Below are 58207 nucleotides of genomic sequence, written 5' to 3' on the forward strand. Positions count from 1 at the left end.
AATCTTCTAGGAGACATTTCAGGTGAATGCAGATTGGAACAGTGATGGCTAACCTCCATGCCCACACCTCAGTGATCAGAGAAACATTCCGCAATCTCAACACAGAGCCCTGATATTTGCAGGGACAAGATTTTATTGCCCACCCTGGCTCCAGCAAGCTCCCTTGCTCCAAAATGTCAGTTATGACCCCTACAGCTGCCTGACATGGGACTGTGGTTGGGGATAGACAGCTGCCACTGTGCTGAAGGCTGAAATAGAGCCAGCATTATCATAATTTAGCAGCCAGTCTGTTCCTTGGGAGTTGCAAGTGTTCACATCAACTACAGAGTCCCAAAATATTCACTTCAGAGAGCCCCTTTCAGTATAATTGTTGTCCAGGAGGAGAGTTGGATTCCTGGTGGGTGTGTCCTATTCCACCATTTTTCTTGACTTCACTCCCCTAAGGATCAATTTTAATAGAAAAGCATAATTATTCTTTTTTTTTTTTTGAGACTCAGGTGACTCTCCTGCCTCAGCCACTAGAGTAGCTGAGACTACAAGTGTGCACCACCATACATGGCTAGTTTTTAAATTATTTGTACAAATGGGGTCTCCCTATGTTGCCCAGGCTGGTCTAGAACTCCGGACTCAAGTTATTCTCCTGTCTCAGCCTCCCAAAGTCCTGGGATTACAGGCACGAGCCACAGGGCCCAGCCCATAATTAATCTTTGAAACATATTGCTTTCTCTGTATTGGAGGACCTTATTTACTCCTCTTTTATTAAATTTAGGTTTTCTGTGTCTTTTTTTATTGGAATCCAGAAATAAATCTTTGTAACCTAGACAAAAGTTTTCATTTTGATTAATCAGAAAATTACATTACACTAACATCCTAGTCAGTCAAGTATTTATGTGGCACTTGGTCCTACTTTGTGGGGTGACCGTAATCACTAGCTTTGCCATTACTGCCTTTAGAGTGTGAAATAACTATATATGTATGAAGGTCTCTGGGGAGAGAACCTATGCTCTTGCCATTCTCATTTACTATTAGAGCAACAACAGTTTTCTGGGGATGGTGAGCTCAAACGGCTTCAAATTCTTAGGCAGTAACTCCATGGTAAAGAAAATAAGTGGATAAATATAGATTTCAGTGTGGAAAAGTGATAGATTTACCTTTTGTATTTTTTGCTTTTTTTTGAGACAGGGTCTCACCCTGTCACCAGGCTGGAGTGTAGTGATCACAAAGGCATCACACAGAGAATTTTAGGCTGATGCAGCTCTTCTGTGTAGTGTTGGGTGGTGGACACATGTCTCTATGGGTTTCTCAAAACCTACCACATGCTACACACAGACTCATCTTTATCTTTCACAAATTAAAAAAAAAAATAAACCAGAATGTCAGAATATTTTAGGAGGAAAAAGAAACTGATTAAAGACACTTTAGAAAATTTTGATTGGATACTCTAAGACTAAGACAAAACAAACTTTATAGAAACACTCTAGTTGGTAATTTTGTTTATCACAGGGGCAAATGATAATTCTGACACTAGGTGAGAACAAATGAGTGAGTCAGTTGTAGATCATGTGAGCTGGAGTTGTCACTGTTGTGGAGTGACTTTTTCTTGCAGCATTGAGAAATGTTTCTTTTCCAGTAGTGTGTTAATTCTCCCCAGAATTCTCACCAACCTATTCAAGTATTTTTAAAAATACTTGCTCTTATGATTTTAAGACAAAAACACATCTGTTTTCAGCCCAGTTGGAGAAGCCTCATTACTATCACATTCTTTGTGTTCTAACTGAAACCCTGCACATAAAACAACAAATGAGCATGGGAAATGTTGGAAAAGTATAATAAGGATGACAGACTCCCTGGGGAGTGACACAGTGGTACATTCCTTGGGTTTCTTATTCTTCTCATCTGCCCTGAAGAGAGTGCTGCAGAAGCCTCCAACCAGAAACCACACCCAGCAAAACCAAACCCAACACAAACCCAGCTGTCTCAGCCAAAGAACCTGGAAAATAATGGCCTGGCAAGAAATACCCACCTGACTCCAGCCAAACACCAATGGAAAAAAACCCCAAACACCATAGTTCATTGGAGTCAAGTGCGGAGCTGATGATCCACTTCACTTCCACCTAGTGGAAGGAAGCAGCAGCGCTCGGATTCCCTTGCCTGATGGTGTCCATGGGGCCAAGCAGGGAGGTAAATCTTCTCTCTTCACCTGGCAAAAGAAGGTAGCATTCTGATATTTCTTTCAGGTGATGTCAACAGACCAAGTAGGAAGCTCTTCTTCCATTTTCTGTCTGACAAAAGCAGACTGTTCTACAATTCCTTTGCCAAGATGGTGTCTGGTGGTGCCAGAGGCAAGCTTAGCCTCAAACTCCTCAAACTCATGCAGCAACGATGACATTGACTGAGGCAGGGTGAGGTAGGCTAGTGTCATCCTCCCCACCCTGCTGTCACTGGAGACCAGCAGGAAGCTGAACCTCTGCTGCCACCCAAATCAACCACACTGACAAGGTGTAGCATCTAGGCTAATTAGTACTCCAATTTCCCCCCACTCCCGGTGTCAGTAGGGCCCAGTGGTGAATTAAACCTCCATACTGACCCAGCTGAAATGAGACTGAGTGAGGTGGTACCGGCAGGCAGTTATTAACAGGAATTCCTTTGAACCAAATGCAAATCTTGAAAATCTCAGAAAACAAAAAAATAGCAATAAGAATGAACCAATTGGAAATTATAGAATTAAAAAATACAACTGAAATAAAACTTTACTGGGTAAGCTTAATAGTAAAGGGGAGAAGACAGAAGATAGAATCAGTAAACTTCAGGACATATCAGTAGGATTTACTGATTCTAATCTGAACAAAAGAGAAAAAATAGATACAAAACAAAACAAAACAACAGAGAACAGCCTCAGGGACCTGTCAGACAGCATCACAATACTGAGTATATGTATCATCAGAGACCCAGAAAGAAAGTAGAAAGAAATAGTGGGACTGGAAAAACAGTCAATAAATTGATATCTGAAAACATCTTAATTTCGACAGAGACAGAAACCTACAGAATCAAGTAGCTGAGTAAATCCTAAATAAGATAAACCCAAATAAATTCATACCGAAACATATCATATAAAAACTTCTGAAAACAGAAGACAAAAATTCTTGAAAGCCTGCCCCCAATCTGAAATAGTGTAGGACACAAGGAAGTGTTCCAACATTTTTTATGTCCTGAAAGAAAAGAACTGTTAGCAGCAAATTCTATGTCCAGCAAAAATAGCATTCAAAAAGGAAGGAGAAATAAGTGCATCCTTATGTGAAGGAAAACTGACACAATTTGTTTTTTACCAAAACTCCTCTTAAAAATGTGAAAAGTAAGTCATCTAAACAGAAACCAAATGATATCAGAAGAATGATTGGAACTTCAGAAAGAAAAGAATAAGAGAATGGGAAAATGTAAAAAGATATAAGTTATGCATCATCTCAGAAGTTTTCAAAATCATATTTGGTGTTTTCACAAAAATTATAACACTGCTTGTTGCAGCATCCTGTGTATTAGATGTGTTACTCAGTGCAATTCTATTTTTAAAAACAAGGTGGGTGTAAAGGGAGTTACATGAAAATAAGGTTTCTACACTAGATTTAAAGTGGTAAAACATCAATATCAGTTGACTGTGGTCGGTTCAAACGACTACTGATCATAAGGTAAAGATAGAAAATAATATAGAGATGTACTGGAAAACTGTATAAAGAAATAATTATGTACTCCTAAAACTATTTCAGTAACTCACAGGAAGGTAAGAAAAAAGAGCAAAGAAAAAGAGAATGAACAAGCAGAAAACAAATTATAAAGTAGAACATCTAGGCCTTAACATATATATTACAGTTATCTTAAATATAAATTGTGAACATGTGTCGATTAAAAGACAAGGAATGTCAACCTGGACAAAGAAACATGATTCAAAAATACGTATGCCACTTATGTCAATTGATGTAGAAAAAGCATTTGCCAAAGTATAGCACAGTTTTATGATAAAAACTTTCAGAAACCTACAAATAGAAGGAAACTTCCTGAACTTTATCAAGTGTATTTATCAAAAACCAACAGCTATGTGATACATAATGGTGAAAAACTGAATGGTTTTCCCCTCAGGGTGGAAACAAGGCAGAGACATCTGCTCTCACCTCTGCTATTTAACAGAGCACCGAAAGTTCTAGTCAGCACAATTGGGCAAGAAACAAGTAAGGCATACTGATTGAAAAAAAAAGAAAGAAGGAAAACGGCCTCTATTGCAGATTACACGATTGTCTTTGTAATGTCTCCGGGAATCTAAAAAAGTCTTGTAGAAATAGTAAGTTACTTAGCAAGTTCACAGGATAAATGATCCATCCTACAAAATTCATCATATTTCTATAAACTAACAATGAATGTGTGGAAACTGAAAATACCTTTACAATTGCTCTAAAGAAAATACTTAGGCATAAATCTGACAAGATATGCAGGATCAACATGGCAAAAATTACAAAATTTGCATGAAAGAATTGAGAGAAGAACTAAATAAATTCAAATATACCTTACTAATGGTTTGGAAGACTCAAGATAGCAAAGATGTCAATTCTCTTTAAATTGATGCGTAGACTTAATGACATTCATATCAAAACTCCAGCTAGATTTTTTATGCACATAAACTTATTTTAAGTTTATATGAAAAGGCACATGATATTGGTGGAGAGATGGACACATAGGTCAGCAGAACAGAATACAGAACTCAGAAATGGACCCAAGCAAATATGCCCAACTCATTTTTGAGAAAGGTACAAAAGCAATTGAAGGAGGAAGGATAGTCTTTTAATCAAATGCCACCGGAGAAAATAAACATTTATAGGCTCAAAATCTCAGTGTAAACTTCACACCTTATACACTAATTAACTTGAAATGGTTTGCAAACTTAAATATAAAAGGTTTTACCATAAACCTTTTAGGAAAAGAGATTAAAAAATCATTGGGATCTAGCTAAATAAAAAGTACTTTCTTCTTACATGTACCTTTTAGTGATTTTTTTATTTTCAGTAAAAGATCAATGTGTACCTGTACTTATTCTAAAAAAGAAAAATATTCAATATGCTTTTCCAGGTTAATAGACAAATGAAATAGATTCATCTTTCTTTATGAACCCATAGTGTATCAGTGATCGAGCCATTATTGTTTTCCTGAGAGGAAAACTCTCTTTACGCTCATCACATTTTTGGAGCATTAGGAGTGGAACCAGGGGCCTTAGGTGAGGTGGACATGCTGCCAGTGGAGGTGAGCAGGGAGGAAATTTCCAAACCCAAGAACTGGCAGGCCTGGCAGAAACTTCTGGAGAGAGAACAGTTACTCAGGCTTCAAGATATGTGTGTATATGTGTGTATTTATAACTGAGGTTGAACCGTTACGCAATAAGAATGCAGTCCTATTTTTCTACCCTCTCTTTTCTAACATCTTTCAAACAGATGATGTTTTGTAAGATTTTCAATTATTTTCAATAATTAAAAAAAATTTCCAACAGAACGAATATGCATGCCGAATTATTTATCAATACCCTATTTTACACGTGGTTGTAAATAAGCAACCCGTTTTATAGATTCAGCATTTTGGATGTTAAGGTAAAAATATAGCTGCTCCTCATTTTTAGAAGAGTGGATTTACAATATGTGTGTCTGTTGGAAGTTGTATATTTAAATTACTTAAAAATATATCCTCTTTGGTAATACTTTTTAAAATGGATTTGTGGCACATTAGAATGTTTTGAAGCAAAATTTGTTTTTAGTTTGTATTCTCTAAACATCAGAAATTTACGTTGAAGAATTAAAAAACTTACAAGAATATTCATATTTGACCTATAAAATAAGTAACTTGGAATAATTTGAATTTGGAAATTTCTTTATACCACTAAATTTGAAGTATCGATGCCATTTTATTTTTACAGATTTTCCTTGACACATTATATTGGCTACTGGAAAGAGTTAAGACCCTTTATGAAAATATGATTTTAGTGATGCAACTTATGTATGAGGTAGATTAGGAAGCATTGATTCCTGTGCCCATTAACTAAGAAGATTTTATGAAACAATTTATAACAGGGGCCACAGTCAGTACCGGGAGTGTGGTCAGGCACGCCTCCGTCCTCACCGGGCCCACCAGAAGCTTTCAGGGCTCTGGGAGAAACATGCCCAGGTGTGGAGAGGCTGTCACAAGGGAAGAAGGGCCAGGTTGGGGAACCCAGCACAGGGGACCTGGCCTCATAGGGGAGTCGGAGAAGGTTTTCTGAAGAAGCTGTGTCCAAGCCGAGATCCTTCCTCTTCCATTTGCTCCAGCACAAGGCCCACAGGAGGAGCGCTGTGAGCAAGACCAATCCAGACCAGCCAGGTTTATTCCCTTGGCAGTGAGGGGGAGCATGGCCTGAGGGGCTAAAGGCGGTGTCAGAAGCACAGTGTCAGAGGAACTCTTACCGTTTCCATCATGAATGATTACAGTTTGATATCAGCATGGGGGTTGTAATTGGGTGATCTGGGGAAGGGTCTGCCAGCGGGTCTGGGGGTCGCTCTAAGTTGGATGTCGACTGATAGAGGAGGCTTTTCTATTGTTCGGTTTCTCAAGGAATCTTACCTAGAAGAGGGCAGAGGGCTGCCAGGAGAAAGCGCTGCTGGGAATGAGGTAGATGCCGCTCATTTTCACCAAGTGCAATGCTAGGGATTTTAGGGGGTGGCAAAGTGACCTTGATGTATTTTCTCTGTGCAGGTCTCTGTTAGAGTCACCTCTAAAATCTCCGTGGGGATCTCTGTGTTGGTTTTGAAGGGTCTCTGTGTGAGTCTGTGTCAGGGGTTTCTGTGGGGAGTCCTTCTGGGGGGTCTTCATGGGGGGATCTCGGTCAGATTCTCTGTTGGGGTCTCTGGGGGTCACTGTGGGGAATCTCTGAAATCTCTATGAATGTGGGGTCTCTGTGGGAATCTTTGAGTTTGGGGGTGTACATGGGGGTCTCTGTGGGGCTCCTCTGCTGCAGGTTCCAGGATCCTGGGTCCCATAGATGTTGGGCCCACACTGGAGCTGCCCAGGTCACCACCCCAGACAGGACTTGGCTCCAGCAGTAGCCTGGGCACCCAAAGTGACACCAGGGCCTTTTCCAAACAGGTCCCCAGCATGGGTCCCGCCACACCTGGGTACAGGCCTGTCCCCTTGTCCTCAGCCTCCACAGCCCCTGCAGGTGCAGAGCTCTCCCTGGGCAGAAGGCCCCTGGGCAGAGCCCTCTGGGGAACCAGCTCCTGCATTTGCTCCTGCCTTCCTTGGGGATGGACAGGAGGGACCCAGCACCAGGACGGAGGAGCCCAGGACTGTGCCCTGCGGGGACTGTCCCTGCCAACCATGTGACCAGATCCTCTGAGCCCCAATGTGTCCCCTGCCAGCACCTGGGCTTGGAGCCATAGATGTGCTGTGTAACCAGGCCTTCTGGGTCCCTCTCCCCTGGGAGTGGCACTGACCACCTTTGCTTGTAATGGTCACCAGACTATGAGGACCCTGGTTACAGCTGTGGGCAGCTTGTGGGTCCTGCACTTGCGAACTTATGTTCGTCTTCCCTGATTCTTCTCACCACCTCTCACCCTGGGCCTAAGGTCTCCACCTGCGGTTCCTAACCACAGAGTCCCACCAGAGGGGCAGGCAGCAGCCCTGGGTGCCTCCTGAAACAGACACCCCACACTAGTGGGCTGGGAGACTGCTCTGGAGAGTGAGGCAGGGGACACCAGACGCAAACCCAGGGGTGTTATCAAGGCTGAACCAAGTGCTGGCGGGGTCCAGGTCCATCCCAGAACTCAGCAGGTAGGGAGGGGTCTGGGGAGGATGTCATTTCTTCCCCACCAAGACATCTGAGAAGGAGCTGTCCCTCCTCTCACCCAGGGCCAGTACAGGACACCCCCACATTCCCAGGCTACCACGGGGCAGGGAGGCTGCTGGGATCCATCACTCCTCCAGCCTGAGGGGAGCCTGCCACCCTCTCAGTCCATAAGGCCCTTGCAGACCCAGCTCCTACAGCAGCACAGAAGTTACCTTAGTGAGAACGAAGATGCAGTGAGCCAGAGCCTGGGTGGGGTCTCCATAGGGTTTGCTGTCCTTGCACGTCCTGAAGGCTCTGGGTCATGATACAGTTTGGAAACCAGACACGGTTTCTCCCTGGACAGGGAGAAGAGGGGGTCCTCCATGTCCCTGCCAGTCTCCTCCAGGCCCAGCCATTCTGGAAGCCGCACTCAGAAGAAGCAGATGCTGTGCCCTTTCCTGCCCCCTAGCATGGCACAGACAGAAGCCACGCCCTCTGCAGGGAAAGCAGGTATATTGGGAACTTCTTCGTGAACGTCATGAACACATGGCGGCTGTGATCACCCACACAGGACAGGTTTATTGTGTAGGCATCAGTTTTATTTGAGTAGAACCCCCTGTCTCCCCCAGGAGACATGCAAGAAGCCTGGTCTAGTTCAGGAGGCAAGACACCTCTGTGCAGACCTCAGTTCCTGCAGCTGTGGATGGGGGCCGCCCGAGGTGCTTGCCATTCTTGGCCTGTGGTGGTGGGGACCAGCTGGGGACACAGGCTCCCTGGGAGGTGGGGCCCAACTACTGTCTCTGTCTCTGATGCCCCTGTTTTTGACAGGACAGTGGTGGCCCTTGGGGGTGGCTTTAGGGCTGCAGGCCAGAGCTCTCATCTCTCTGCTACGTTCTTGGTGGCAGTGACCCCTGTGGCAGCAGGAAGGCACATTCTCCTGGGCGTGGAAGTCACCTTTGTGGCGATTGACTTCTGAGGGACCTCGTCCCCACTGAAGCCCCAGTTTGTCCACCAGGATTTGTCCCACAACTCTGCTGATGGTCCAGGCTTTGTCAGCCATGCAGTCCATAAACTGCCTTGGTGGGCCAGAACCCCAGCTCTGGAAAGCATCTGCCCCAGGCTTCCCTTTCTGCAGGACATCTTCCCACCGTGTGCCTCCTTTCCTGGGGTGTAGACCCTGTGGATGGTGACTGATCTTTCTCTGGAAGTGGCTTTCTGGTGGTGTCTGTCCCTTCTCCAGCTGAAGCTGGTTGTATTTCCTCTCTTGTTTGTCTCCTATTTCCCTGGCTTGGGCAGGGTGGCTCCTCCCACTGGCTTCAGAGGTCCTGGGTCCCTTGGACCTGTGTCCCTGCTCCCCTGTTCTGGGCCTCCTGTGGGCCTCGCCCTTGTCCGCACAGCCCAGCGTCTTCTGACTCTTCTGTGGGGCCTTTGCTTTTGGGATCCCAGGCTCCTGCTGCCCTGGACTGTCCCTTCCCTTCCATAGGAGGGCACATGGCCCCTGGGAAGCTGTCATGTTCTTACCAGACACACTCTGGGAGGTGGACAGAGGGGCCTGAGTGGGCAGCCTGTCTGCGGCGGTGAGCATGTTCATGTGGCTGCCTGGAAGGCACGGGCCTGTGGCGCTGTCCTGGAGGAGGATGCCCGGGGCACAGCCTGGCAGCTGCTCCTCTGAGTCCACCTGCACTATGAGCGCAATCTCACTGACCACCTGCGCTTTCAGGTGCAGCTGCTCTGGATCCTGAGCAACACAGGCTGTAGACGCTGAGGGGTTACCGGTGGTTCCCAGAGCCCCTGTGCTCCTCAGATCCTCCTGAACGCTTCCCGAACTTGCCCTCACACTGGCTCCCAAGGTGACTTCCCAAGTGGGGGGCAAGTCATCGGCTCCCCTGCATAAAAAGCCCTGGTGGCTTCTCTTCACACTTAGAGCACTATCACCATGTGCCCACCTCCAGCTGGCCTCTCCCTTTTCTCTCATTCAACACAACTTCTTAGGCATCTCTCCAGTGACCAGCACCTATCTAGGGTCCAGGAGCACAGAACAAGGCAGACACATCCTTCCCTTAAACGACCTCATGTACTCACATCCCTCTATCCTCCTTCTGTGCTGGCGTTAGGGCCTTGCACTTGCTTTTGTTCCTGCTCAGAGCTTTATCCCAGATCCCCACAAACTGGGTCCTCGTCTAGCCCCACCCCACTTAAATAAAGAAGTATCCTTTTCTCCACTCACAGAATCACACTATCCTCTTCTAGTTCTGTTGATTTTTTTTTCTTTTTTTGATACAGGGTCTCACTCTGTCACCCAGGCTGGAGTGTAGAAGTGCGATTTTGTCTCCCTGTAGTCTCAACCTCCTGGGCTCAGGTGATCCTCCCACCTCAGCTTCCCAAGTAGCTAGGACTACAGGCACGTGCCACCATGCCTGGCTAGTTTTTTGTATTTTTTGTAGAGACAAGGTTTCACCATGTTGCCCAGGCTGGTCTCAAACACCTGGGTTCAAGCCATCCGCTCACCTTGGCCTCTCAAAGTACTGGGATTACGGGCATGAGACGTCATGCCCAGCCCCCTTGTATTTTGGTTCCTGTACTTACAGAATCTGAATATATCCCTTTTATTCATTTATTTGTTAAATTGTTTGTCCTTTGTGCTGTGAGTTCATTAAGAGTCCTGTCTCTCAGCTCACTGCTCTGTGTAGCCTGGCTCCTCTGACAGTAGTGGCCTCAGTGTTTGTGATGTATCTGTAGCTGTCCCAGCACTGGGAAAGGTGGGATTCCTGGTGTCCTTTCCTTGGTGCTGGGATTCGGTGGTTCTAGAGAAAACAGGAGGAGACCTGTCCATCTCATGTGTGACCATCCAGATGATTTTCAGGCGGGTAGGCTGGGTGGGCGGACCAGATGGTGCCACTAAATGACCTTTTTTAGACCTTTACTTTTAGTGTTCATGGAGAATTAGAGTAGGGGCACACCTTATCTCAGGAGAGCAGAGCAAATCATGAGCATCGAGCTCTCTGATTCTTAGCTCAGGTCCACGTCACCTTCTTTGCTTACTGTCTTTTTGGATACAGGGTCCTCTGTCAGGGCATGGGCTGGGGTCTCAGGGTCACAGAGAGGGTCTGGTGACTTGAGTCTGGGGGCTAACAGGATGTCCTGCCCACAGGTGGTGCAACTGAAGGCTGTGTTCCCACACGGTGGAGGCTTTGTGCTGGCCTTTGAGTTCATGCTGTCGGATCTGGCCGAGGTGGTGCGCCATGCCCAGAGGCCACTAGCGCAGGCACAGGTCAAGAGCTACTTGCAGATGCTGCTCAAGGGCGTCGCCTTCTGCCATGCCAACTACATTGTACATCGGGTCAGTCTCAGCATAGGCCGGGCATGGGGTCTGGGGAGCTGACTTGGCTTGGGGATGGGGCTAGCCCTTGTAAAAGGTGTGATGAGAAGTTGGGACAGAGCTGGTCAAGGCCTCCAGGTAAGCGGCCAGGGCATGGCCCTGGAGGAGGCGGGGACCGGGGCTGACCTGAGTGGTTAGACTGCCAAGCCCGCTTGTCCCAAGGTCCTCTGGGGGATTTGGAGGGACTGATGCTTCTTTTGGTACTCCCAGGACCTGAAACCTGCCAACCTGCTCATCAGCGCCTCAGGCCAGCTCAAGATAGCGGACTTTGGCCTGGCTCGAGTCTTTTCCCCAGACGGCAGCCGCCTCTACACACACCAGGTGGCCACCAGGTAGGGAGGGCCAGATCCCTTCCAGTCCTCTCCATGGGGAAGAGATGCTTCTGGGCCTTTTCTCCAGACATTGCTTGTGGGGCTGGGGTCACCTCCCCAGGCATCCTTTTCTCAGCCCAGTGCCTGCCAGCCCTCTTCCTCGCAGGTGGTACCGAGCCCCCGAGCTCCTGTATGGTGCCCGCCAGTATGACCAGGGCGTCGATCTGTGGTGAGACCCCTGTGGGTGGTCAAAGGGTAACATGGCTCATGGATTTCTGCTAGGCTCTGAGGTCTCTGAGCTGTTTGGTGGTCTTTTCCCTGGTGGGAGTTTAGGCTTCCTTAAGGGTGTCTTCCCTGGTTGGGGTATTCTGAGCACTTTGGGGTTGGGGTTCCTCACTGTGATGTTTTCGAGCTGGGTGGGGGCCAGGTGGGATGAGAATGGTGGTCCCAGGTGGGAAGCTTTCTGGGCTAGATGGGGAGGTGGTCTGAGCCGATATGTGCTGGAGTTAGATCCCAGGATATGGCATCTCTGAGCTGGTCAGAGGCCTGTGTCCTTGGACATGAAAGCTCTGAGCTTGTTTTGCAGCAAGAAGATAGTTGGCAGTGCCCATGGGTCTGAGATTTGGGGCAGGTTTGCAGGTCTGCCCCAGAAGTGTCCTAGAGCAGGAGTCTCTGAGAAGTCTTGGAACAGCTGGGGCTTTGCTCTGGGTTCTAGGGTTGAGAGCTTTGAGGGTTCAGGGACTGGGCCTCTGGACTTGAGGCTCCAGGGCTGGCTTGTGGGGCCTTGCCCTGGAGTGCAGTGTTAGAGCTGCTCTGTGGGTGGGTCTGTGGTCCATGGTGGGAGATCTCTGACCTGCTTGGGGCTCTGTGTCCACAGGTCTGTGGGCTGCATCATGGGGGAGCTGTTGAATGGGTCCCCCCTTTTCCCGGGCAAGAACGATATTGAACAGCTTTGCTATGTGCTTCGCATCTTGGGCACCCCAAACCCTCAAGTCTGGCCGGTTTGTAGGGGCCCTTGGTGAGGTGGGTGTGGGGCAGGTTTACTCCACTCCCAACAGCAAGTAACCACTCCCTCCCCTGAACCTTCTCTCTCCTGGCCCCAACCCCCCTTGATGGACAGGGACCACTGTCCTGGCCCAACTCAGGGCTTCCTCCTTCCTGCTGTCATTTGGGTTGGGGTAGGTCCTGTCCTTTGTCCCTTTTCACCCCAGTACACACATGTGCAGTGTCTCAGCAAGCTGTGCACAGAGTCGTCATCTGAGAGGGCAAGGGGATGGATGAAGGAATACAGGGGTGGGTGAGTGAATGAATGATGGGTCAGGGAGACACATACACATGGATGGGAGAGCACCCCCCATGTGAGTGTGTGTTAGGGGCTGAGAGTTGACAGCAGAGAGCATGGCAAGGGTCGGGGACTACTCTCATTGTACCCTGTTCCTTCTCCCTGGCCCAGGAGCTCACTGAGCTGCCGGACTACAACAAGATCTCCTTTAAGGAGCAGGTGCCCATGCCCCTGGAGGAGGTGCTGCCCGACGTCTCTCCCCAGGCATTGGATCTGCTGGGTCAATTCCTCCTCTACCCTCCTCGCCAGCACATCGCAGCTTCCAAGGTAGGGGGAGAGGCTGTAGTCTCTGCTCCTTCAGCTCTCCTCCCCATCACCCTGGTACTCTGTACTTGGTAGCCATGTGACCCCATCACATCAGCGACCCTCAGAACCTGTGATTGGCATGGACCAGCACCAGACATCTGGAACCCAGGGGACAGGGGCCTTGAAGCAGGTGTGCCTCTCATGAGTAGACCCCACTGGACATCCCCAGACTTCCCCTGAGGGTGGCGCATACGAGGGGCATGCCCAACTCTCAGGAGAGCACGTGTCCGGGAGTGCAGGTTTCTGGGCTGCCCCTGACCCTGTGGCAGATACAGTAAGAGAGTCACTGGGGACTCATTCCTTTATTCCATTAGCAAGTATTTTCTGCACATCTGGCACATGCAGGGATTGTCCTGGGCCCCGCACAGATGGTAAACAATCAGTCCTACCTCCGCGGGGCACTCCTGGTGGTGAGGTAGCTCCAGGTCCAAAAGGTCACAAGAGGTCATGTTCTCCAGCTGTGGGAGCCCCAGGAGAGAGGCGAGGCCGACTTTGGGGTCAAGCAAAGCTTCCTGGTGGAGGGCAGGTTTAAGCATGAGATGTTTGAGGAGGTGTTCGCTGAAGAGAGAAATGGTGGGCAGAGGCCTGGAAGAGAGGACCCAGGAAGGCTGGTTATGGCTGGTAGGCCTGGGAGGACGATGACCACAGGAGCTTGGGCTGACAGGTGTCAGGGTGTCTCTCTCAGGGGTCCCTGTGCCCTCCTTGCACTCAGCACCAGCAGCGTGTGTTTACATATGCCCTCTTGGTCTCCACTGTCAGCAGCTCCTGTGGGCTCTGTGTCCACAGTATACCCAAGCCGTGTGACCCTTATCTCTTGGATTGCCTCCCAGAATCTGGGTCTCCCCTCATCCCATTTAATCTCTTCTCCACCTGGCAGACAGAGTAACTTTATCCAAGTAGAACAGGACACATTCCTTCTCTGCCAGGGCCCTCCTGTGGCTCCATCTCAGAGGAAAAGCCAGGGTCCTTTTTGTGACTCACAGATGTCATATGCTTGGATGCCATCACCTCATGACGCTGCCTGCTGTTGTGCCCTGTGCTCACTCCTCTCCAGCCCCAGGGGTCAGTACACTTTTGTCCCTGGCCTGGAGCCTCATGTCCCAGTTGCTTATGTCTCAAGTCTTGGCTTAAATGTCACTTCTCAGATGGCCTTCCCTCATGACTCTTCAGATCTGCAACCTCTCTCCAGGATTCCTCATTCCTCTGTCTTGCTTTCTCTTTTCCACTGCACTAATCATTATCTGACGTACTGTGTATTTTACTTCATCTTGTTTATTACCCCCCACCCTCACTTATGTCAGAAAAACAGAGCTTTTGTCTGTTTTATTAACGGCTATGTTCCCAGCTTCTGGAATAGTGCTTCAGACATAGTAGACACTCAGAAAACACCCAGACACACTGAGTCAGCTGAATGCATAGATGAAGGAACATCTGCTTGAGGCTGGGGACAGGGAGGTGACTAGTTTCCTTCTGCTGTTCCTTACTTGCCACCCTCAGGCTCTCCTCCATCAGTACTTCTTCACAGCTCCCCTGCCTGCCCATCCATCTGAGCTGCCGATTCCTCAGCGTCTAGGGGGACCTGCCCCCAAGGCCCATCCAGGGCCCACCCCACATCCATGACTTCCACGTGGACCGGCCTCTTGAGGAGTCGCTGTTGAACCCAGAGCTGATTCGGCCCTTCATCCTGGAGGGGTGAGAAGTTGGCCCTGGTCCCGTCTGCCTGCTCCTCAGGACCACTCAGTCCACCTGTTCCTCTGCCACCTGCCTGGCTTCACCCTCCAAGGCCTCCCCATGGCCACAGTGGGCCCACACCACACCCTGCCCCTTAGCCCTTGCGAGGGTTGGTCTCGAGGCAGAGGTCATGTTCCCAGCCAAGAGTATGAGAACATCCAGTCGAGCAGAGGAGATTCACGGCCTGTGCTCGGTGAGCCTTACCTTCTGTGTGCTACTGACGTACCCATCAGGACAATGAGCTCTGCTGCCAGTCAAGGCCTGCGTATGCAGAATGACGATGCCTGCCTTGGTGCTGCTTCCCCGAGTGCTGCCTCCTGGTCAAGGAGAAGTGCAGAGAGTAAGGTGTCCTTATGTTGGAAACTCAAGTGGAAGGAAGATTTGGTTTGGTTTTATTCTCAGAGCCATTAAACACTAGTTCAGTATGTGAGATATAGATTCTAAAAACCTCAGGTGGCTCTGCCTTATGTCTGTTCCTCCTTCATTTCTCTCAAGGGAAATGGCTAAGGTGGCATTGTCTCATGGCTCTCGTTTTTGGGGGTCATGGGGAGGGTAGCACCAGGCATAGCCACTTTTGCCCTGAGGGACTCCTGTGTGCTTCACATCACTGAGCACTCATTTAGAAGTGAGGGAGACAGAAGTCTAGGCCCAGGCATGGCTCCAGTTGGGGATCCAGCAGGAGACCCTCTGCACATGAGGCTGGTTTACCAACATCTACTCCCTCAGGATGAGCGTGAGCCAGAAGCAGCTGTGTATATAAGGAAACAAGCGTTCCTGGAATTAATTTATAAATTTAATAAATCCCAATATAATCCCAGCTAGTGCTTTTTCCTTATTATAATTTGATTAGGTGATTATAAAAGATACATGGAAGGAAGTGGAACCAGATGCAGAAGAGGAAATGATGGAAGGACTTACGGTATCAGATACCAATATTTAAAAGTTTGTATAATAATAAAGAGTATGATTGTGGTTCAAGGATAAAAACAGACTAGAGAAACTTATTCTTAGCCATCCTTTATTTTTATTTTATTTATTTTTTGATGGAGTCTTGCTCTGTTGCCCAGGCTGGAGTGCAGTGGCACAATCTCGGCTTACTGCAACCTCCGCCTCCTGTGTTCAAGTGATTCTCCTGCCTCAACTTCCCGAGTAGCTGGGACTACAGGCGCGTGCCACCACACCTGGCTAATTTTTGTATTTTTACTCAAGACAGGGTTTCACCATGTTAGCCAGGATGGTCTTGATCTCCTGACCTTGTGATCTACCCGCCTCAGCCTCCCAAAGTGCTGGGATTACAGGTGTGAGCCACTGCGCCCGGCCTATCCAGTTCTTCTTGAGAAACTGGACTTTTATCATTTACATATTGAATTAGAAGTTGACACATCACATCCTCATTAGACCCAAACTTTGGCCAGAAGATTGAGGGATTGAGGATGGGTCCCTGAGTCCAAATAAAATAGCAATATTTTATCATTTGTTGCTTTTTCTTATGTTTAGTTCTCTCATTATCTTTCCAATATTTCAACATGAGACCTAGGGAACTATCGGGGGAATATCTTTATTGCTATCTTTATCCATTTTTTTTTTTGAGATGGAGTCTTGCTCTGTTGCCCAGGCTGGAGTGCAGTGGCATAATCCCAGCTCACTGCAAGCTCTGCTTCCTGGGCTCACTCCATTCTCCTGCCTCACCCTCCCAAGTAGCTGGGATTACAGGCACCCGCCACTGCACCTGGCTAATTTTTTGTATTTTTAGTAGAGATGGGGTCTCACTGTGTTAGCCACAATGGTCTCAATCTCCTGACCTCGTGATCCGCCCATCTCAGCCTCCCAAAGTGCTGGGATTACAGGCGTGAGCCACCATGCCCAGCCCTATCTTTATCCTTTTTACTCCCTGTCTTGCTTGGGGTATTTCCCATGTTGGGTTCCAATTAGGCTCAATCTCTCATACTAGAGACTTCTTACCTATTCTTCTCTTGAGGCTTGCTGAGGCTCAATCCCTTATATTAGAGATTTCTTGCTTATCCTTTAACCCCATCTGCTGGAGGCTCTTTGCACCCTTCTCCCTTTGCTTCGTCCACTCTGGCCACTTTCCTCTTTGGAATGTTTCAGGCCCCTCTTAGCATTGATGGCGGGTCAGTATAAACCCCTGCTGGGACCCCCAAAGGGCCTCCCTAAGCCGTATGAGGTGACCACAGAACTGCAGATTGGACTCACTCACACTGCACAGCAGTCATGCTTGTTGCCATTCATGTGCTTTAAGCCTCCAGAATATCCCAACCACCAAGGAAGTACTTTGTTGCTGCTGCAAAGTTTCTTACCTTAGTATGTGCACAGAGTTACTTGGTCACCACGGTGTTGCAAGACTTTTTCTCCTCGCGTTGCTGAGAGTCTGGGTTTATTCGTTGCACCAGGTGGGTCCTGATCCCTCACCCTGAGGCCACCTCAATGAGGCAGTGGGACGCATCTCCTCACAAGAGGTGACTGGAGACCCCTTTCCTGGAGGAAAATGGGGATCCTGGATGAGTCCCCAGATTTGTTGGAAACAAATGCTCAGAGCTGCAAAGTGAAACCAGCACTCAGGCAAAGGTTTTCTCAGCAAGGCAATTTACTTCTGCAGAAGGGTGCTGCCTGTGTCAATCACGATCACAGGAGCACACTGAACAAAGGAGGGAAAGGGTTTTTATCCCTAATGCAGTCCCTACCTCTGTGTCACTACCCCAGGGGTTGGGGTTGGACCACACAGTCTAAGTTGACCTGATTGGCTATTTGTGAATACTTTTCCAAATAAGGAAGGGAAGGGGGATGTGAGTTACAGTGATGGGACATGCAGTTTCAGTGGGAAGGATGGGTGCAGAGTGGGTAACCAAGGGAAAGATGTGAGTTATTGATTAGAACTGGCAAGAAGGTTGTTACAGTAACTAGAGGCAAGGAGGCATGGAGAACAAGGAAGCTGAGTTTGAGAGCAAAGAATAAGGAAGTTAACAGGCTAAATCTTTGAAGGGGAATTTACTGTATATTACATTCACCATCCACCCATCGCTCAGCAGATAGCCTGTGCTTTGCTCAGGGTCATGCTATGAGTGCCCACCAAGGCCCTCAGGCATTGGGACATCAGACGGCAAGTACACATGGTAGCCCCAGGTGTGAAAATGCCCAAGGAGAACATCAAGAGAGGCCACACTGTCAGCCACCGCCTCTAGACACGATGGTTGAAGAGAGCTGTCTCACTAGATTAGTGCTTCTCCAGAGAAACAGAGATAAGATGATCTATCTATCTATCTACCTATCTATCTGAATGTAAACCAAATATAAAGTCTAAGCCTCCTAACTGACTGAATGGATCAGTGGCCAAAGGGATTCCAAAGACACGGGAAAAACTAGTTCAGGTCATGACAGGAAGGGACGAGGGGTCAGACATGCCTCATTATACTCCCTCCCTTTTGGAGTTTAGAAAAACTGACCAGTATTATCATTAAAATAGAGATCCCAAGACTGACAACACAGATTCTGTGTAGCAATGAGATACCCACTCTGAACTGACCCTGGTATAACATCCCAAGACAGATAACAGGCCCTAAAGGGAATCAAAGGATTTTACTCCAAAATTTATTTTTCTTTGACATATATTAAAATGGACCCATAAAGCTTTTTCTTTTCTTTCTTTCTTTTTTTTTTGTGTGTGTGTGAAATGGAGTTTCACTCTTGTTGCCCAGGCTGGAGTGCAGTGGCATGATCTTGGCTCACTGCAACCTCCACCACCCAGGTTCAAGTGATTCTCCTGTCTCAACCTCCTGAGTAGCTGGGATTACAGACGCCGACCACCACACCTGGCTTATTTTTTGTATTTTTAGTAGAGAAGGGATTTCATCACGTTGGCCAGGCTGGCCTTCAACTCCTGACCTCAGGTGATCCACCTGCCTTGGCCTCCCAAAATGCTGGGATTACAGGTGTAAACCACAATACCCAGCACAAAGCCATTTCTTGTGGGGAAAATCTACACTCTGTAGAAAATCCCCTTCCCTTTCCAGGTCTTTTCCTGACCCAGGAGAGATTTAATTAAGAGTCTGGCACCTTTTAAGGTCTGATAAGAGACAGTTACCATCTATTCTCTCTGAAGCGTGCCACCTGGAGGCTCCATCTACATAACAAGTACCTCAGCTTCCACAGCCCCCCTTATCTTAACCCCAAGCATTTCTATCTGCTGACTTCAACTCTTCAGTCAAAGTTTAATTCTTCCAACTAATTTCCAATCAGGAAATCTTTGAATCCGCCTATGACCTGGAAGCGTCTTGCTTCGAGATGTCTTGCCTTTCCAGGCTGAACCAATGTATAGCTTACATGTATTAATTTATGTCTTTGCCTGTAACTTCTGTCTCCCTAAAATGTATAAAATCAAGCTATAACCCAAACACCTTGGGCACCGGTTCTCAGAACCACCTGAGGATCATGATCCTCACATTTGTCTCAGAATAAACCTCTTCAAATATTTTACAGAATTTGGCTTTTTTCGTCAGTCTATCTATCTATCTATCTATCTATCTATCTATCTATCTATCTATCTATCTACCTATGGTAAAAGGAATATAAATCCTGGGATTTCCAAATCACTAAGCCAAAGGGAAAAGTCAAGCCGGGAACTGTATCAGGCAAACCTGCCTCCCATTTTATTCCTAAATAAGATAGCTACAAAGATGAAAAAGCTACATGTTTCCCTAAATATATAAAACCAAGCTGTACCCCAGCCACCTTGGGCACATGTCATCAGGACCTCCTGAGGCTGTGTCATGAGCACATCCTTAATCTTGGCAAAATAAACTTCCTAAATAGATTGAGAGGTTTATTTTGAGGCACTGGTTCATATGACTGTGGGGCTGGCAAGTCTGGAATGTGCAGGGCAGGTGGCAGGCTGAAAACTCAGAGAAGAGTTGAAGCTGCTGCTTGGGCCCAAAGGCAGTTTGCTGGCAGAATTCCCTCCTCCATGGGGGAGGTGAGCCTTTTCTTTAAGGCCTTCAACTGATTGCATGAGCCCTGTAGGGGAGGAATAAAATATCTTTACCCTATCCATCTTAGGGTTCATTGGATGAGGCCCCGCAAATTAGACTAGTAGAAGACGGAGAAACAGGAGAAAAACAAACCAAAGTTTGCTAAAGCATGCTTACACATGGAAGGACTCAGAGATGAGTCGTTGAAAGGGGTAGTTAGTACTTGGGCTTAGGGCCGGGCACGGTGGCACACACCTGTAATCCCAGCACTTTGGGTGGCTGAAGTGTTACAGGAAAAGGGTCCTGATCCAGACCCCAAGAGAGGGTTCTTGGAACTCACACAAGAAAGAATTCAGCGCGAGTCCATACAGTAAAGTGAAAGCAAGTTTATTAAGAAACTAAAGGAATAAAGAATGGCTACTCCATAGGCAGGGCTGGTTGCCCATTTTTATGGCTATTTCTTGACTACATGCTAAACAAGGGGTGTATTATTCCTGCCTCCCCTTTTTAGACCTATAGGGTAACTTCCTGATGTTGCCATGGCATCTGTAAACCGTCATGGTGCTGGTGGGAGTGTAGCAGTGAGGATGACCAGAGGTCACTCTTGTCACCGTCTTGGTTTTTGTGAGTTTTAGCCCACTTCTTTACTGCAAGCTGTTTTATCAGCAAGGTCTTTGTGACCTGTATCTTGTGATGACCTCCTATCTTATCCTGTGACTTAGAATGCCTGACTGTCTGGGAATGCAGGCCAGCAGTTCTCAGCCTTATTTCACCCAGCCGCTATTCAAAATGGAGTTGCTCTGGTTCAAACTCCTTTGACAGAGACAGGTGGATCACTTGAGTCCAGGAGTTTGAGACCACCCTAGGCAACATGGCAAAACCCCATCTCTACAAAAAAATACATAAAAATTAGCTGGGCATGGTGGCGTGTGCCTGTGTTCCCAACTACTTGGGGGGCTGAGGCGGGAGGATCACTGAGTCTGAGAGGTGGAGGTTGCAGTGAGCTGAGGTTGCATGGACATTGCAGTGAGTCCATACCGCACCACTGCACTCCAGCCTGAGTAACAGAGTGGGGCCCTGTCTCAAAAACAAAAAAAGAACTTGGGCTGAGATTGTTGCGTCTTAATAAAGAACAATAACTTTGTCGAGAATTGACTAGACAAAGGAAAGAGGAGTTAGGCTTTTAGGGGCAGCAAACACACAAGGTTAATGTCTGGGGAAAAGGCAAGAAAGGGCTTGTGTGAGTAGTCTTCCTTGGTGCTATCTCATCTTGGTGATCTGGCTGTTAGCCCCTTCCTGATACAGGAAAGTGGGGAGCACCTTCACAAATGAAAATTTGTGCTCTGTTTTAAGTAAGTGAGTGGGGCAGTAGAGAGCTCACTTTGTCTACTTTTTTCAGTTGCCTTCAGCTCAAAATAATATTTACGCCAGAGCGGCTTGTTCTGGGCGGCACACCCTGAACCCCTTCAGCCCCACCTGTATTACGGAGGTTCATCTGCTTCACTCAAAGTCTGGTGACTTAAACTTTAATCTCATCTGAAAAATACCTTTCCAGAAACCATCTAGAATAATGCTTGACCAAATATTTGGGTACAAGACCCAACTAAGTCCACACATGAAATTAACCATCACACTGACTAAGTGAAAATGATGAAGACCATTCCAGGAAAGTGGATGATGGGTCCTGACTTGGATGAGAAAAGGTGGGGAAGTGGTCTGAGTGCACCACAGTGAAGCAGGGAGAGGGGAGCTGAAGCCACATGGTGGAGGGCCCTGAGGATATATAGGGAGTTTTGAGTATTCTGAGAGGTATGGGGATGAAACTGCTAAAGGAAAAAAATATATATTTATGGTGTTAGGTACCAGGGACTTCTATAAAGATCATCTAGTTCTACATGGCAGGTGTAAAATAGGGTGCTCTGAGGAAGACTGTTTGCCCTACTGAAGAGTGAAGGCTGGATTCTAGTTGTGATGGGGAAGAACAATATTAAATGTGACAAGTAGCCCTCACTTTACACTTTTATTCCAAAAGGATACTTGAACCGTCACTGATACCCTAATCGCCTTTTTTTTTTTTTTTTTTGAGATGGCCTCTCGCTCTGTCACCCAGGCTGGAGTGCAGTGGCTCGATCTCGGCTCACTGCAGCCTCCGCCTTCTGGGTTCCAGTGATTCTCCTGCCTCAGCCTCCCGAGTACCTGGGATTACAGGCATGTGCTACCATGCCTGGCTAATTTTTGTATTTTTAGTAGAGACAGGGCTTCACCATGTTGGCCAGGCTAGTCTTGAACTACTGACCTCAGGTGATCAGCCTACTTTGGCCTCCCAAAGTGCTGGGATTACAGGTGTGAGCCACCGTGCCGTCCCCTAACCACTACTTTTGAACATTTTTTTATGTGATGTTAAATGGCATTGCATTGGCTTGCGCTACAGGCTCCTACAGTACTGAGGCTGTAATAAAGAGCCAGTTTCCACTAGAACACAACTGAAGCTTTTTTTTTTTTTTTTTTTTTTTTTGACTGCCTGGAAAGTCAGTTTCGCTTTCATAATGACAATTATTGCAAAAATGTCAAGAAACTTTCACCATGTTTTCTCCGGAATGTCTCATACAGCCCTTACTAATTTTTTCTTTTTTTTTTTTTTGAGTCAGGTTCTCACTCTGTCGCCTAGACTGGAGTGCAGTGGCGTGATTTTGGCTCACCATAACCTCTGGCTCCCAGGCTCAAGTGATTCTCCTGCCTCAGCCTCCTGAATAGCTGGGATTACAGGCGCCTGACACCAGGCCTGGCTAATTTTTTTGTATTTTTAGTGGAGATGGGGTTTCACCGTGTTAGCCAGGATGGTCTCGATCTCCTGATTTCGAATGATCCACCCGCCTCGGCCTCCCAAAGTGGCAAAGCGATGGGATTACAGGCGTGAGCCACCGTGCCTGGCCACTGATTTTTAAGTAGCCACCAGGTAGCACTTGAGAGCAGAGAGAGGAAAAATGGACTCTCAGTGATCACAAAACCAGGTGGCTCAGGACCAAGGCCAGAGCTGAAATATTTATCAGGAGTCCCCTCCGAGTACTGTAAAGTGACCCTTTAAGAGTTCTTGAGAAAAAGAAGCCCCAGGAAGGGGGGCTGAGTGTGAAGAGGCCCTCCCCACCCCATCTATGGCTGTGTTTGGGTCTGTGGCCCCTGCGGGGAAGAGCTTCCAGAAGAGCCTCCTTTCTTTATCTGGAACTCAGCAGTGTTTCCAAGAGGCTTCTATTCCTAGCTCTCATTGCAATATGCATCTCAAGCCAGCTTGATGAGCGCAGAAGTACTGGAGAAAACAAAAGCGAACCGTAAGAGGCTGCGGGCTCTGGCAGGGTGTGGATGCCCTGCAGCAGTCTTTCCACCCTGCTGCCCAGGTGTGGGGTGGTGTCATGGAAAGTGCGGCGTGGCCCAGGGTCCAGCTGGTCTGTGCTGGTCCCCCCACCCCATCTCCCAAGAACTATCTTCCCAAAACATCTGCTTCATCCTGCTCTTTCTTCTCTGAATACGGCGATGGCTTTCAACTCTAGGACACCCAACCTAAAAAAAAACCCAAACCGAGCAGTACACCTAACCTGTTGTTCCCCAGATGGTTTTTTTTTTCTTTTTGAGACACAGTCTTGCTCTGTCACCCAGGCTGGAGTGCAGTGGCGTGATCTCAGCTCACTGCAATCTCTGCCTCCCGAGTTCAAGAAATTCTCCTGCCTCAGCCTCCCAAGTAGCTGTGATCACAGGCACCCGCTATCATGCCCGGCTAATTTTGTATTTTTTTTTTGATGGAGACGGAGTTTCATCATGTTGGCCAGGTTGATCTTGACCTCCTGACCTCAAATGATCCGCTCGCCGCGACCTTCCAAAGTGCTGGGATTATAGGCATGAGCCACCATGCCCGGCCCCCCAAATGGTTTTGAAGGAAATGCCACCTTCTCACCTCCATTCCCCTCCTCGCTGTGGCAGCAGCCCCTCGCCTACAGAAGCCAGCTACCACCATGTGTCCTGATGACCTGTTCTCGTGAAAAATTATGATGCTCACACTGGGCTCTGTGTCACGCCTTCTCTGGGGGCCTGGCATGTATGAAAAAAGATAGCTCTTCACAGAGAAGGGGCTAAAGTCAGGCTCTGGTCACACCAGTGGCCTCTAAGCTTTCTGCGAAAGGCCAAGGATTATTTTTCAGGGATCTTCTTAAAATTCAAGAGTTTTTCCCTCTATGAGCAGATATTTTCATTTTCTAGCAGAAGTTAAGTGTGTAGGTAGAAAATTGAGGTGCATGTCAGAAATTTCTTTTTTTTAGGACATAAAGATAGTTCAACTTAAAAAAAAGGAAGAGAAATGAACCCCATCCTTTGCCCAGCGGGAATCTCATTGACCTAATGGAAATCAATAACTGCTTTCATTTCCTGCAGATTTACTTTCTATAGAAATGTGCCTTTGTGGAGCATGCGGCAGCAGGGCAGCCCCGGGCCTGTGGTGAGCACTGGTAGCGGCTTGTGGGGCTTGTTAGCCCTGAGCTCCCCTGGCTGTGCCGCTGGCGGGTGGTCCCTGTGTTCTGCAGTTAGCACCTCAGAGTAGGAAGGCAGGTGAGGAGGCCAACCAGAGACCTGCACAGGAGGCCCTGGGTGCTGTCAAAACAAAAACTGGGCTGTGCGCGATGGCTCACACCTGCAATCCCAGCACTTTGGAAGGCTGAGGTGGACAGATCACCTGAGGTCAGGAGTTCGAGACCAGCCTGGCAAACAGGGCGAAACCCCATCTCTATTAAAAATACAAAAATTAGCTGGGTGTGGTGGCATGCTTCTGTAATCCCAGCTACTCAGGAGGCTGAGGTGGGAGGATTGCTTGAACCCAGGAGGTGGAGATTGCAGTGAGCCGAGATCACACCACTGCATTCCAGCCTGGGCAACAGATTAAGAGTCAGTCTCAAAACAAAACGAAACAAAAACTGTACCAGACAGTCGGACAGGTATAGAATACTTTACTGCAGGCTATGACCATGGGGGAGAGAGGGCAGAACTCAGTCTGAACTCATCTTTGCTGAGACAAAGGGCAGAGGGCTTTTAAAGGCCTGTAGCCAGGCACGATGGCTTACGCCTATAATCCCAGCACTTTGGGAGGCTGAGACAGGAGGATCGCTTGAGCCCAGGAGTTTAAGACTAGCCTGGGCAACATGGCAAAACCCCATCTCTATAAAAAATACAAAAATTGTCCAGGCACCGTGGCATGCACCTGTAGTCCCAGCTACTAGGGAGGCTGAGGTGGGAGGATTGCTTGAGCCCAGGAAGTGGATGCTGCAGTGAGCTGAGATTGTGACATTGCACTCCAGCCTGGGCGACAGAGCAAGACTCCATCTCAAAATAAATAAATAAATACATACATAAATACATAAATAAATATTAGTGGGAATGGTGGCATGCACCTATAGTCTCAGTTACTTGGGAGACTGAGGCAAGAGGATTATGTGAGCCCAGGAGGTTAAGGCTGCAGTGAGCCATGTTTGTGCCACTGCACTCCAGCCTGGGAGACAGAGACTGTATCTCGAAAAAATAAAATAAAATAAATAAAGGCCTGCAGAGTGGACTCCTCGGGCCATCTGTGTGTGCTAGTGGGCTTTACCCAAAGGAAAAGTAAACTTCTCACATCTCTAAGACAGGAAGTAGTTTTACAGCTTGGAGGTTAGGCTCCTACCCTCTCACAGTCACTGGGAGATTATAGTTCAAAGAAAGGGTTTCTAGGCCCTTAAGAAAGATATTCCTGGGTTGTAATGCTGGCAAGAGGCCTTTAAAAACGTTTTACATACACCTCAAAGGGACAGAGAAAGAACTTACAACCAGTTTTCTAAAGAAAACATTCTAAGAAAAGATAAGTCAGGGCCCTGGAGGCAGGAAGAAGCTGTCAAGCAGAGGGCATGTTACGGCCAAGGTGGGCCATCACCCCATCCCCCACCCCCAGCTGCCACAGCTGCGTCCCTGGTGGAGCTGCATCCCAGGCAGAGGCTCACTGGCCACTGGAGCCCTCTCTGTTTGGGTTTGTGTCAGGCCAGAGCTGCCCACTGGCCTTCAAGCATGACCAAGGAAGCCAGAGCCCAGTGGGGAGATGACTTTGGGTTGCACATTCCACCCTGTCCCCAGAGCTCCTGTTAAAGGATAATATCTTCATGACACCTGCGAAAGTTTGGTGGGGACCGTCACTGCAGGTGCAGGAGATGCTGCACTGGGGTCTTGTAGTGGGTGAGAGAGATTGAGCCCAACTCTGAATAGAGCTTGGGCAGGTGGGATTTTACAGCCAAGGAGCAGGGTGGGGGTCAGCGGATGGAGAATTGCTAAGAGGAAGTGTCGGGGTGAGGGGGATTCTGGCTAAACTGACCTAATAGGATTCTCGCTGAAGACAGGCCAGGGTGGCCGGGCGCGGTGGCTCACGCCTGTAATCCCAGCACTTTGGGAGGCCGAGGCGGGCGGATCACGAGGTCAGGAGATCGAGACCATCCTGGCTAACATGGTGAAACCCCGTCTCTACTAAAAATACAAAAAATTAGCCGGGCGTGGTGGCGGGCGCCTGTAGTCCCAGCTACTCGGGAGGCTGAGGCAGGAGAATGGCGTGAATCCGGGAGGCGGAGTTTGCAGTGAGCTGAGATTGCGCCACTGCACTCCAGCCTGGGCGACAGAGCCAGACTCCGTCTCAAAAAAAAAAAAAAAAAAAAAAAAAAAAAAAAAGACAGGCCAGGGTGACCAGATGTCACCTGAAACCGATCAGATATGGAGGGTGATCAGATATCAAGGGCGGGGGTTCTAGCCAAACTGGATCTTACAAGGTCTAGGAGAAGGTTCGGGAGCCTGACTCAAGTACCGTCAGGGCAACAGTCTTTGTCACTTCCCAGTGGTCCCTTCCTGCCTCCTCCCCTCCTTGCGCAGAGTCTCCTCTGAGAGAACCCAAAGTAGCTCCTGACCTTGCTCAAGGTACTGGGCTAGACATGGGGGAAAGACTTGGATACTCAGGGTAGGGCAACATCACCAAGAGGGAGCAGTGGCTGCCGCTTATTTTGTCCAGGAGAGAAGCAATTACTTGGCTGATCACTGGCCTTTAGTGCAGAGGGCCCCAGTAGTGTGCAGAACACACCAGATATTTTCGGCTCCAGGCATAAAAAGAAGGCTGATTTTGAGCACTTATCTGATAGGTAATCCATAAGCCACACTGCAATGGCTGGTTGGGTTGGCACAGGTCTATGTGCCCTGGGTGGAGGGAAGGTGCCATTTCCCACCTGCAGGTGGGTCCTCTGAGCCCACAGGCTTGGTTCTTCAGTACAAGTAGCTACAGGGTGGCAGGAGAGAAGGTAGCCCAGATGGTTCTGCACGTCTCTGGTTTAGCTACTAAAGGACTGAGTACACAAACAGACACTGGTCAGACTATATAAAAAAACAGAGCCCTGCCCCACAGTCTGCAGCAAGCTGCCCAGGAAACCAATGTTTTATCTACAGGAACCAGCCCAGGCAGGCAGGCTGTCCATTACAGGTCAGACTTCTAGGAAGTCAGACTGCTATCTCTAGTGACAATCCAGGAAGCCAACCAATAACTCTCCTGTAACAGTTGGCCCCAATGGCCAGGGCTTGATCGGTAACTGACAGCTTCCCATTTTTTGTTCCTGCTTCCAACTTAGGACCAACCAGAGAATGCCAAATATGCTTGTCACATTTGACCTCAACTCCTCCTCCCACCGTTGATTCCGTATAACCAGGAAAGGGGCCAACACACTTGCTAAATGGCCACACGTGCTTCTGGGAACTGGCTGAGCTTATGGCCTTGGCCAGTCTAGAGGCGCTAGAATGTGCTCCCTGGTCCTGCACACAGACATGGACTTGAAAAGGCCAAGCCCTTCCAGCACCTGAGTCATTCGCGCTGCAACCTCTGCAGCTGGGACGGGAGCCCAGGTGTTGACCACCTGACCCAGGCTACCCAGGGGCATCCAGCCTGGAGGGGAAGTCACCTCACTGGGAAGATCTTCTCTTTTGGTTTGATCTGAATTCAACAACAGCTTTCATGTTAAGAGCAACATCTGTAACTATGATGCTCCTCCAATGACGGAGCCTGGGTCCTGGGCACTGGGTGGTGCAGACGAAGCTGTGAGAGAGCTCAGTGCTTCTTCTGTGATACACAGAAGGGTGAACGCAAGTATCTCAGCGCTGTGCCTTTGAGAATTCGCCCTGCCTCTGCGAGCCTCAGCTTCCTCACATTTGAAGTTGCTACCACTCTGGTTTTATGTTGAGCTTGAGCAAGTGTGATTTGGGAGCCCCAGGAAAGGCTGTCCATTGTCAGTTATCACTGTCGTCTCTGCATCAGTGGCCATGGGGCAGGATGTGGGACTTCTGGGGGTGCAAGAGGTCACATGATCCTGGCACCCAGGGGGTGCTGGAGGGGCAAGGTGCGGGAAAGAAGCGTGTGTGGGGCAAAGGGCTTGGCAGCACATCCCAGAGCCGAGCACAGGGCCCGTACAAAATGAGGTTTGTGGGAACATGCTGCGAGCAGAGGAGCCACAGAGGGCTCAGGGCCCTGGAGCTCTTCCATCTCAAAACGGTGCAGAAGCAGCAGGAGATTGTCCTGGAGGGAGGGATCCTGCCCTTGGGATCCTGCCCCATGATGCTGGGAACATCTGTGAGAGAGTGTAGCAGGGAGTACCTGGTCAAGGCCAGGGCCGGCTCCTGGGCTTCTGTTGAGCGACGTCGGCCTCCCTGCCTGGCTTGCTGAGATCTGGATTTGCCTCTCGCCAGAATCCCCACTCATCTTCCACTTTGCCCAGGCACATGGGTCAGTTTGGGCTGCCGTAACAAAGTGCCACACGCTGGGGGACTTAGACAACAGAAATTTATTTTCTCACAGTTCTGGAGGCTGGATATCTAAGATCCAGGCATTGAGAGGGTGGTTTCTCCTGAGGCTTCCCCTTGGCTTGCAGATCGCGTCTTCTCCTGGGGTCCTCACATGGTCGCCTTCTGTGCTTGTCAGTGTCCTCATCTCCTCTTCTTGTAGGACACCAGTCATGATGAGTCAGGACCCACCCTAAGGGCCTCATTTTAACTTGATGACCTCTTTGAAGCCCCCATCTCCAAATACGGTCGCATCTGAAGTCCTGGAGGTTAGAACTTCCATGTCTGAATTTTGGGGGAGACGCGATTTGGCCCACGGCACCAGCAACCAGAGGCATTAGGAAGGAGACAGGTGTGAGGCAGGGCGTCAGACTCCATGGCACTGTGTCAGGCTCTCACAATCACACATTGTAGGTGGTCCTCATGCTTTAACATAAAGAAACTGAGGCGAAGGTAATGTAACTTATCCAGGCAGCGTAGTTGGCCAGCAGCGGCCAGCATATCTGAGACTTATTCTAAAGCCCAAGCTCCTCCGCTGGACTTCACAAGGAAGAGTGGGCGTTGGCGATCTGTGGGTTCCCAGATGCAGAGTCGTCAGTACTCAAAATACACCGTCAGGTATGTGTGGTGAAGTTCATAGCCTTCAAAGTTCCAGAATGCCCCTAAATATCTGTTGCTGACAGTCAAAGACACAGATCAATTTATCTCATAGGATGGAAGGAAAGTTAAATTATTACCAGGGACCCTTCGATTAGTAATGATAGGTAATTGGCTGGGAGCAGTGGCTCACACCTGCAATCCCAGCACTCTGGGAGGCCGAGGTGGGTGGATCACTTGAGGTCAGGAGTTCGACACCAGCCTGGCCAACATGGTGAAAACTTCATCTCTACTAAAAATACAAAAATTAGATGTGGTGGTGCGCACATGTAATCCCAGTTACTCGGGAGGCTGAGGTGGGAGAATTGCTTGAACCCAGGAGGTGGAAGTTGCGGCCAGCCATTTGTACGACTGCACTCCAGCCTGGGTGACAGAGTGAGACTCTGTCTCAAAAACAACAAAAACAACAATAGCAACAAAAAGAAATGATAAGTAATCGTGATATAAGCCATTCCCTTTAGTGACCAGGTGTCTTGTGACCATTCCACAGAAGCAGCTCAAGGTCAGAGGCCAGTCCCTGAAGCAGTGGTGCCCCAGGCTGGCTTTGACACTCAGAGCCCTTTCCAGGGTTTGTGGCCAGCATGGAGGAGGGACTCATCATGGTGCTTAGGCCAAATGTGGAACATTGTGACAATCTGCAGGCAAGCACAGTAGTGGAAAGATGCAGACAGCATGTATTTGGAAAAGGTTGCAGTATTTATCCAGGAAAACATTTATGATCTACAAAGAGATAAATATATGTCTTGGCAAGTCAAGTATCAAAGGCCTACAAAGGGTCCTCAAAGACCTCTTCGTTTGTTGAGTGTTTTTTTGTTTTGTTTTGTTTTGATTTTCTATTTCCTTCCTTCCTTCCTTCTTTCCTTCCTTCCTTCCTTCTCTTTTCTTTTCCTTCCCTCCCTCCCTCCCTCGCTTGTTTCCTTCCTTCCTTCCTTCCTCCTCTCTTTCTTTCCTTCAATCTTTCTTCTTTCTTTTCTGAGACAGGGTCTCACTCTGTCTCCCAGTCTGGAGTGCAGTGATGTAATCATGACTCGCTGCAGGCTTGGCCTCCTAGGCTCCAGCAATTCTCCTACCTCAGGCTCCTGAGTAGCTGGAACCACAGGCATGCACCACCATGCCCAGATAAATTTTTTATCTGCAAAGATGTGGTCTTGCTATGTTGTGCAGGCTAGTCTCGAACTCCTGGGCTCAAACTATATCCTCCCTTCTCAGCCTCCCGAAGTACTGGGATTACAGGAGTGAGCCACCATGCCTGACCTACCATGTACATTGTAGAATTAGTTTATTGAAATTGAAAAAAACCCACAAAACCTCAACATTTTATAGGTATTCTATAAACCTTCTAGATTATTTTGGGGGTGAACTGATATCTTTACAATGTTAAGTTATCCCTTCTATGGACATGGTCTATTTCTCCATTTACTCTTTTTCTTTTTTTTTTTTTGGAGATGGAGTCTCACTCTGTCCTTCAGGCTGGAGTGCAGTCGTGCCATCTTGGCTCACTACAACCTCTGCCTCCCAGGTTCAAGTAATTCCCCTGCCTCAGCCTCCCGAGTAACTGGGACTACAATTGTGTGCCACCATGCCCAGCCAAGTTTTGTATTTTTAGTAGAGATGGGGTTTCACCATGTTGGCCAGGCTGGTCTCGCACTCCTGACCTCAAGTGATCCACCTGCCTTGGCCTCCCAAAGTGCTGGGATTACAGGCATGAGCCACCGTGCCTGGCTTAGCCTACTCACTCTTTTACGACCTTTTTAGACTTTCAAAATTGACTCCATTAATATCATGTGCTTTTTGGGATGAGTTAATTCCTACCTGCTTTATAATTTTATACAGTTGTAAATTTGTGAAAAGGAACACTAGTGTTTTTTGTTTTTGTTTTTGTTTTGAGTTGGAATCTTACCCTGTCACCCAGGCTGGAGTGCAATGGTGCAATCTCAGCTCACTGTAACCTCCGCCTCCCGGGTTCAAGCGATTCTCCTGCCTCAGCCTCCCAAGTAGTTGGGATTACAGGCGTGTGCCACCACGCCTGCCTTTTTTTTGTGTGTGTGTGTCTTTATTAGAGATGGGTTTCACCATTTTGGCCGGGCTGGTCTCGAACTCCTGACCTCATGATCTGCCAGCCTCGACCTCCCAAAGTGCTGGGATTACAGGCATGAGCCACCGCGCCCGGCCCCACACTAGTGATTTTTATGAGTTAATATTATTCCTGGAAACCTTTATAAACTCTTGTAATTTTTTTTTTTTTTTGAGACAGGGTCTCACTCTGTTGCCCAGGCTAGAATGCAGTGGCACAATCATGCAGCCTCGACCTCTTGGGCTCAGGTGATCCTCCCACCTCACCCTCCCAGGTAGCTGGGACTACAGGTGTGCACCACCATGCCTGTCCAATTTTATGTAAAGATGGTGTTTCTTCATGTTGCCCAGGCTAGTCTCAAACTCCTGGGCTCAAGCGATTTGCCCACCTCAGCCTCCCAAAGTGCTGGGATTACAGGCATGAGCTGTGATTTGGCCTTACCTCTTCTAACAGTTTTAATAGATTACATGTTGTTCTGTTGAGATTTATATGTGAACTATCACATCATCTGCAAAGAATGACAGTTTTCTCTTTTTTTATTCCAATACTCATTTGGATGGCAATTTTAATTTCTTAATGTCTTGTAACATTGGGTAACACCCCCAGTACTATATTGAAAAATAGCGCTAACAACAGGCATAATTGTTTTGCTTCCAGTCTGAAGGAGAGTCATCTGAAATTTCTGAATTACGTATTTTTTTTTTGCTGTGTTTTTAAAAAATGTAATGTTTATCAAGGTGAGGACTTTTTTTATATTCTGAGAGTGTATTAATTTAAATAATAAATGGGCATGGAGGAAACACATTAAGAGAAACACCTGCCACTCAGGAACCAGGGAATCTGACCTAGGAGAGAATCACAGGGGATTCCTAGGATGATGGCAAGGGAGGACCTGGAGGGGATGGGGTGGTAATGCGGTGCTGGCCTGCGGCACTGCTGACGATGTAGGTTAGTGACATACTGATGGCGTGGCCTCGGCTGTATTTCCTCCGCCTGGCCTCACTTCATTCTCAACTACTTTCAAAGCCTTATTTCTCTGGCCTTCCCATTGGCTTTAGTAGCTCCCCAATAGCCAGCCCTCCAATATCTTCAATAAATTTCCTTAGGATGGCCAGGAACATTTTCTATTAACTGCACCAAAAACTTGGGTAATACAGAAAGTGAGTTACAGAAAGTGAGTTACGGAAAGCAAACTGTTAAAGAAATGTGGGTTGTGTGGGCTTAGCTGTCTGACCTAGTAGTCACAAAAGCTCATGAAAATCCACTTAGTATTTAGGGACACAATGCTGATATGGCATAGGACAGCTTGAGGAAAAACAAAAAGAAACCTAAAAGTCTTACATTCTGAAATTGAGGCACAAAGTGTAACCCAGGGTTCTTTTGAAATGATAAAGTTCAGTCCTGCAGGTTGCTGAATTGTAAAGTCCATTGAGTTTACAGAATCTTAATATCACTTAGGTGAAAGTTAGAGCACTGCTCAAAACTCTAAGAATTAGATTAGGGATCTAGAAGAGAAGCTGAAGCATCCAGACTACTCTCAACCCCACCTCCCCTTGCCCCCAGGTCCTCCTTACTAGCCCACATCATGCCCTCATAATATAACCAGAATGACTTTCCTGGCATAAAGACCCTGAAGGCCTCTTGCTCAAGCAAGTTCCATTGCATGGAGAAATGGCTCCTCACTCACCAGTCCTTGCATGTTACCCTGACGATCTCTGAATTATCTTTGATTAGACTCAGATCTTCATATGTCTAGGGAATCAACTGCAAAGTCAAATCCTGGAATAGGCCAGCCTGGGCAACAAAGTGAGACCCCTGCATCAAAAAAAAAAAAAAAATCATTACAATAGAAAACTCTTGATAGCTTCCCTCACCATTGGCAAAAAAGCCAAAAGCAATAGCAAATCCATGAGGGAAATTCAGAGGATGTTGGCTGTTAGTGACCAAAGATGCATGGATGTTGATTCCTGTCATAGTCCTATTTAACCTCCAGTTTGACCAGCATGAAAAGTGGATGGATGGTAGATAATGACAGTGGATTATGACTCACCAATAATTACAGTTGCTTTTCCAGATGTGAGCTTTTTTTTTTTTTTTTTTTTTTTGAGACAGAGTCTCACTCTGTCACCCAGGCTGGAGTGAAATGGCGCAATCTCGGCTCACTGCAACCTCCGCCTCCCAGGTTCAAGCAATTCTCCTGTCTCAGCCTCCCTAGTAGCTGAGATTACAGGTGTGTGCCATCACACCTGGCTAATTTTTTGTATTTTAGTAAAGATGGGGTTTCACCATGTTGCCCAGGCTGGTCTCAAATTCCTGAGCTCAAGCAATCCACCCACCTTGGCTTCCCAAAGTGCTAGGATTACAGGCATGAGCCACCGCGCCCGGCCCCAGAAGTGAGCTTTGTAGTGGAGCAAATCGAAACACCCTCAGGCATATAGAATGCAGCTACAGATAAGGAAATTTTTTTTCTTAATCCCAAATTAACAGAAAACAACTGAGAGGGTTTTTTTGACCAAGAAGCACATCTTCCGTGTCTTGCCTCGAGGGTTTCAGTGGTCTGGCTCTCCGCAGCCATCTGCAGTGCACATTCCATAGGACACCATCTGAGACCTGCACCATCCCGCCCTTGAACATCCTTGCAAGTAAGGTTATATGACATAAATGAGAATGGTCCCACACTTTGAGAACAGTTTGGGTTTGGCTTACACACACACAAGTCTCTGCCATGCCCCACCATGAATGGAGCTGTCAAGAATCTGGTGGATGAGATGATCCACATGACGAAATGAGTCAGCTGCTAACCCAGTGCTTGCTTACTGGACTCATGGATAAGATGGCAAGGAAGGCACTGCCCACTGGGGGTGTTAGCCGTGGTTAATTCTGCGACAAGTAGCAGAAGGATATACATGGATGTGGGGCAGCGGTGACTGTAGAGTACATTTTTGTAGCTACCTAGTAGAAACATTCATCCTGTGCTGGATAATTCCCTGATTTTGGGATAACCGGCCCTTTCCTCCCAGTATGGCACGGAGTGGGCCAGATGCCTGCTGTCCACACTCCCTGCACCATGGCCTGTGGTGTGTCCTCCTGGGACTTGAATCTTGAGGGAGTGATGGAAAGATGGGGACGGTAACATTGTTCATTTGTGGTGGCAGCAGCCAGGCCAAGGGTCCAGGGCCTGTGTGCCCAACGGTCTCCAACTGACCCCTGCAGTGTAAGCATGACTGCCTGGCCCCTTTTCCTTCCCTACTTCTTCTTATTTTTTTTTTTTCTTGAGACAGAGTTTCACTCTTGTTGCCCAGACTGGAGTGCAATGGCGTATCTCAGCTCACTGCAACCTCCGCTTCCTGGGTTCAAGTGATTCTCCTGCCTCAGCCTCCCGAGTAGCTGGGATTACAGGCATGCACCACCATGCTCAGCTAATTTTTGTATTTTTAGTAGAGACGGGGTTTCTCCATGTTGGTCAGGCTAGTCTCAAACACCCAACCTCAGGTGATCCATCTGCCTTGGCCTCCCAAAGTGCTGGAATGACAGGTGTGAGCCACTGTGCCTGGCCCGTTCCCTACTCCTTAAACTGGGGAATGACTCACCCTAGGTGAAGGCAATAAGAGGATACATTCTCAATAAAGAATTTTAAAGGTTGCCCTGCAACCTTTCCACATTCTGTGAGCTACCATGTCTCTTTTAAAAAATATCTCTTTTGGTGGGGCGCGGTGGCTCATGCCTGTAATTCCAGCACTTTGGGAGGCATAGGTGGGTGGATCACTTGAGGTCAGGAGTTCAAGATCAGCCTGGCCAACATGGTGAAATCCCATCTCTACTAAAAATACAAAAATTAGCCAGGCGTGGTGGTGCATGCCTGTAATCCCAGCTACTCGAGGCTGAGGCAGGAGAATCTGTTGAACTTGGGAGGCAGAGATTATAGTGAGCCGAGATCGTGCCACTGCACTCCAGACTGGGCAACAGAGTGAGACTCTGTCTCAAAAAACAAAACAAAACAAAACCTCTCTTTATGATCAAGCCAACCAGTTGTTTTCTGAGGTATGCAAAAAAGAACCCTCTCTAACACATTCTCCAAGCCAATACTGTGCATTTTTCTATCTTCAGAGTGATCATTTAGGTATGAATTTTTATGAAGAAACTTTTGTTTGATCTACAGAAACTCCTTACATTTGACTTGTTTCATTTTCTTCTATTAAATTGCAGAAAATTAAATTTGACAGCTTTATTTAAAAATTGCATACATAATATCATCTGATTTTTGTGAAAATTTTTCTATTCTTCTGTCTGTGTTTAGGGATGCATTGAGTGTTGTTCGCTGGGTGCTACCTAATACTGTTGTTGGCTGATGGGAGTTAGGATGATAGTTTATGTTCTTTGTGTTTTTTTTCTGTTATCACCTATATTTTTTAAAATTAATAATCATCTATTATTTGAAATAAATAATAATGTTAAAAAAGCATATTCTTAAAAATTTAATAATGTGAAAGAAAGTAGATTACAAAACTGCAGGCCGGGCACAGTGGCTCATACCTGTAATCTCAGCACTTTAGCAGGCCAAGGTGTGTGGATCACTTGAGGCCAGGAGTTCAAGACCAGCCTGGCCAACATGGTGAAACCCCATCTCTACTAGAAATACAAAAATTAGCTGGGTGTGGTAGTATGTGCCTGTAGTCCCAGCTACTCGGGAGGCCGAAGCAGGAGAATCACTTGAACCCTGGAGGCGGGGGTTGCAGTGAGCTGAGATCATGCCACTGCACTCCAGCCTGGGCGACAGAGCGAGACTCCATCTCAAACAGTCAAAACAAAACAAAACCCTGTATATTATGCTGTTGTGCAATTATATAAAGAAAAATGATTGGGAATAATTGCATTTAAATGTTTCTAGTTATTTCTGAGAATTGAGATTTTAGGTGAATTTCTTTATTCTTTTTTTCTTTTTGAGACTGGGTCTGGCTTTGTCACCCAGTCTGGAGTGCAGTGGCATAATCTTGGCTCATTGCAACCTCCACCCACCAAGCTCAAGCGATCCTCCCACCTCAGCTTCCCCAGTAGCTGGGACCACAGGTGTGCACCACCATGTCAGGCTATTTTTGTTTTCTTTTGTTTTGTTTTAGTAAAGGCAGGGTCTTGCCATGTTGCTCAGGCTGGTCTCGAACTTCTGACCTCAAATAATCCACCCACCTCGGCCTCCCAAAGTGCTGAGATTACAGGCATGAGCCACTGCACCTGGCCTACAGGTGATTTTTAAAATAGCTTTTATAAATTCTAAGTTTAAAAAAGTTAATATAGTATTACTCCTTTGTATTAGGTCAGGGTTTTCCAGAGAAATGGAACCAATAGGATCTGTATATATATATAGAAAAAGATTTATTATTAAAAAAAATTGGTTCATACAATTGTGGAGGCTGAGAAGTCCCAAGATCTGCATCAGCAAAAGCTGGAGACCCAGGAGAGGTGGTGGTATCAATAGTCTAAATCCAAAGGCAGGAGAAGACTAATGCCCCAGCTGAAAGGCAGTCAGGCAGAGAGAGCACATTCAACCTTCATCCACCCTTTTGTTTGACTGAGGCACTCAACAGATTGATTTGATGATCCCACATTGGGAAGGGGCAACTGTTTCCCTCTCTCCACCAATGCAAATGCTAATCTTATCTGAAAACACCCTCACAAGACACACCCAGAATAATGTTTAACCAAATATCTAGGTACCCCATGGCCCAGGCAAGTTGACAAATAAAATTAACCATCACACTCATTATAATGAAAAAAAAGTCACTGAAAACACACAGAGTGATCTTTCAAAAGAAGCATTTGGACAAGTTGAGCGGCTGTGTATTTGAAAATTTTTACCAAGTGTTGGGGGAGGGAACCACACGTTGAGAGCTTTCTCAAGACATCAGTAAATATTCTAGATAACCTCACATCTTTGTGTTTGTGGAGGGTATTCAGTATCAGAAGTGGTGAGGTAGAGAGTCCTGGGATCCAAGCAACCTCTATTTTGATTTTAATAGCTTCTGTTCTCGGAGTTCCCAGGGTCAGCCTGCTATGGCACGGGGTACTTTTTTAGATGTGTGGAGGGGGTATGACTCCTGTCTCCAGATGAAGAAACAAAAGGTCCAACACAAATAAAGACAGATTTAAACCCAAGTTTGAGTCAGCATTTGAAAGGAAAATAAAGAATGGTTGCTGAGGTGGTTGAGAACTTGTTTCCTGGGTCTGAAGCTCCATCTCCTGTCTCTCTTGGATGCTGGACAAGAGCCGGTGGAATTTTTTCTTTCTAATCAGGGCATTTTTATTGCAGCACACACATGTAAAAAATTGCAATGTATTTTATATATCCCTCAATGGGCTTGAAATATTAATTTCCCAGCTATTTAACATAAAATTGATCATAGGAGCTCAGAGATTGGAGAACAAGGAGTAATGAGTGAAACAGTGAATTATATACCCCAGGGCTGCTGTCTACCTCCACTTCCAGGGCAGGTGGAGAACAGTCACTGTGGCGGGGAAGTATGTCTTTGGCAAAATTCACACTGTCCCATGTCTCCTAAATAAAAATCATCTATTAAATCTTGCAACACAGCCGTTTGCTTTCAAACGGGGAGTCTTGGGGATTTCCCATACTTAGAATTAAATTAAAACAATCTATTCTATCCCACCAGATGTTCTGTTTTTGTGTCTGGACTATGTGAAATTATGAGGAGAAGAAGCATTTCTGCCAAGTGCCAACACGTTTTAAACACTGAAGCAAGATAGGCTCTAATTTGCCTTAAGACTCAATATTTTTTATTCAGCAGGTAAGTTTTTAGATTCTTAGACTAATGACAAAGAACACATCCCAATTCTTAGCCTTCTTTTTACCACTGGCTACACTAATACAATTTTAAGCACATTTTAACATGTAGCTGGTAAGGTATCCTCCTAGTCCACACACCTGGGGTTTTAGCACATTTAATTTCTTCTACAACTTCCCTCCTAGACATGGCCCACTATCTTCCTCATGGCAAAACTTGTTTATGACAAATCTTTTATGACACTGAGTACCACTGCTTATGACACTCAGAATTCATGGTTTCGAGATTCAGAAGTCTTTTCTTCCAAACTATTATTTCTGCTGAGACCTTCAAAGTCCATTTTAAGACTCAAGGTACTATCTCCATAGATTTCTCCCACCCCCTCCTCTAGGGCAGTGTTCTGTGTGGGAAATGCATGAGGGGAAAAGAAAAGGCACAGACAATACTTTTAAGGGTAAACAGCCTTTATCCCAAGTATAGCGCAATACACATATAATAAGCAAATGATATAATAAGCAAATTGCAATGGGAAGGGGAGATGGGAAAAGATATATATGTATATATATATTTACACTCACCAGACTATGGAGGATTCATCACCAGACCAGGAAGCAACAGCCTGGGCTCCAGAGTCGGCCACCAGTCCGTGCACAGATGAGGAGAGGTCTCATGGGGCTTTGGTGCGGTCTGGGACCCTAGCTCTTTTTGTAACAAGTTGTTTGGCATGAGGCCCAGTCATGAGGGCCCTTTGTGACTGGGCTCAAGGAACACAAAAAGGTCAACTTGTTTTTGCGATTGTCTGTTGTTTTTCAGTAAGTAACACATAGGGATAGTTTGAAATAGAGATTTCTCCGAAACAGGGCAGGATAAATGCCTCAAGGGACTCACACAACCTGTTCCCGGACTTGGTGACCATTGTTTGTGTCCACATTCAATTGAGTTCAAATTTAATATTTAACTTTTCCTCCACAGGCAGGAAGTGAGGATGTCAGCCAGGAAAAAAGGAATGACTGGATATGAAAAACATACTGGCCAATGTCAAACTAGACCAAAGCATTCTTTGAGTTTTGCCAACTTCATGAGGTTTGAGTTTTGAGTTTACTAAAACTCATGAGAATGACTTTACTCAATTTCAGTACTAGCCAAGGACTCCAGGTATCAGAGGTGAGAGAAATGAAATATGAAGTGAGACTATATGTAATATAAACAGAAAATTCTTTTTTTCTTTTCTTTTGAGATGGAATCTCGCTTGTTGCCCAGGATGGAGTGCAGTGGTGCCATCTTGGCTCACTACAACCTCTGTCTCCCGGGTTCAAGTGATTCTCCTGCCTCAGCCTCCTGAGTAGCTGGGACTACAGATGCCTGCCACCATGCCCAGCTAATTTTTGTATTTTTAGTAGAGATGGGGTTTCACCACGTTGGCCAGGCAGGTCTTGAACTCCTGACCTTGTGATCCACCTGCCTTGGCCTCCCAAAGTGCTGGGATTACAGGCATGAGCCACCACGCCCAGCAGAAAATTCTTTAGTTCAGCATCAAAGCAGGAATTATTACAGCATTTATGGATATTTAATTTTATTTGATACACTTGGATGCAACTTTACTCATTACCATTTTTAAACCCATGTTTAAAAGTTTTAAAATTTGGGTAGAGGCAGAAAGAGTAGGTTGAGTTGGAGATGCTGGGGTAGTCAGCAGCTCAGTCATCGGTGCTTGTGGGCTTTTTTTGATCCGGGCCTTGGCTCTCTCTGGTATGGGAGGCTTCGACGTCAAGAGGGAGCTGCTGCCACCCGTAGTTCTAAGCTTGAAGTTGCTAGGACTTCTTTCAAACTTATATGCTGAAGAGACTCAGATGTTGGCCTCAGCTCCTAGGCTGAATTCAGCAGATCGGCCCATGAAAAACCCTATATTGAGACAAAGCAAAGGATCTGTCAGAAAGGAACACCTATTGTCCTGGGCTTGACACCAAGGAAGAGGACAGGTAGTGGAAATCCTGCAATCTGAAAAGCAGACAGAAAGGTGACAAAGCAGCTGAAGATAGGTGGTGGAGAGAGGAATAACAACCCAGCTCCTCCATCTAGAAAGGAGAGTAAGAACTACCAGTAGCTTAATAGAAGACCAAGGATCAGAATTCCCCGATGAAGACTGTTTGTAAGAAGAAAGAGGACAGGGTTATAACTCATCAGCAACTGCCTGGCAAGCCATGCAAGATAAGGGGACTAACAAAACTTTTCCAAATAATCAAATTGGAGCTCTAGTTTATCAAGTCCCAGCTTACTCTAAGATCTAAAGTTATGGCCGGGTGCAGTGGCTCACACCTGTAATCCCAGCACTTTGGGAGGCTGAAGCGGGTGGATCACCTGAGGTCAGGAGTTCAAGACCAGCCTGGCCAACATGGTGAAACCTTGTCTCTACTAAAAGTACAAAAAAATTAGCTGGGCATGGTCGTGGGCAACTGTAATCCCAGCTACTCGGAAGGCTGAGGCAGGAGAATCGCTTGAACCCGGGAGGCAGAGGTTGCAGTGAGCCAAGATCACACCATTGCACTCCAGCCTGGGCAACAAGAATGAAACTCTACCTCAAAAAAAAAAAAAACAAAAAAAAAAAACCAAAAATCTGAAGCTAACCAGAATGATGCCAGAGCCAAATGCAGTGAGCTGCCATCACCAAGTATTCTTCCCTAACCACCAAACCACTGGGTTCCTGATATGGTTTGGATCTGTGTCCCCGCCGAAATATCATGTAGAATTGTAAACACCAATGTTGGAGGTGGGACCTGCTGGGAGGTGATTGGATCATGGGGGCGGATTTCCTTCTTGGTGCTGTTCTTGTGATAGCGAGTGAGTTCTCATGAGATATGGTTGTTTAAAAGTGTGTGGCATCTCCTCGCCTTCCTCCTGCTCCTGTCATGTGAAGTGCTTGCTCTCCCTTTGCCTTCCAACATGATTGTAAGTTCCCTCCCCAGAGGCCTTCCCAGAAGCTGATGCCACCATGCTTCCCATACAGCCTGCGGAACTGTGAGCCAATTAGACCTCTTTTCTTTATAAATTACCCAGTCTCAGGTATTTCTTTATGGCAATACAAAAATGGACTAATATACTTCCTATTGCCTTTAATCCTTTAGATAAGAAAATAAAGACATTTGAACGTAAAATCTAAAGTGCACATATAGGCCAGGCGCAGTGGCTCATGCCTGTAATCCCAGCACTTTGAGAGGTCGAGGCAGGTGGATCATTTAAGGTCAGGAGTTCAAGACCAGCCTGGCCAACATGGTGAAACCCCATCGCTACTAAAAATACAAAAATTAGCCAGGTATAGTGGCACATGCCTGTAATCCCAGCTACTCGGGAGGCTGAGGCATAAGAATTGCTTAAATTCAGGAGGCGGATGTTGCGGTGAGCCAAGATCATGCCATTGCACTCCAGCCTGGGCAACAAAAGCGAAATTCCATCTCAGAGTGAGACCCTGTCTCAAAAAAACAAAAAGTGCAGATATAAAATAAGATAAAGTACTTATGTTTAAATTTAATTATGTTTACAGATAGTTGTCAATTGGTCTGAAACAAATTCACCAGGGAATTAATCTATTTGCATAGAACTGCTAATTAATGTAAAAAATATGCCCGGGTGTGGTGGCTCATGCCTGTAATCCCAGCACTTTGGGAGGCCGAGGGAGGCAGATCACTTGAGGTCAGGAGTTTGAGACCAGCCTGGCCAGCATGGTGAAACCCCGTCTCTACTAATAACACAAAAATTAGCTGGGCATGGTGGTATGTACCTGTAATCCCAGCCACTTGGGAGGCTGAGGCAGGAGAATCACTTGAACCTAGGAGGTGGACGTTCCAGTGAGCTGAGATCACGCCACTTCACTCCAGCCTGGATGGTAGAGCAAGACTTCGTCTCAAAAAACAAACAAACTATATATATAAAAAAAATATATATATATATATATATGTACACACACACACATAATTAGACTTCATCTCATCTGCTTTATGTGTTGCTTTATGTGTTGGGTGCACTGTGATGTAATGGTAGCATCAGTACAACTTAAAGTAACTAAATTAATAATTGTACTTGATATTAAATGTTCTCAACTGAGTAACTTTTAAGTGAAACCATTCATGTTTAGACCTAGGGAGTGGTAAAAGAACCAACTTTTTCTATTGTTGGGTTGAGGAAAATAGTAATATAAGATTATCAGTCATGGACAGTAAATTGCTGAAAGTTGCTGAATCAGATTATAAGCATCTAGCTAAGAATATAAAGATTGAGAAGTAGGTAAACATCTAAATGTTTAGTATACTAGAAATACCCAAGACGGTAATATGCCAACAACTTGATGTACTGTAAAATAAAAAGATGAAGTTTTCCTAATAGTTGCATTTTAGTAAACTGTACAGTGATGAAAGTGGAAAGGGCACCTGGGGCTCATTAGAATGAGGCACAGTATACCCCAATAGCTCTCTTTCTTAAATGCAGTGGATAGGTGTCTGCCAACAAGTACACCAAAACCATTTTTACAGAAACATTATTTAATAGTGACTCAACAGCTTTCAAAATACACTTTTGTATTATAGCACTGCACAAGCTATTCTTTTTTTTTTTTTTCAGACAGAGTCTTGCTCTGTCCACCAAGCTGGAGTGCAGTGGTGCCATCTCAGCTCACTGCAACTTCCGCCTCCCGGGTTCAAGCAATTCTCATGCCTCAGCCTCCCAAGTAGCTGGGTTAACAGGCATGGGCCACCAAACTTGTCTAATTTTTGTATTTTTAGTAGAGATGGGGTTTTGCCATGTTGGCCAGGCTGGTCTCAAAATCCTGAGCTCAGGTGATCCGCCTCCCTCAGCCTCCAAAAGTGCTGGGCTTACAGATGTGAGCCACCATGGCCCACCTGCACAAGCTATTCTTATGGTGATTTGGCCTCATTGTTTCTGCAAAGCTTGCTTTGGGGAGAGGACACTTACTTTGGGAAGTTGTATAATGTGAAAATTTTAAGTAACTAGGGAAGAAAGAGCCATGTAAACACATGTAATAAACTTGTAGCATATGTAAAGTTTTCTTGGTCTTTATCCTACAAGAATGGGATATTTTAGTACGAATTTGCTGAATGTAAGAGCGTGGACTTGTTTTTTATACTATGGCCTACTTTTAATGGTCCAAAACAAATTTTTAAAAAGTTTGCCCTTGTGCTAAAGTGCCAGTGTCTGTATATTATACTTGATTTGGTTGTAAACTATATTTTCAAGTAAATCCTAGTGCAATAAGTTTTAGAGGTAAAAAGGCTTCAGCTGCTAAAACACTATTTGTAGGAGATGTGAAATGTAGTATAGGACAATTTTTTTTTCCTTCTCTAAGCCCAAAGATGTACCACTAACGGGTCCCTCCAACCTTAAAGGTTCCCTTTGGCTTTCACCAAGTCTTACAACCTATGATACAAAGATAGTTTAGAGTATGGTGCCAGCAGTGTTTGTTTTTCATTTGGTCAAGAATAAGCGCAACCCAGGGCACCACTTACGCAAAAGATGTAAACTCCTGCATAATACCTTGATAGGATGTTTCAACAACCTTAAGGGTAAATGCTATATATAAATTAACCCAATAGCAGGTTAAAAGAAAAACATATGTGGGTAAGTCTAAAAATTCTGATTGTAACAAAAAGCTGGTTCTTTGAAACAATAAAATTCATAGATCATTAGTGAGATTAACCAAGAAAAGAAGAGAGAAGATCCAAATAAGCTCAATTAGAAATGAAACAGAAGGTATTACAACTGATATCACAGAAATACGACAGATTTAAAGGCTATCTTGAACACCTGTATATGCAGAAACTAGAAAACCTGGAGGAAATGGATAAACTCCTGGAAATGTACAACCCTCCTAGATTAAATAAGGAAGAAATAGAAACCCGGAAGAGACCAATAACAAGCAGTGAGATTGAAGCAGTAATTTAAAAAAATTGCCAACAAAAAAAGAAGTCCAGGACCAGATGGATTCACAGATAAATTCTAGCAGACATTCAAAGAATTGGTACCAATCCTACTGAAACTATTTCAAAAGATAGAGACAGAGGAACTCCTCCCCAAATCATTCTATGGAGCCACTATCACCCTACTACCAAAACCAAGAAAGGACATAAGAAAAAAGAAAACTACAGACCAATATCCCTGATGAATATAGATGCAAAAATCTTCAACAAAATACTAGCTAACTGAATCCAGCAGCATATCAAAAAGATAATACATCTTTTTGATCAAGTGGGTTTCTTCCCAGTGATAGAGGGATGGTTTAACATATGCAAGTCAATAAATGTGATACATCATATAAACAGAATTAAAAATAAAAACCGTATGGTCATCTCAATAGATGTAGAAAAAGCATTTGATAAAATCCAGCATCCCTTTATAATAAAAACCTGCAGCAAAATAGGCATAGAAGGGACTTACCTGAAAGTAGTAAAAGCCATATATGACAAATCCATATGCAACATCATACTGAATGGGGGAAAGTCGAAAGCATTCCTCTGGAGAACTGGAACAAGACAAGAATGCCCTCTCTCACCACTTCTATTCAACATAGTACTGTAAATCCTGGCCAGAGCAATCAGAGAAAAGAAAGAAATGAAAGGCATCCAAATTGGAAAAGAGGAAGTAAAACTCTTGCTATTTGCCAATGATGAATGTATACTTAGCCAACCCTAAAGACTCATCCCAAAAGCCCCTAGATCTAAAAAACAAATTCAATAAAGTCTCAGGATACAGAACCCATGTATACAAATCAGTAGTACTGCTATATACCAACAACGACCAAGCTGAAAATCAAATCAGATTAAGAATTCAATCCATTTTACAACAGCTGCAAAAATAAAATACTTAGGAATATACTTAACCAAGGAGGAGAAAGATCTCTACAAGGAATACTACAAAACACTGCTGAAAGAAATCATAGATGACAGAAACAAATGGAAACACATCTCCTGCTCACGGTTGGGAAAAATCAATATTGTGAAAATGACCATACTGCCCAAAGCAATCTACAGATTCAATTCAATTCCCACCAAAATATTATCATCATTCTTCTAGAAAAAGAAAAAGGTATCATGATCATCTAGTAAAAACAATCCTAAAATTCATATGGAACGAAAAAAGAGCCCGCATAGTCAAAGCAATACTAAGTGAAAAGAACAAATTTGGAGGCACCACATTACCTGACTTCAAATCATACTACAAGGTTATAGTTACCAAAACAGCACGGTTCTGGTATAAAAATAGGCATGTAGGCCAGGCGCAGTGGCTCACGCCTGTAATCCCAGCACTTTGGGAGGCCGAGGTGGGCAGATCACAAGGTCAGGAAATCAAGACCATCCTGGCTAACATGGTGAAACCCCGTCTCTACCAAAAATACAAAAAATTAGCCGGGTGTGGTGGCAGGTGCCTGTAATCCCAGCTACTGGGGAGGCTGAAGCAGGAGAATCGCTTGAACCCAGGAGGCAGAGGTTGCAGTGAGCCGAGATTGCACCATTGCATTCCAGCCTGGGAGACAGAGCGAGACTCTGTCTAAAAAATAAAGAAAAATAGGCATGTAGACCAATGGAACAGAATATAGAACCCAGAAATAAAGCCAAATACAGCCAATTGATATTTGACAAAACATGCAAAAACATAAATTGAGGAAAGGACACTCTATTCAATAAATGGTGCTGGGAAAACTGGCAAGCCAAATGCAGAAGAATGAAACTGGATCCTCATCTCTCACCTTATACAAAAATCAATTCAAGATGGTCAAACACTTTGTATTAGTCTATTCTCACATTGCTATAAAGAAATACCTGAAACTGGGTAATTTATAAAGAGAAGAGGTTTACTTGGCTCATGGTTCCACAGGCTTTAGAGGAAGCATGATACTGGCATCTGCTCGGCTTCTGAGGAGGCCTTAGGAAACTTTCAGTCATGGCAGAAGGCAAAGGGGAAGCAGGCACACGCATGTCTTACATGGCTGGAGCAGAAAGAAGAGAGAGTGAGATGGTGGGGAGGTGTCACACACTTCTAAACAACCAGATCTCCTGAGAACTCTTATCATGAGAACAGCACCAAGAGGATGGTGCTAACCCATTCATGAGAATGCCACCCACATGACTCAGTCACCCTTCATCAGGCTCCACCTCCAACACTGGGGATTACAATTCAACATGAGATTTGGTGCGGACCCGGACACAGATCTAAACAATATCAAACTTAAATCTAAGACCTGAAACTATAAAAATTCTAGAAGATAACATCAGAAAAACTCTTGTGGACATTGGCTCAGGCAAAGAATTCATGACTAAGACCCCAAAAGCAAATTCAACAAAAACAAAGATTAATGGGACCTAATTAAACTAAGAAGCTCTGCATAGCAAAAGAAATAATGAGCAGAGTAAACAGACAACCCACAGAGTGGGAGAAAATACTTGCAAACTGCATCCAACAAAGGTCTAGTATCCAGAATCTACAAGGAACTCAAACAAATCTGCAGGAAAATAATAATAATAATAATAATCCCATCCAAAAGTGGGCAAAGGACATGAATAAACATTTCTTGAAAGAAAATATACAAAGTTAGAGAGGCTGTAGTGTGCTATGATCACACCATTCCACTCCAGCCTGGGTGACAAAGAGAGATCCTATCTCAAAAAAAAATTTTTTTTAACAATAAGCATTTTTAGATTTTTGGGGAGTTCCTTTCAAAATTCAAAATTTTAAGTAATAATACACTTACCGAGCTTCTGTATTTATCAACCTCGATTTCTTTTGCAGTGGCTTTCCATTATAAAAGAGGAAGGTTTAGCTGATTAAGGCTACTTGTCTTCTTCCTTCTACTTTGCTGTGCTTATATTATTATACTTAGTTTTCCTATAGGTTAACTAGATTTAAGCAATATGCTTGAACTTGAATTTCTTGTTCTGTAAACTTAGACTGTATTAACTGCCACACCACGATGTGAATGAGGGTCTTAGCCCCCCTACCCTCTTTCCCCCCTGCCTCTGTATCCTGTCTTCTTCCAGTTAGACACGTATTTATTTTTTTACTGATAGACTTTTTCTTCATTTTTAACAGCTGGTATTTTTAACATGCTACATATTTCACCTATTGTCAGTAAATCTGTAGAGTTGTGTAACCATCACTGCAATATAGTTTTAGAATATTTCCATCAGTTCAGTATACTTTTATTTCTCTATTGCCAAAGTAAATATCATTTAATCCAGTCCTCTAACCATATTTGAGTTTTCTGGGTTTCATCTATAAATTGATTGAATACGTAACACCAGAGTCCTATTAATACATTGTCTTGAAACATGTCCAGGGTAAAACTAAAGGCACAGAATTAATCAGAAAGCATTCCATTGAAAGTACCAATCAATACAGTGAAATTAGACTTCAACAGCTGCAGCCTGTTACCGCCTAAGGATAGGTTGTATGAGGACTCACGAGGACCTGTTGTTGAGGTTAGGACGAAATGTTTGTCTAAATTCCCTTGAGAACACCACGCTGTCCTGGGATAGAAAGCCAGGCTCTGCTCATTGCCCGCTCCCCGCCTTCCCTCCCACCTCCCGCCCTTCTGATCCCATTAATTGCTCTTTTTGGCAGGGTCGAGTGGTGTCAAAGCAGACGTCTGCTCGGTGTGGCCGTATTTTTGTGAGCGGAGCTGCTTTTGTGAGCGCTGCCTCCCTGCAGCATCTTTGCACTCACGCGTGGAGTCGCCGAGAAGCTGCCCGGCGGCTCCAGCAGCCTCCACGCCTAGAGAGAGGGCTGCGCGTCCGGGATCGCAGCGCCTTAGCGTCTCCTTCCCGCCTCCCTCCGCCCTCCCGCCAGCGAGCGCGTGGCGCCCCGGAGGTGCAGGGTTGACCAGGGTGCACCCCTCTACTCCTAAGCCAACCTAGGCACGGGCCTTCCAGTTTCTGCCGCAGCATTTCCAGCCCCTCGAGCCCCTGCAGCTCCGGAGGGTAGCTCAGCAGCCAGCCCAGCGCACTCTCTTCCGGGGCCAGCGCGCACTCCCTCGGCTCTGCTTGCCGTCCCTCGGTGTCCTTCTGCCCCTGGCAGACGCTCTCACACCACCCTCCCTTCATTTCCCCTGCCGGGCGGGGCTCGCTATTCAGCTCCCTGTGCTCAGGCTGACCCCTCAGCCTGCTGTACCCGCAGGCTCTGCGGAATGAGCCCGGGCCCCAGCCCTTGCCCTCCCGCCCGCCACCACGTCCCTCCTCCCGCCTGGAGTTTCCAGGGCCCTGCCGCGGGCCCCTGCATCTCCCGCCAGGCCGTCTCTCTCTGCCTCCGTCTCCTGCAGCCCAGCTCCGCCTCATTCTCCATTCCTCGCCCAGAAACCTGTACATTCTGTCCGCGGTCGCCGCCTGCGGTTCCTCCACGTCACGCAGGCAGACGCCAGGCTCCGCCAGCTCACAGAACTGCTCTTGCCGAACCCCGAAGGCCTCCACCTGGTTGACCTTGGCAGCCAGCCCGGCCCTCCTTGGCAGTCAGCCTGGCCCTCCTCGGTCCTGACTTTGGGGCCGCTGCCTCCCGCCAGCTCTGTCTTGGCCTGGTTTCAGGGCCCGCACCGCCTTTGCCAGTACAGCCTCATGGCCCGACCCCTGGCCTCCAGACCCCAGGATCTCCCCCTACACACCGGCCCCTGCCCAGGCCACCCGTGTCAGCTCGGGGCACCTCTATCCTTGCACTTGTTCAGACCTCCAGTGACCTCTGAGTCTTCTCTCCCCCAGTTTTCACATCCCACCCTCCAGCGTCCTCCTTTCTCAAGATGGATCTAGATTCCAACCCCCTCTCATCCCCCACGGTGCTACCTGCCAGTTCTCTCTGCCTCTAGGGTGTCCTTGCTTCCCCTCCTGGGCCTGGCTGGGATCCTTGTAATGTGGTGTGTGTGCTCCCGACGGCTGGCTTCCATCTAGGAAAAGGCCAACATCAGGAAGCTGCCTAGGAGGCCGCCTGGCCCACGACCTTTCTAACCCATGTCCACCTACTCCCACCCTCCACCCGGTGATCATGGCCTCCCCTCCCCCCACCTTTCAAACCTGCCTCCAGGTCCTCCCCAGGGTCTTTGCACCAGTTAGTCCCTGTCTTCGCTCAGGGTGCTGTAACAGAATCCAGACGGGGCAACTTAAACAACAGAAACGCATTTCTCACAGCTCTGGAGGCTGGAAGTCCAACATCAAGGTGCCTATAGATTCCATGGCTGGTGAGGCTTCTCTCCTTGGCTTGCAGACGGTCTCCTTCTGGCTGTGTCCTCTCATGGGAGAGAGGAGAGGGGAGGGGGAGAGGGAGGGAGAGGGAGAGAGAGGGAGCGGGGGAGGGGAGATATCCCTAGCGCTTCTTCCTGTTCGTATAAGGACACAGTTCTGTTGGATCAGAGCCCACCCTATGACCTCACTTAACCTTTATTACCTCCTTATAGGTTCTGCCTCCAAATGCAGTCACACTACAGGTTAGAGCTTCAACATACAAATTTTGCGAGGACACAGTTTAGTCCATAACTTTCCCTCTGCCCAGGTGGCTCTCCCTTAAATATCTGCAAGGCTGACCTGTTCACCCCTTGAACTAGGCCGTCTGTCGCTGGAGTCCTCTTTACTACAACTGCCTGGAGTTAGGGAAGTAGCCATCATGTAGGAAAAATTAGCCTGTGATTGTTGGTGGATGCTGGGTAGTATAAAACAGAGGTAAAACGAACAACAACAGACTAAAAAGCCCAGATGGCCACAAGTTCAGTTGCCATTTTTAGCAAGAGATGGACATTGGTGCAGCCACCCGACACCACATTTCCAAGGATGCTGCATTCCCAAGTGAGCTGCCAGACCAAAATACAGACGGTGCTGATTTAAACATCCGTGATGAAGCAGTGAGCAGATACACGTGGCGAGAAGGAGGAAGGTTAAGGAGCTTTGAGAGGAAGACTTCTGTAGGCAGCCGTGTGCTGTGAGCCCCTCCTCCTGCCTTGTCAAGGGCTTGGGTAGGGGGAGCTTGTCTTCTTGCCTCAGGCTCGGTGAAGTTCAGCTCAACTGAACCTCTGGAGTTTGGGGGATGCAATGGCTGGGGGATAACTCCTGCCCAGGGAAAAACAGAGGGCAAAACAGATGGGCTGGCAAACTGCTCCTTGGTGGGAAGGTTGTGTGGGGAGGTGTTTCTAGGCACCAGTATGAGCCAGCTTACTTCTGGATCCATGTGAATGACATTTCTTTTTTCCCTTTGCTTCATCCCTCCACGTGCTCCAACCTGGGGGACCATGGAGTACTGTTGGCAGGTGAGCAGAGAAGGAACCAGGAAAGAGAAAAGGACCACATGAGGCCTTTCCAAAATCACTGTTTTGGAGAATGATTTATGTACAAGTTGCACCTATTTTAAGTGTGCAATTGCTAAGTTTTGACGAATATGCACCACCAGAGAGGAAATTCAGAATGTTTTCATTGCCCCAGAAAGCTCTCTGGTCCTGTGCAGTCATACAGGACGCCCACAGGCCATCACATGCTGTTACTAAGGTGTGCAAAATGCCATTGCCTCCCTCTAATTTCAGTGTGCTTTCTTTGTTTTACTTTATCCAGGTCAAAAAAACCTTGAGGCTGGAGGTGAGCAACTTTCAATTAGACCTGAGCCCTCCTACCTTATTTTCCTTACCTGAGGCCCCATGGACCTTCTTGGGACTTGTGTATTCTCTGCAGGAAGGGGACATATTGGGTTAGTTACCGTGTGTCCCACAGCCTGGCTCTGAACTTGGTGCTTAGGGGGGAAACTCAAACTAAGGTACAGACAAAACACCTCGACAGGCAGAGGAGGAAGCAATATCCAAGTTGTCAGGGAGAAGAGAGGGTTGGTTTGTAAAGGACTAGTCTATACACCTTAGAAAGTGACCCCAGCAAATGTGAGAAAAACATTGTAGAGTCACTGTTTTTAAGAGCTGCAAAACCAGCCGGGCACGTTGGTTCATGCCTATAGTCCCAGCACTTTGGGAGGCCAAGGCGGGCGGATCACGAGGTTAGGAGTTTGAGACCAGCCTGACCAACATGGAGAAACCCCATCTCTACTAAAAATACAAAATTAGCCAGGCATGGTGGCACATGCCTGTAATCCCAACTACTCAGGAGGCGGAGGCGGGAGAATCGCTTGAATCCAGGAGGCAGAGGTTGTGGTGAACCAAGATTGTGCCATTGCACTCCAGCCAGGGCAACAAGAGCGAAACTCCGTCCCAAAAACAAAACAAAACAAAACAAAACAAACAAACAAACAAAAAGAGCTGCAAAACCTTGACAGTCAATTTTGTCTCTCCAGTGGAGACTAGTGACTTATTTATTTAATACACTAAACAATAAATAATTACGGAGAATCTACTTCATGTTGGGTGCTGTTTTAAACATATGTGATCAAGCGGCGAGCAGATACACCTGGTGCCTGCCTTTATGAAGCTCATAATCTGATGAGGTTATTGATAGTAAAAAAATTTCCATGGATATCCGTCAGTTTCCCCTCACATTCAGTGGCTTAAATCCACCACCGTTTTATTGTTGTACATGATTCTGTGTGTCATCTGGGCTGGAAGGGCCTTCCAGGCTGGGTCAGCTTGCGTGGTCTCTGCTCAGCTCTCTCCTCTGTCCCTGGTCAGTTAAGGGGTGGGCTGGCGCTGGCTGTTGGAGGATGGCCTTACACATGTGTCTGCCAGTCAGCAGGTCTTCCGCCAGGGAGCCTTAGCTCTTCTGCACATGACCTTCCAGTGTTCAGAAAGCTGATTAGGACTTGGTGGTCTTAGGCTTCCAGTCATAGCAAGAGAGTAGGCCCTGATGGACAAGCACTTTTCAGATTTCCTCTTGTATTCATGTTTGTGAATGACCCATTGGGCAAAGCAAATCACACCGCCAACTCCCATGCATAGACTCTACCTCTTGACGGTGCGATCTGTAAGGTCACATTACTGGGGGGCTCCTACTTACTCTGGGGCATAGAGAAGCCTCCCATGTGCAAGTGGTATGAGTAGGAGGTTTCTGGGTGAAGGTTAGTGGGATCTGCAAAAAAGAGCACTTGAGGCAGAGGGACCAGAATGTGCAAAGGCCCTGAGGCACTAGAGGGCACCCAGCACTCAGGAAGATAATGAAGCCCAGGGTCAGGAAACTAGATATATCACCAGGGACTAAACCACACAGGACCTTCTAGACCAAGCAAGGACTCTGTATCTTTTTTTTTTTTTTTTTTTTAGATGGAGTCTCACTCTGTCACTCAGGCTGGAGTGCAGTGGTGCAATCTCAGCTCACTGCAACCTCCACCTCCCTGGTTCAAGCAATTCCCCTGCCTCAGCCTCCCAAGTAGCTGGGATTACAGATGCACACCCCCACGTCTGGCTACTTTTATTGTATTTTTAGTAGAGATGGGGTTTCACCATGTTGGCCAGACTGGTCTCGAACTCCTGACCTCAGGCAATCCGCCCACCTCAGCCTCCCAAAGTGCTGGGATTACAGGCATGAGCCACCGCGGCCGGCCCAGGACTCTGTATCTTAATCTCCGAAGGTTGGAGGCTGGTAATAAGCAGATTTGGGTTTGTCCAACCACCCTGCTTATAGGGCAGAGAATAGATGGTGGCTGAGCAGTGCATAAGGTCATGTGCAGGGTGAGCAGTGAGGAGGATATCAAGGTGGTCCAGGTGGGAGAGGATGGTTTGGAACAGGTAGTGAAGAAGAAAAGAAGCAGTCCCAGAGATGCTCAGGAGGTCAAATGAAGAACATGTATGAGACACGCGGCAGTTTTTAAAAATGGCCACAAAATCTTTGCAGCCCCTCCCATCAGGTGGGGAGTGGTGGGGGGTGTTCCCATCCTTTTTATTTGGGCAGGCTGCTCTGACCAACAGAATATGGCAGAGGTGACCCTATTTGTGATATTATGATTTCTTATATTATATATATATATACACACACACACATATATGTATACATATGAGTCCTAAACCAATATATATATACACATATATATATACATACATACATGCACACATACATGTGTATATATGTGTGTGTGTGTCCACAGTTTCTGGCTTGCATTAATAACTCCCATAACCCTTGTTACAGTCTTTTGTTATAGTGTTGGGACACTTTGGGCCTCAGAGGCAGGCCTCAGGAAACAGAACCTCTCTCTGCCCTTCTCCTGCCCATCTTTCATCTGCCAAAGGCAGGACTTAATCTGATTGTGGGTCGAAAGACTCCCAGTCCAGAGAGGCCCCAGCTTCCGACCCTAGAGGAAGGAAGGCTACATAGAGAGGCCGAGAGAAGTCTGAACAGACAGGCAGGACTTGCCAGGTTTAGATCATGTGCTTTTTGTCCAATCACATTTTTACATGGTTGTCAATCATCCTAGGAAATGAGTCCTCCATAAAAACCCAAAAGGACAGAGTTTGGAAAACTTACCTCCAGAGAACTGAACACGTGGAGGCTGACAGGAAGGTGAGCAAGAACCCATCCACATGCCGGAAGGGTGGCACACCCCAACTCCACAGGGATGGAAGCTCCTGCCCTGGGGACCCTTCTAGACCTGCCCTGTGTATCCCTTCATCTGGGTGTTCATTTGTATCCTTTAACATATCTTCATAGTAAGGCCAGGCGCAGTGGCTCACGCCTGTAATCCCAGCACTTTGGGAGGCCAAGGTGGGCGGATCACCTGAGGTCAGGAGTTTGAAACCAGCCTGACCAACATGAAGAAACCACGTCTCTACTAAAAATACAAAATTAGCCGAGGGTGGTGGCACATGCCTGCAATCCCAGCTACTCGGGAGGCTGAGGCAGGAGAATCACTTGAACCCGGGAGGCGGAGGTTGTGGTGAGCCGAGATCATGCCATTGCACTCCAGCCTGGGCAACAAGAGCAAAACTCCATCTCAAAAAAAAAAAAAAAAAAAAAAATCTTCATAATAAACAGGTAAATACAAGTAAGTGTTTCCCTAAGTTCCGTGAGCTGCTCCAGCAAATTAGTGAAACCCAAAGAGGGAATTATGGGAACCCCACCCTGAAGCCAGTCAGTCTGAAGTTCCAGAGGCCTGGACTTGAAATTGAGGGGAAGGAGGAGAGGGGGCTTGTGGGATTGAGCCCTCAACCTGTGGGATCTGACGCTATCTCCAGGTAGATAATCTTGGAATTGAATTAGAGGATGCCCAGCTGGTGTCTGCTTCTTGGTGTGTAGGGAATAAAACCCTTCATTTGGTCACAGAAGTCTGCTGTGTTGATTGGTGGTGTGTTGGTGTGAGAGAAGAAAAAAATTAGTTTGTTTTTTCCCAAACACTATGGGATTTCTGATTCTGGACCATAGAAGACCATGCAGCTTCTGCCTTCATTATCAGACACTCACTCTCACAGCCGTGGGTCCCTGTGTAAGAAGAATCCACATCCACCTGAGGTAGCCATTGCTGGCAGGAAGTCCAAGCTTCACAGAGAAGCCACACGTCAGAGCTCCAGTCCTAGCTCCATCCAGCATGTGGATGGGTTCTTGCTCACCTTCCTGTCAGCCTCCACGTGTTCAGCTCTCTGGAGGTAAGTTCTCCAAACTCTGTCCTTTTGGGTTTTTATGGAGGACTCATTTCCTAGGATGATTGACAGCCACGCAGAAATATGATGGGACAAAAAGCACATGATCTAAACCTGGCAAGTCCTAGATGAGTTCAGCCTTCAAGTCAAAGCTTCACTCACTTCTTCAAGTGAATAAAGAAGCCTCTGGTGATTCCAGCCCCTGCCATTGGAGTCCTTTTCCCTGTGACCCCAGACCTTGTAGGGCAGACAAGCTGTCCTCTCGGGGCCTGTTCAAAGTCCTCACCTGAGAATCCAGATAGCATTGTTGATGTAAAAGGAAGAAACTGAGGCAAAATTAAAACCAACAGTTTATTTGGGCCATGGTTGAGGGCTGTGCCCAGGACAAACTTCCCAGGTTGCCGTGGAGAGTGTTCTGGGGAACAAGGGGCAGGCTCTGGTTTTCAAAGAAAAAAGGATGAATCAGGAGAGGGGATATTACAAAAGTTGTTTGTCAGGAATTCTCACTGGCTTTCAGAAGTAACATTGGTTAGTAATTAGCTACACATTGTTGAACCAACTATAGGATGTATGGCTTTGTTTTTTGTTTTTTGTGATGGAGTCTCGCTCTGTCACCAAGCTGGACTGCAGTGTCGCGATCTCAGCTCACTGCAATCTCTGCCTCCCAGGTTCAAGCAATTCCCCTTGCTCAGCCTCCCGAGTAGCTGGGACTACAGGCACACACTACCACACCCAGCTAATTTTTTGTATTTTAGTAGAGACGGGGGTTTCACTATGTTGGCCAGGATGGTTTCCATCTCCTAACCTCATGATCCGCCCATTTTGGCCTCCCAAAGTGCTGGGATTACAGGCGTGAGCCACCTCTCCTGGCCAGATGTATGGCATTTTATGGCTACTTGTCAGTTAGCCTAGAGTCCACAAAGCAAGGGGCTTCAAAATGTAACTATTTAGCTCAAGGGGGAGACATAAGACTGCTGTTTCATTCCAACACTTCTCTGGGCCTGATAATTTAAAGGGGCTCATATTCCTCGGATAAAAAGTTTGTTTTCTTCTTTTCTTTTTTCAGCATAATAAAATGGATGTTGTTTTACGCCACTGATTTTTTTTAAACTTTTAGTTTATTTATTTTTTAGAGATGGGGTCTTGCTCTATCACCCAGTCTGGAGAGCAGTGGCACGATCATAGCTCACTGCAGCCGCAAACTCTTGGGCTCAAGAGATCCTCCCACCTCAGCCCACCAAGTAGCTGGGACTAGAGGCACATGCCATCTCAACCAATATATATATTTGTATTCTTTGCAGCAGGGACAAAGATAAAGATACGAGAGGTGTTGGGGTGAGTTGCAGAGAAGAAGGCAATAAGTTCTATGGTCTCGTTTCCTGTCTGTTAAAATGGTTTTCGTGAAGGAGGTAAGATGTCAAGAATGACGTGTGAGACATTGGGAGCTCCTTTCTGGCTGGCAGTCAGTTGGAGCAGGGATTGGAAATGTGAGTGGACTAACCCTCCTGAATGGTGATGATGTGCCTGGGAAAGGGTCCTGATCCAGACCCCAAGAGAGGGTTCTTGGATCTCATGCAAGAAAGAATTTGGGGTGAGTCCATAAAGTGAAAGCCAGTGTATTAAGAAAGTAAAGGAATGAAAGAACGATGACTCCACAGGCAGAGCAGCCCCAAAGGCTACTGCTTGGCTATTTTTATAGTTATTTCTTGATTGTATGCTAAACAAGGGGTGACTTATTCTTGGGTTTTCGGGAAAAGGGGGTGAGCAATTCCTGGAACTGGGAGTTTCTCCCTTTTTTAGACCATATAGGGTAACTTCCAGATGTTGCCATGGCATTTGTAAACTGTTGTGGTGCTGGTGGGAGTGTCTTTTAGCATGCTTATGTATTATTATTAGCATATAATGAGCAGTGAGGACGACCAGAGGTCACTTTCATCACCACCTTGGTTTTGGTAGGATTTGGCCAGCTTCTTTACCACAGCCTTTCATCAGCAAGGTCTTTGTGATCTGTATCTTGTGCTGACCTCCTGTCTCTCCTGTAACTTAGAATGCCTAACCTCCTGGGAATGCAGCCCAGTGGATCTCAGCCTTATTTTATCTAGCCCCTATTCAAGATGGAGTTGTTCTGGTTCAAATGCCTCTGACAATGAGAGGGCAGATGGGGGCTGGAGGAGACCAAACCCCAGCAGCCGGGGTGTCCAAGGCCATTGGCTCTCGTCCCACCGAGCACTGGGTGGAAGTTGAGTCTGTACTGGAGAGTACGATAGCGTATCTAGATCAAAGTGCTTTGAGTTCAGAACGAGGAAAAAGAGCCTTATGAAAAACGATGGGACTTAATTATTTTTCTGGACTATTTATCCTTCGTTTGTCTTTCTACATAAAGACAAATTCCAAAGAATATTCATTGATTCATTGATTTAAATAATTTTCTAGTGGGAAATTCAGCACTTAGTTTCTAGAGGAATGAAAGGTACATGCCTGAAAGGACTTCTCTCTCGTTAAAAAGTGTGATTAGGGGATTACCCAGAACGCTCTGCGTTGCATTTCCCTGTGGCTTTCATTACAGCCGCTCCTTCCTCAGCAGGTTCCATAATTATACAAATGTATTAGCCTTTCAAGTGTTTCATTATTCATTTGTTGCTCACCAAGATCACCTAAGGCCTATTCAGCTGCAGAGATGACTCGCTCAATTCACTGGCTGTGGGTTTAATTTTTGATTTGGGTCTTTTTTGTTTCGTAGGAAAGATGAAAATGAAAGATAGCATTTTATGCTTGCAGACTTAGCTTTTATTCTTTATAGTCTTTATATGTGATCCTACAGACTGTTCAGTGCTTGATTCTAGTTGTACTTGCTTGCAAATGGTAGGCCCCATCATTGTAAGCAATTTTGTCTACTTGAAATATCTAATTTACTGTCATTCCTTCATCTAAGCAACAGTCTCTTCCCCATCCTTTGGGTCTCAAGGCCATGGTACCATCTGCTTCTTCTATTTAATCATTCTGTAATAAAATGTTCAGTGAAACTCATTTCGGAATCCCAATTTCGAATAACAAATGTTATTTATTTATTTATTTTTTGAGACGGAGTTTCGCTCTTGTTTCCCAAGCTGGAGTGCAATGGCACAATCTCAGCTCACCACAACCTCCATCTCCTGGATTCAAGCAATTCTCCTGCCTCAGACTCCTGAGTAGCTGGGATTACAGGCACGCGCCACCACACCCAGCTAATTTTGTATTTTTAGTATAGACGGGGTTTATCCACGTTGGTCAGGCTGGTCTTGAACTCCCAACCTCAGGTGATCTGCCCACCTTGGCCTCCCAAAGTGCTGGGATTACAGGCGTGAGCCACCACGCCCGGCCAACAAATGTTATTTATATATAACTTCTAAAAAAATTTATACGGTGCTTCT

General features: G+C 46.6%; 1 protein-coding gene and 1 long non-coding RNA gene across 3 annotated transcripts; one reads left to right on the forward strand and one right to left on the reverse strand.

The window, feature by feature from the left end:
• Positions 1-4753: 4753 nt before the first annotated feature.
• On the forward strand, positions 4754-14995 carry LOC101151351 (cyclin-dependent kinase 20). Its single transcript, XM_055350076.2, is given in 10 exon segments — positions 4754-4793; positions 7022-7222; positions 8193-8338; positions 10980-11168; positions 11418-11539; positions 11685-11747; positions 12396-12519; positions 12972-13127; positions 14664-14765; positions 14767-14995. Coding segments are annotated over 10 exon segments (1239 nt in total). The 3' UTR covers positions 14863-14995.
• Positions 14996-15138: 143 nt separating this feature from the next.
• Positions 15139-48844, reverse strand: LOC129524644 (uncharacterized). 2 transcript variants are annotated; one of them, XR_008668521.2, is made up of 5 exons: positions 46132-48836; positions 44714-44857; positions 38851-40174; positions 17216-17393; positions 15139-15214 (listed from the first exon to the last, which is right to left on the reverse strand). It is a non-coding gene; the product is annotated as an uncharacterized lncRNA (long non-coding RNA). The 2 variants fall into 2 exon arrangements; XR_008668523.2 differs by lacking the exons at positions 15139-15214; positions 17216-17393 and adding an exon at positions 42048-42145 and having other exon boundaries at positions 39829-40174; positions 46132-48844.
• Between the last annotated feature and the right edge of the window lie 9363 nt (positions 48845-58207).

This window comes from Gorilla gorilla, chromosome 13 (assembly GCF_029281585.2).
Source record: "Gorilla gorilla gorilla isolate KB3781 chromosome 13, NHGRI_mGorGor1-v2.1_pri, whole genome shotgun sequence".
Lineage (NCBI taxonomy): Eukaryota > Metazoa > Chordata > Mammalia > Primates > Hominidae > Gorilla > Gorilla gorilla.